Consider the following 72,089-nt stretch of genomic DNA (forward strand, 5'->3'; position numbering starts at 1 on the left):
TGATGGGAGACATGAGTGGGGGCCTGGTGGAGGGTGCCCCTGACTGCTGGGGGGTGGGGGTGCAGGGGGACATGAGTGGGTGCCCGGTGGAGGGTGCCCTGCACTGCTGGGGGGTGGAGGTGATGGGAGACATGAGTGGGGGCCTGGTGGAGGGTGCCCTGCACTGCTGGGGGGTGGGGGTGATGGGAGACATGTGCGGGGGCCTGGTGGAGGGTGCCCTGCACTGCTGGGGGGTGGGGGTGATGGGAGACATGTGTGGGGGCCTGGTGGAGGGTGCCCCTGACTGCTGGGGGGTGGGGGTGACGGGAGACATGTGTGGGGCCTAGTGGAGGATGCCCCTGACTGCTGGGGGTGGGGGTGATTGGAGACATGAGTGGGGGCCTGGTGGATGGTGCCCCTGACTGCTGGGGGTGGGGGTGATGTGAGACATGTGTGGGGGCCTGGTGGAGGGTGTCCTGCACTGCTGGGGGTTGATGGTGATGGGAGACATGAGTGGGGGCCTCGTGGAGGGTGCCCCTGACTGCTGGGGGATGGGGGTGCAGGGGGACATGAGTGGGGGCCTGGTGGAGGCTGCCCTGCACTGCTGGGGGGAGGGGTGGTGGGAGACATGAGTGGGGGCCTGGTGGAGGGTGCCCTGCACTCCTGGGGGGTGGGGGTGATGGGAGACATGTGTGGGGGCCTGGTGGAGGGTGCCCTGCACTGCTGGGGGGTGGGGGTGATGGGAGACATGAGTGGGGGCCTGGTGGAGGGTGCCCTGCACTGCTGGAGGGTGGGGGTGATGGGAGACATTAGTGGGGGCCTGGTGGAGGGTGCCCTGCACTCCTGGGGGTGGGGGTGATGGGAGACATGTGTGGGGGCCTGGTGGAGGGTGCCCTGCACTGCTGGGGGGTGGGGGTGATGGGAGACATGAGTGGGGGCCTGGTGGAGGGTGCCCTGCACTGCTGGGGGGTGGGGGTGATGGGAGACATGAGTGGGGACCTGGTGGCGGGTGCCCCTGAATGCTGGTGGGTGGGAGTGCAGGGGGACACGTGTAGGGGCCTGCTGGAGGGTGCCCCTGACTGCTGGGGGGTGGGGGTGCAGGGGGACATGAGTGCGGGCCTGGTGGAGGAAGCCCCTGACTGCTGGGGGGTCGGGGTGCAGGGGGACATGAGTGGGGGCCTGGTGGAGGGTGCCCTGCACTGCTGGGTGGTCGGGGTAATGGGAGACATGAGTGGGGGCCTGGTGGACGGTGCCCCTGACTGCTGGGGGAGGGGGTGATGGGAGACATGAGTGGGGGCCTGGTGTTGGGTGCCCCTGGATGCTGTGGGGGTGGGGGTGCAGGGGGACATGAGTAGGGCCTGGTGGAGGGTGCCCTGCACTGCCGGTGGGTGGGGGTGATGGGAGACATGACTGGGGGCCTGCTGGAGGGTGCCCCTGACTGCTGGGGAGTGGGGGTGATGGGAGACATGTGTGGGGGCCTGGTGGAGGGTGCCCTGCACTGCTGGGGGGTGGGGGCGATGGGAGACATGAGTGGGGGCCTGGTGGAGGTTGCCCTGCACTGCTGGGGGGTGGGGGTGATGGGAGACATGAGTGGGGGCCTGGTGGAGGGTACCCTGCACTGCTGGGGGTGGGGGTGATGTGAGACATGTGTGGGGGCCTGGTGGAGGGTGTCCTGCACTGCTGGGGGTTGATGGTGATGGGAGACATGAGTGGGGGCCTGGTGGAGGGTGCCCCTGACTGCTGGGGGATGGGGGTGCAGGGGGACATGAGTGGGGGCCTGGTGGAGGGTGCCCTGCACTGCTGGGGGGAGGGGTGGTGGGAGACATGAGTGGGGGCCTGGTGGAGGGTGCCCTGCACTCCTGGGGGGTGGGGGTGATGGGAGACATGTGTGGGGGCCTGGTGGAGGGTGCCCTGAAATGCTGGGGGGTGGGGTGATGGGAGACATGAGTGGGGGCCTGGTGGAGGGTGCCCTGCACTGCTGGGGGGTGGGGGTGATGGGAGACATGAGTGGGGGCCTGGTGGAGGGTGCCCTGCACTCCTGGGGGTGGGGGTGATGGGAGACATGTGTGGGGGCCTGGTGGAGGGTGCCCTGCACTGCTGGGGGGTGGGGGTGATGGGAGACATGAGTGGGGGCCTGGTGGAGGGTGCCCTGAACTGCTGGGGGGTGGGGGTGATGGGAGACATGAGTGGGGACCTGGTGGCGGGTGCCCCTGGATGCTGGTGGGTGGGAGTGCAGGGGGACACGTGTAGGGGCCTGCTGGAGGGTGCCCCTGACTGCTGGGGGGTGGGGGTGCAGGGGGACATGAGTGCGGGCCTGGTGGAGGAAGCCCCTGACTGCTGGGGGGTCGGGGTGCAGGGGGACATGAGTGGGGGCCTGGTGGAGGGTGCCCCTGACTGCTGGGGGAGGGGGTGATGGGAGACATGAGTGGGGGCCTGGTGTTGGGTGCGCCTGGATGCTGTGGGGGTGGGGGTGCAGGGGGACATGAGTAGGGCCTGGTGGAGGTGCCCTGCACTGCCGGTGGGTGGGGGTGATGGGAGACATGACTGGGGGCCTGCTGGAGGGTGCCCCTGACTGCTGGGGAGTGGGGGTGATGGGAGACATGTGTGGGGGCCTGGTGGAGGGTGCCCTGCACTGCTGGTGGTGGGGGTGCTGGGAGACATGAGTTGGACATGAGTGGGGGCCTGGTGGAGGGTGCCCTGCACTGCTGGGGGGTGGGGGCGATGGGAGACATGAGTGGGGGCCTGGTGGAGGTTGCCCTGCACTGCTGGGGGGTGGGGGTGATGGGAGACATGAGTGGGGGCCTGGTGGAGGGTACCCTGCACTGCTGGAGGGTGGGGGTGAGGGGAGACATGTGTGGGGGCCTGGTGGAGGGTGCCCTGCACTGCTGGGGGGAGGCGGTGATGGGAGACATGAGTGGGGGCCTGGTGGAGGGTGCCCTGCACTGCTGGGGGGTGGGGGTGATGGGAGACATGAGTGGGGGCCTGGTGGAGGGTACCCTGCACTGCTGGAGGGTGGGGGTGATGGGAGACATGTGTGGGGGCCTGGTGGAGGTTGCCCTGCACTGCTGGGGGGAGGCGGTGATGGGAGACATGAGTGGGGGCCTTGTGGAGGGTACCCTGCACTGCTGGGGGGTGGGGGTGCAGGGGACATGAGTGGGGGCTTGGTGGAGGGTGCCCTGCACTGCTGGCGGTGGAGGTGATGGGAGACATGAGTGGGGGCCTGGTGGAGGGGGCCCTGCACTGCTGGGGGGTCGAGGTGATGGGAGCCATGAGTGAGGGCCTGGTGGAGGGTGCCCTGCATTGCTGGGGGTGGGGGGATGGGAGACATGAGTGGGGGCCTGGAGGAGGATGCCCTGCACTGCTGCGAGGTGGGGGTGATGGGAGACATGAGTGGGGGCCTAGTGGAGGGTGCCCCTGACTGCTGGGGGGTGGGGGTGATGGGAGACATGAGTGGGGGCCTGGAGGAGGGTGCCCTGCACTGCTGGGGGGTGGGGGTGATGGGAGACATGTGTGGGGACCTGGTGGCGGGTGCCCCTGGATGCTGGTGGGTGGGAGTGCAGGGGGACACGTGTAGGGGCCTGCTGGAGGGTGCCCCTGACTGCTGGGGGGTGGGGGTGCAGGGGGACATGAGTGCGGGCCTGGTGGAGGAAGCCCCTGACTGCTGGGGGGTCGGGGTGCAGGGGGACATGAGTGGGGGCCTGGTGGAGGGTGCCCTGCACTGCTGGGTGGTCGGGGTAATGGGAGACATGAGTGGGGGCCTGGTGGAGGGTGCCCCTGACTGCTGGGGGAGGGGGTGATGGGAGACATGAGTGGGGGCCTGGTGTTGGGTGCGCCTGGATGCTGTGGGGGTGGGGGTGCAGGGGGACATGAGTAGGGCCTGGTGGAGGGTGCCCTGCACTGCCGGTGGGTGGGGGTGATGGGAGACATGAGTGGGGGCCTGCTGGAGGGTGCCCCTGACTGCTGGGGAGTGGGGGTGATGGGAGACATGTGTGGGGGCCTGGTGGAGGGTGCCCTGCACTGCTGGTGGTGGGGGTGCTGGGAGACATGAGTTGGACATGAGTGGGGGCCTGGTGGAGGGTGCCCTGCACTGCTGGGGGGTGGGGGCGATGGGAGACATGAGTGGGGGCCTGGTGGAGGTTGCCCTGCACTGCTGGGGGGTGGGGGTGATGGGAGACATGAGTGGGGGCCTGGTGGAGGGTACCCTGCACTGCTGGAGGGTGGGGGTGAGGGGAGACATGTGTGGGGGCCTGGTGGAGGGTGCCCTGCACTGCTGGGGGGAGGCGGTGATGGGAGACATGAGTGGGGGCCTGGTGGAGGGTGCCCTGCACTGCTGGGGGGTGGGGGTGATGGGAGACATGAGTGGGGGCCTGGTGGAGGGTACCCTGCACTGCTGGAGGGTGGGGGTGATGGGAGACATGTGTGGGGGCCTGGTGGAGGTTGCCCTGCACTGCTGGGGGGAGGCGGTGATGGGAGACATGAGTGGGGGCCTTGTGGAGGGTACCCTGCACTGCTGGGGGGTGGGGGTGCAGGGGACATGAGTGGGGGCTTGGTGGAGGGTGCCCTGCACTGCTGGCGGTGGAGGTGATGGGAGACATGAGTGGGGGCCTGGTGGAGGGGGCCCTGCACTGCTGGGGGGTCGAGGTGATGGGAGCCATGAGTGAGGGCCTGGTGGAGGGTGCCCTGCATTGCTGGGGGTGGGGGGATGGGAGACATGAGTGGGGGCCTGGAGGAGGGTGCCCTGCACTGCTGCGAGGTGGGGGTGATGGGAGACATGAGTGGGGGCCTAGTGGAGGGTGCCCCTGACTGCTGGGGGGTGGGGGTGATGGGAGACATGAGTGGGGGCCTGGAGGAGGGTGCCCTGCACTGCTGGGGGGTGGGGGTGATGGGAGACATGTGTGGGGGCCTGGTGGAGGGTGCCCTGCACTGCTGGGTGGTGGGGGTGGTGGGAGACATGCGTGGGGGCCTGGTGGAGGGTGGCCTGCACTGCTGGGGGTGGTGGTGATGGGATACACGAGTGGGGGCCTGGTTGAGGGTGCCCCAGGATGCTGGTGGGTGGGGGTAATGGGAGACATGAGTGGGGGCCTGGTGGAGGGTGCCCCTGACTACTGGGGGGTGGGAGTGCAGGGGGACATGAGTTGGACATGAGTGGGGGCCTGGTGGAGGGTGCCCTGCACTGCTGGGGGTTGGGGGTGATGGGAGACATGAGTGGGGGCCTGGTGGAGGGTGCCCCTGACTGCTGGGGGGGTGGGGGTGCATGGGGACATGTGTTGGACATGAGTGGGGGCCTGGTGGAGGGTGCCCTGCACTGCTGGGGGGTGGGGGTGATGGGAGACATGAGTGGGGACCTGGTGGAGGGTGCCCTGCACTGCTGGGGGGTGGGGGTGATGGGAGACAGGAGTGGGGGCCTGGTGGAGGGTGCCCCTGACTGCTGGGGGGTGGGGGTGATGGGAGACATGAGTGGGGACCTGGTGGAGGGTGCCCTGCATTGCTAGGGGGTGGGGGTGATGGGAGACATGAGTGGGGGCCTGGTGGAGGGTGCCCCTGACTGCTGGGGGGTGCGGGTGATGGGAGACATGTGTGGGGCCCTGGTGGAGGGTGCCCTGCACTGCTGGGGGGTGGGTGTGATGGGAGACATGAGTGGGGGCCTGGTGGAGGGTGCCCTGCACTGCTGGGGGGTGGGGGTGATGGGAGACATGTGTGGGGGCCTGGTGGAGGGTGCCCTGCACTGCTGGGGGGTGGGGGTGATGGGAGACATGAGTGGGGGCCTGGTGGAGGGTGCCTTGCACTGCTGGTGGGGTGGGGGTGATGGGAGACATGAGAGGGGGCCTGGTGGAGGGTGCCCCTGACTGCTGGGGGGTGGGGTGATGGGAGACTTGTGTGGGGGCCTGGTGGTGGGCGCCCTGCACTGCTGGTGGGTGGGGGTGATGGGAGACATGAGTGGGGGCTTGGTGGAGGGTGCCCCTGACTGCTGGGGGGTGGGGGTGCAGGGGGACATGAGTGGGGGCCTGGTGGAGGGTGCCCTGCACTCCCAGGGGGTGGGGGTGGTGGGAGACATGAGTGGGGGCCTGGTGGAGGGTGCCCTGCACTGCTGGGGGTGGGGGTGATTGGAGACATGTGTGGGGGCCTGGTGGAGGGTGCCCTGCACTCCTGGGGGGTGGGGGTGATGGGAGACATGAGTGGGGGCCTGGTGGAGGGTGCCCTGCACTGCTGGGGGGTGGGGTGATGGGAGACATGAGTGGGGGCCTGGTGGAGGGTGCCCCTGACTGCTGGGGGGTGGGGGCGATGGGAGACATGTGTGGCTGCCTGGTGGAGGGTGCCCTGCACTGCTGGGGGGTTGGGGTGATGGGAGACATGAGTGGGGGCCTGGTGGAGGGTGCCCTGCACTGCTGGGGGTTGGGGGTGATGGGAGACATGAGTGGGGGCCTGGCTGAGGGTGCCCCTGGATGCTGGTGGGTAGGGGTGCAGGGGGACATGTGTGGGGGCCTGGTGGAGGGTGCCCCTGACTGCTGGGGGTGGGGGTTCAGGGGGACATGAGTGTGGGCCTGGTGGAGGGTGCCCCTGACTGCTGGGGGCTGGGGGTGCAGGGGGACATGAGTGGGGGCCTGGTGGAGGGTGCCCTGCACTGCTGGGTAGTGGGGGTGATGGGAGACATGAGTGGGGGCCTGGTGGAGGGTGCCCCTGACTGCTGGGGGTGGGGGTTCAGGGGGACATGAGTGTGGGCCTGGTAGAGGGTGCCCCTGACTGCTGGGGGCTGGGGGTGCAGGGGGACATGAGTGGGGGCCTGGTGGAGGGTGCCCTGCACTGCTGGGTAGTGGGGGTGATGGGAGACATGAGTGGGGGCCTGGTGGAGGGTGCCCCTGATAGCTGGGGGGTGGGGGTGATGGGAGACATGAGTGGGGGCCTGGTGTTGGGTGCCCCTGGATGCTGGGGGGTGAGGGTGCAGGGGGACATGAGTGGGACCTGGTGGAGGGTGCTCTGCACTGCTGGGGGGTGGGGGTGATGGGAGACATGAGTGGGGGCCTGGTGGAGGGTGCCCCTGACTGCTGGGGGGTGGGGTGATGGGAGACATGTGTGGGGGCCTGGTGGAGGGTGCCCTGCACTGCTGGGGGGTGGGGGTGCTGGGATACATGAGTTGGACATGAGTGGGGGCCTGGTGGAGGGTGCCCTGCACTGCGGGGGGGGTGGGGGCGATGGGAGACATGAGTGGGGGCCTGGTGGAGGGTGCCCTGCACTGCTGGGGGGTGGGGGTGATGGGAGACATGAGTGGGGGCCTGGTGGAGGGTGCCCTGCACTGCAGGAGGGTGGGGGTGATGGGAGACATGTGTGGGGGCCTGGTGGAGGGTGCCCTGCACTGCTGGGGGGTGGGGGTGATGGGAGACAAGAGTCGGGGCCTGGTGGAGGGTGCCCTGCACTGCTGGGGGTGGGGTGATGGGAGACATGAGTGGGGGCCTGGAGGAGGGTGCCCTGCACTGCTGGGGATGGGGGTGATGGGAGAAATGAATGGGGGCCTAGTGCCTAGTGGAGGGTGCTCCTGACTGCTGGGGGTGGGGGTGATGGGAGACATGTGTGGGGGCCTGGTGGAGGCTGTCCAGCACATCTGGGGGTGGGGGTGATGGGAGACATGAGTGGGGGCCAGGTGGAGGGTGCCCCTGACTGCTGGGGGTTGGGGGTGCAGGGGGACATGAGTGGGGGCCTGGTGGAGGGTGCCTTGCACTGCTCGGGGGTGGGGGTGGTGGGAGACATGTGTGGGGGCCTGGTGGAGGATGCCCCTGACTGCTGGGAGTGCCAGGGGACATGAGTGGGGGCCTAGTGGAGGGTGCCCCTGACTGCTGGGGGGTGGGGGTGCAAGGGGACATGAGTGGGGGCCTGGTGGAGGGTGCTCTGCACTGCTGGGTGGTGGGGGTGATGGGAGACATGAGTGGGGGCCTGGTGGAGGGTGCCCCTGACTGCTGGGGGCTGGGGGTGATTGGAGACATGAGTGGAGGCCTGGTGTTGTGTGCCCCTGGATGCTGGAGTTTGGGGGTGCAGGGGGACATGAGTGGGGCCTGGTGGAGGGTGCCCTGCACTGCTGGGGGGTGGGGGTGATGGGAGACATGAGTGGGGGCCTGGTGGAGGGTGCTCCTGACTGCTGGGGGGTGGGGTGATGGGAGACATGAGCGGGGGCCTGGTGGAGGGTGCCCTGCACTGCTGGGGGGTGGGGGTGCTGGGATACATGAGTTGGACATGGGTGGGGGCCTGGTGGAGGGTGCCCTGCACTGCTGGGGGGTGGGGGCGATGGGAGACATGAGTGGGGGCCTGGTGGAGGGTGCCCTGCACTGCTGGGGGGTGGGGGTGATGGGAGACATGAGTGGGGGCCTGGTGGAGGGTGCCCTGCACTGCTGGAGGGTGGGGGTGATGGGAGACATGTGTGGGGGCCTGGTGGAGGGTGCCCTGCACTGCTGGGGAGTGGTGGTGATGGGAGACATGAGTGGGGGCCTGGTGGAGGGTGCCCTGCACTGCTGGGGAGTGGTGGTGATGGGAGACATGAGTGGGGGCCTGGTGGAGGGTGCCCTGCACTGCTGGGGGGTGGGGGTGATGGGAGACATGAGTGGGGGCCTAGTGGAGGGTGCCCCTGACTGCTGGGGGGTGGGGGTGGTGGGAGACATGTCATGATCTCTGCTTCCAAAAGGTCAGGATTTTCCCAACTCCCTTGGAAGCAGATCCATAACCCAGGTTCCGAGTGCCAACCAGTCCCAATTGGGACCTTTTGGACCCAGTCCTGGCGCCATTGGCACCAGGCTCATAAAGATGCCCAGTCCCAGCGCTGGAAGCGCCGGGCTCATAATGCTTGGGTGGACTTACCTGCAGCAGACCATGCTGCTTACTTGCCTGCCAGTTGAGCCTCTGATCCTCTTCTGTTTGGAACTACTTTTCCTGTTGGGTGGGGCAGGAGCCACTCCCTAGATTCAGAACACTGGAACTCTTCTGGAAAGCAGGAACTCTTTTCTTACCTATGGAAGGAGACACCTAAGCACTACAGGAGGCTATTTAAACCACACCCGATGGATGAATCTTGCTTTGCGTTATTCTGCATCCTCTGCAGCAGAATGCTCATCGTGTCTTCTGCATCTGATCCTGGGCCTAAGGAAAAAGGCTTACCATCCTGAATCCAGTCTTCAGCAACACCTATAAAGACAAGAAAGAACAGGTTAGCATTACGGTCTTCAGTGACAGCTCTTCACTTACCTGGTCCATCGGCTGTCACCAACGCCTCGCGCTGCATTCCGGCATCTGAAAGACAAAGGCTTACCTACTCTTCGTGCGCTCCGGAGGTCTTCACACTGCATTCCGGCATCTGAAAGACAAAAGCTTACCAACTCTTCGCACGCTCCGGAGGCCTTCGGCGCTGCATCCCGCATCTGAAAGACAAAACAAGGTGCGTTTAAAGACATTGGGGAACTTTAATACTCAAGTGCCATTACTCCTTTCCACATCTAACCCAGTGGGTATTCCGGCACCCTGCAGCCGCTCCGAACTTGTACCTGCAAAATAAAAAGACAGTTAGAGCGCATCGTGAAGCAGGCAACAAGCGCTTACTTATGTGCTTCCAGGCGCTTCTATTCATCACACGGGCTCCATCTTCAACTCACTTCAGCCCGTCATCCGCCATCGCCGGAACCCTGCAAAACAAGAGACATCATTACTAAAGACTTTAAAGACATTAGGATTACTCGAAACTTACCGTTCGTGCAGTAAACGACGGACAGCAGTCCTCTGAAGTCAAGAGGCCTGCTCCCCTTATCCAGTGAAGAAACTGGTTACAGCACCCTGCCCCGAGGCAGATGGAGAGCACGGCGTTCACTTACCTAAGGTGAGAGCGTTAACCTTTGGGGTTCTACAGGAGAAGAGAAAGGGAAGAAGAGAGAGACATTCAATAACCCAGTTCCTTAATCCCATATTTTCTATCTGCAGACATCTTACCCTTCGAGTCAGACATACAGTGCACAGAGGTCCAGCCCAAAGAGCCAGCCGTGTGTTACACATCACCTTTGAAGATACGGTATACGCCCAGTCAAGACCGGCGCCTCTACGGGAATCAGGTGAGCGTTACAGAACGCAAAGCCTACCACAAAACTCCCGTCCAGGCGCTATGGAAACCTCGGATACCGACCAGCTAGCCCAGTTACTTGGGGAACTAAGGGCAGAAGTGCATGCAGCCCGTCAGGAAACGAACGCTCTAAGAAGGGAACTGATTATTTCCAAGGAGCGAACAGATGATCTCGCTAGACAATTGCTACAGTCACAAGCCGGACAGACCCCGTTACCCGCATCTGGGGGAAATCTTCCTTCTACATCCTCTATGAATCCAGTGCAGATCAACCTACCTGGGAATGTACCTCTGGCTCAGCCCGAACGATTTTCTGGTGACCCAAAGAGGTTTGCAGTATTTATCAATCAGTGCCGGTTGCATTTCTTATGCCGGCCAGCAGCCTTTCCAACTGATCAAGCTAAAGTAGCTTTCGTGCTTTCGTACCTTAGTGGCAATGCGGCAGACTGGTCGATCCCTCTAGTAAATCAAGATGATCCGGTCCTCCATGATTTTCAAGCTTTTCAGCTCAGTATGGAAAAACTGTTCGCAAGACATTCACAGGGGCAGGCCTTGGACAATGAGCTTCTTTCGTTGCGACAAGGTAATCAAGACCTTTTGGCTTATATTGCGTCTTTCAACAGACTGATAGTGGAAACTCAATGGCCAGAGGACAAAAGGATTACGCTGTTTTATAGAGGTCTACGTGGAGAGCTCAAAGATGTGTTAGCCCAAGTAGTGAATCCCCCACAAGATTGTTCGGACTATATAGACTTAGTCGTTCAAATAGATCACAGACTGCAGAACAGGAAGGCCGATCGTTCCAAGTTTGATGCTCGAGTATTTTCCAAACCGCCAACTCCTTCCAAAGGAGTAGACTCCGGGGAACCCATGCAAATAGGGGGTCTGAAAGGTCCTCTAACACAAAAGGAGCGGGAAAGGAGAAAACAGTTGCAATTATGCCTCTATTGCGGAAACTCAGGGCACTTTCTTCGAGACTGTCCGGTGAAACCTGCCAAGAAGGCAGTAGGAGCTGCAGTTACCAAAGTTACAAACTCTGAGCAGGGAAACGACCTCGCCCGACAAGAATAGAGGTCCTCTTGCCGAGCGTGAAAACCAGTTCCGTGACCTCGCATTTCGTGATACCTATGGTCCTCATTAGCCCTGATAATCCGGATCGATTACATGCAATTGAAGCTTACGTCGACAGCGGTGCCATCGGCAATTATGTGGATCATGAAATGGTTTTGAGGATGAATCTAACTCTTTGTCCCAAGGCTGTAAAGGACGTCATTACTACGGTGGATGGTACGGAGATAGCCTCCGGGCCAGTAACGCATACCACTCAAGAGGTGACGCTAGTAAGTCAAGATGGACACCATGAGAAGATTGTGTTCGATGTGATCAAGGCCCCTCAGTTTCAGATTATTCTAGGAATACCTTGGTTAGAGAAACACAATCCTCTGATCGATTGGCGAGCAAGAACGGTCCAGTTTCCAGAATGTGTCTCTACTTGTCACCCTCCACCTGGTGTTGCACTGGCAGCAATTTCTTCAGAGACTCCCCAGTTACCTCCCGAATACCTAGAATACCAAGATGTTTTCCAGAAGGATCAGGCTAACTCTCTACCTCCTCATAGGTCTTATGACTGCCAGATAGACCTGATACCTGGATCTACTCCTCCTTGTAGTAGAATTTATGCCCTCACCGAGCCTGAGAACCTTCACCTTCGACAATACCTGGATCAATACCTGGCAAATGGGTTTATTCGTCCTTCCAAGTCCCCTGCTTCTTCAGCTTTGTTCTTCGTTCCAAAAAAGGAAGGAGACCTTAGAACTTGTATGGATTATCGCTCCCTGAACCAGATCACCGTTAAGAATAGATATCCGTTACCTTTGATCCCTGAACTCCTGGACCAAGTCAGAAAAGCATGCATATATACAAAGCTGGATCTTAGAGCAGCTTACCACTTGGTACGAGTAAAAGAGGGCGATGAATGGAAGACGGCCTTCCGCACCAAGTATGGGCTATTTGAATATCAGGTCATGCCCTTCGAACTTTGCAATGCCCCGGCCGCCTTTCAATATTTTATGAACGATGTCCTCAGAGAGCTCATAGATGTGTGTGTTGTTGTTTACATTGACGACATCCTCGTTTATTCTTCATCGGAATCTGAACATCGGAAACACGTGAAAATGGTCCTCGAAAGATTGCGCCAACACAAACGTTTCGCTAAGTTGGAAAAATGTGTTTTCAACGTGACTGAAGTTGAATTCTTGGGATTCATATTATCACCTGGCGGAGTGCGTATGGATTCAAAGAAGGTCGATGCAGTCCTCAAATGGCCATCACCATCCTCCGTAAAAGGTGTGCAAAGCATGTTAGGCTTCGCTAACTTTTACCGCAGGTTTATCCCCGAATTCTCTCGAATAGTCCAGCCCATCACTGCCTTGTTAAAGAAAAACAAACGTTTTGAATGGTCTACCGAGGCGGAACAAGCTTTCCAGGATTTGAAGACTAAATTTATCTCTGCACCAATCTTAAAACACCCTCGCCCCGAACTCCCCTACATCGTGGAAACTGATGCTTCAAGCCTTGCCATGGGGGCAGTTCTATCACAAAAGGACCCGGTAACCAATCAGTTGCATCCCGTGGCATTTTGGTCCCGCAAATTCTCGCCTCCTGAAATCAATTACACGATTACTGACAAGGAACTTCTGGCTATCAAGTCTGCCTTTAAGGCTTGGCGGCATTATCTGCTGGGGGCCCGACACACCGTTACTGTGATTACGGATCACCAAAACCTGCAGTATTTGAAAACCGCAAAAGCCCAATCCTCTAGACAACTCCGTTGGGCATTATTCTTTGCCGAGTTTGACTTCATAATTACCTATCGACCTGGTACAAAGAACGGTAAAGCTGATGCCCTTTCTCGGATGGGAGTGGAAGAACACTTGATCAACCCTAAACCTGTACCAATCATTCCCGAACAAAGAATTCTGGGTGTAATCGCCACAGAATCCATAGAGGAAGTTAAGGATAAAGCCAGGCAACTTGTAACTCCAGCAGACATACAGAATTGGCATCTGCAGGGAAAGGACTTTGCAGTAAAGGACAACTTATTGTATTTCCAAGAACGATTATACCTACCCAGCACAGATTTACAGAAAAAAGTAATCTCTTGTTATCACGATTCTTTAATGGAAGGACATCCCGGTATGGCCAAGACCTCAGAAAAGATCAAGCACTACTTCTGGTGGCCGTCTTGGAAAAAAGATATCAGAGACTTTATAATGTCCCGTGGAGTATGCGCCCAAAACAAGAGTCAAAAGGAAAGACCAGCAGGCCTCTTATGCCCTATTGACATCCCACCTCGCCCTTGGCATACGCTTTCTATGGACTTCATCACCGATCTACCTTCATGCTCCGGATACAATACGATTCTAGTAATCGTGGACTTATTCTCCAAGATGGCGCATTTCATTCCGCTCAAAGGCTTGCCAACAGCAGCAACTCTGGCCCGAGAATTTCTCGAAAACATCGTCCGACTGCACGGTTTTCCTTCGGTTCTAATTTCGGATCGAGGTAGTCAATTTATTTCTCATTTTTGGCGAAGTTGCTGTCGGTCGGCTCAAATTGATGTGAGACTATCGACCAGTCACCACCCTCAGACCGACAGACAAACCGAGAGGACCAATCAAACTCTGGAACAGTATTTACGCTGCATGCTGCAACAAACGGAAAAAACTTGGAAAGACATCCTTTGGATAGCCGAATATGCCTACAATAACTCTGTCCATTCGGGAACTTGGAAAACCCCGTTTTTTCTTTTGTACAGCAGTCACCTTCGAACCTCGGAGTTGGATCCCCTCCAAGATCTTGAAACACCAGCAGTAGACTACCTGCATTCTACAATCACCCAAGCCTTTAAGGAAGCTGTTTCTCACCTTCAAAGGGCTAAAGAACAATACAAGAAAGGAGCAGATCAACATCGGAAGGAAGCCCCTCAATATCAAATAGGGGATCAAGTCTGGTTATCCACCAAATATCTACCTCTAAAAGGGCCACGCACATTCAACCCAAGATACCTTGGTCCCTATTCCATCACTACCATAGTAAACCCAGTAGCGGTCAAGTTGGACTTGCCCCCGCACATGAAGATACATCCGGTCTTCCACGTCTCTCTATTAAAACCCGTGCAACCTCAAACCCGACTAACTAAATCTCCAAAACCTATCCTAGTTGATGGAGAACTCGAGTTTGAAGTCAAAAGCATTCTGGACTCCAAGATCTCCAAATCTAAACTATTTTACCTAATTGACTGGAAAGGCTACGGCCCCCAAGAGAGATCCTGGGAACCTGCTGAATATGTCCACGCTCCTCGCCTAATCAAAAGATTTCACCGAACATTTCCTGACAAGCCAAAACCCCTGGAGAAGCCCGGTTTGGGAGGGGCCTTGAGGGGGCGTACTGTCATGATCTCTGCTTCCAAAAGGTCAGGGTTTTCCCAACTCCCTTGGAAGCAGATCCATAACCCAGGTTCCGAGTGCCAACCAGTCCCAATTGGGACCTTTTGGACCCAGTCCTGGCGCCAGTGGCACCAGGCTCAGAAATATGCCCAGTCCCAGCGCTGGAAGCGCCGGGCTCATAATGCTTGGGTGGACTTACCTGCAGCAGACCATGCTGCTTACTTGCCTGCCAGTTGAGCCTCTGATCCTCTTCTGTTTGGAACTACTTTTCCTGTTGGGTGGGGCAGGAGCCACTCCCTAGATTCAGAACACTGGAACTCTTCTGGAAAGCAGGAACTCTTTTCTTACCTAGGCGTGGCTGTGGAAGGAGACACCTAAGCACTACAGGAGGCTATTAAAACCACACCCGATGGATGAATCTTGCTTTGCGTTATTCTGCATGCTCTGCAGCAGAACGCTCATCGTGTCTTCTGCATCTGATCCTGGGCCTAAGGAAAAAGGCTTACCATCCTGAATCCAGTCTTCAGCAACACCTATAAAGACAAGAAAGAACAGGTTAGCATTACGGTCTTCAGTGACAGCTCTTCACTTACCTGGTCCATCGGCTGTCACCAACGCCTCGCGCTGCATTCCGGCATCTGAAAGACAAAGGCTTACCTACTCTTTGTGCGCTCCGGAGGTCTTCACACTGCATTCCGGCATCTGAAAGACAAAAGCTTACCAACTCTTCGCACGCTCCGGAGGCCTTCGGCGCTGCATCCCGCATCTGAAAGACAAAACAAGGTGCGTTTAAAGACATTGGGGAACTTTAATACTCACGTGCCATTACTCCTTTCCACATCTAACCCAGTGGGTATTCCGGCACCCTGCAGCCGCTCCGAACTTGTACCTGCAAAATAAAAAGACAGTTAGAGCGCATCGTGAAGCAGGCACCAAGCGCTTACTTACGTGCTTCCAGGCGCTTCTATTCATCACACGGGCTCCATCTTCAACTCACTTCAGCCCGTCATCCGCCATCGCCGGAACCCTGCAAAACAAGAGACATCATTACTAAAGACTTTAAAGACATTAGGATTACTCGAAACTTACCGTTCGTGCAGTAAACGACGGACAGCAGTCCTCTGAAGTCAAGAGGCCTGCTCCCCTTATCCAGTGAAGAAACTGGTTACAGCACCCTGTCCCGAGGCAGATGGAGAGCGTTAACCTTTGGGGTTCTACAGGAGAAGAGAAAGGGAAGAAGAGAGAGACATTCAATAACCCAGTTCCTTAATCCCATATTTTCTATCTGCAGACATCTTACCCTTCGAGTCAGACATACAGTGCACAGAGGTGCAGCCCAAAGAGCCAGCCGTGTGTTACACATCACCTTTGAAGATACGGTATACGCCCAGTCAAGACCGGCGCCTCTACGGGAATCAGGTGAGCGTTACAGACATGAGTGGGGGCCTGGTGGAGGGTGCCCTGCACTGCTGGGGAGTGGGGGTGATGGGAGACATGAGTGGGGGCCTGGTGTAGGGTGCCCCTGACTGCTGGGGGGTGGGGGCGATGGGAGACATGTGTGGGGGCCTGGTGGAGGGTGCCCTGCACTGCTGGGGGGTTGGGGTGATGGGAGACATGAGTGGGGGCCTGGCGGAGGGTGCCCCTGGATGCTGGTGGGTAGTGGTGCAGGAGGACATGTGTGGGGGCCTGGTGGAGGGTGCGCCTGACTGCTGGGGGGTGGGGGTGCAGGGGGACATGAGTGTGGGCCTGGTGGAGGGTGCCCCTGACTGCTGGGGGCCTGGGATGCAGGGGGACATGAGTGGGAGCCTGGTGGAGGGTGACCTGCACTGCTGGGTGGTGGGGGTGATGGGAGACATGAGTGGGGGCCTGGTGGAGGGTGCCCCTGACTGCTGGGGGGTGGGGGTGATGGGAGACATGAATGGGGGCCTGGTGTTGGGTGCCCCTGGATGCTGGGGGGTGGGGGTGCAGGGGGACATGAATGGGGCCTGGTGGAGGGTGCCCTGCACTGCTGGGGGGTGGGGGTGATGGGAGACATGAGTGGGGGCCTGGTGAAGGGTGCCCTGCACTGCTGGGGGGTGGGGGTGATGGGAGACATGAGTGGGGGCCTGGTGGAGGGTGCCCCTGACTGCTGGTTGGTGGGAGTGATGGGAGACATGTGTGAGGGCCTGGTGGAGGGTGCCCTGCACTGCTGGTGGGTGGGGGTGCTGGGATACATGAGTTGGACATGAGTGGGGGCCTGGTGGAGGGTGCCCTGCACTGCGGGGGGGTGGGGGTGATGGGAGACATGAGTGGGGGCCTGGTGGAGGGTGCCCCTGACTGCTTGGGGTGGGGTGATGGGAGACATGTGTGGGGGCCTGGTGGAGGGTGCCCTGCACTGCTGGTGGGTGGGGGTGCTGGGATACATGAGTTGGACATGAGTGGGGGCCTGGTGGAGGGTGCCCCTGACTGCTTGGGGTGGGGTGATGGGAGACATGTGTGGGGGCCTGGTGGAGGGTGCCCTGCACTGCTGGTGGGTGGGGGTGCTGGGATACATGAGTTGGACATGAGTGGGGGCCTGGTGGAGGGTGCCCTGCACTGCTGGAGGGTGGGGGTGATGGGAGACATGAGTGGGGGCCTGGTGGAGGGTGCCCTGCACTGCTGGAGGGTGGGGGTGATGGGAGACATGAGTGGGGGCCTGGTGGAGGGTGCCCTGCACTGCTGGAGGGTGGGGGTGATGGGAGACATGTGTGGGGGCCTGGAGGAGGGTGCCCTGCACTGCTGGGGGGTGGGGGTGATGGGAGACATGAGTCGGGGCCTGGTGGAGGGTGCCCTGCACTGCCGGGGGTGGGGTTATGGGAGACATGAGTGGGGGCCTGGAGGAGGGTGCCCTGCACTGCTGGGGGGTGGGGGTGATGGGAGACATGAATGGGGGCCTAGTGCCTAGTGGAGGGTGCCCCTGACTGCTGGGGGGTGGGGGTGATGGGAGACATGTGTGGGGGCCTGGTGGAGGGTGTCCAGCACATCTGGGGGTGGGGGTGATGGGAGAAATGAGTGGAGGCCAGGTGGAGGGTGCCCTTGACTGCTGGGGGTTGGGGGTGCAGGGGGACATGAGTGGGGGCCTGGTGGAGGGTGCCTTGCACTGCTGGGGGGTGGGGTGGTGGGAGACATGTGTGGGGGCCTGGTGGAGGATGCCCCTGACTGCTGGGGGTGCAGGGGGACATGAGTGGGGGCCTGGTGGAAGGTGCCCCTTACTGCTGGGGGGTGGGGGTGCAGGGGGACATGAGTGGGGGCCTGGTGGAGGGTGCCCTGCCCTGCTGGGTGGTGGGGGTGATGGGAGACATGAGTGGGGGCCTGGTGGAGGGTGCCCCTGACTGCTGGGGGGTGGGGGTGATTGGAGACATGAGTGGGGGCCTGGTGTTGTGTGTCCCTGGATGCTGGGGGGTGGGGGTGCAGGGGGACATGTGTGGGGCCTGGTGGAGGGTGCCCTGCACTGCTGGGGGGTGGGGTGATGGGAGACATGAGTGGGGGCCTGGTGGAGGGTGCCCCTGACTGCCGGGGGGTGGGGTGATGGGAGACATGAGTGGGGGCCTGGTGGAGGGTGCCCTGGACTGCTGGGGGGTGGGGGTGCTGGGATACAGGAGTTGGACATGAGTGGGGGCCTGGTGGAGGGTGCCCTGCACTGCTAGGGGGTGGGGGCGATGGGAGACATGAGTGGGGGCCTGGTGGAGGGTGCCCTGCACTGCTGGGGGGTGGGGGTGATGGGAGACATGAGTGGGGGCCTGGTGGAGGGTGCCTGCACTGCTGGAGGGTGGGGGTGATGGGAGACATGTGTGGGGGCCTGGTGGAGGGTGCCCTGCACTGCTGGGGGTGGGGGTGATGGGAGACATGAGTGGGGGCCTGGTGGAGGGTGCCCTGCACTGCTGGGGAATGGGGGTGATGGGAGACATGAGTGGGGGCCTGGTGGAGGGTGCCCCTGACTGCTGGGGGGTGGGGGTGATGGGAGACATGTGTAGGGGCCTGTTGGAAGGTGCCCTGCACTGCTGGGGGGTGGGGGTGATGGGAGACATGAGTGGGGGCCTGGTGGAGGGTGCCCCTGACTGCTGGGGGGTGGGGGTGCAGGGTGACATGAGTGGGGCCTGGTGGAGGGTGCCCTGCACTGCTGGGGGGTGGGGGTGATGGGAGACATGAGTGGGGGCCTGGTGGAGGGTGCCCTGCACTGCTGGGGGGTGGAGTTGATCGGAGACATGTGTGGGGGCCTGGTGGAGGGTGCCCTGCACTGCTGGGGGGTGGGGGTGATGGGAGACATGAGTAGGGGGCTGGAGGAGGGTGCCCTGCACTGCTGGGGGGTGGAGGTGATGGGAGACATGAGTGGGGGCCTAGTGGAGGGTGCCCCTGACTGCTGGGGGTGGGGGTGATGGGAGACATGTGTGGGGGCCTGGTCGAGGGTGCCCTGCACTGCTGGGGGGTGGGGGTGATGGGAGACATGAGTGGGGGCCTGGTGGAGGGTGCCCCTGACTGCTGGGGTTTGGGGGTGCAGGGGGACATGAGTGGGGGCCTGGTGGAAGATGCCCTGCACTGCTGGGGGGTGGGGGTGGTGGGAGACATTCGTGGGGGCCTGGTGGAGGGTGCCCTGCACTGCTGGGAGGTGGGGGTGATGGGAGACATGAGTGGGGGCCTGGTGGAGGGTGCCCTGCACTGCTGGGGGTGGGGGTGATGGGAGACATGAGTGGGGGCCTGGTGGAGGGTGCCCTGCACTGCTGGGGAATGGGGGTGATGGGAGACATGAGTGGGGGCCTGGTGGAGGGTGCCCCTGACTGCTGGGGGGTGGGGGTGATGGGAGACATGTGTAGGGGCCTGTTGGAAGGTGCCCTGCACTGCTGGGGGGTGGGGGTGATGGGAGACATGAGTGGGGGCCTGGTGGAGGGTGCCCCTGACTGCTGGGGGGTGGGGGTGCAGGGTGACATGAGTGGGGCCTGGTGGAGGGTGCCCTGCACTGCTGGGGGGTGGGGGTGATGGGAGACATGAGTGGGGGCCTGGTGGAGGGTGCCCTGCACTGCTGGGGGGTGGAGTTGATCGGAGACATGTGTGGGGGCCTGGTGGAGGGTGCCCTGCACTGCTGGGGGGTGGGGGTGATGGGAGACATGGGTAGGGGGCTGGAGGAGGGTGCCCTGCACTGCTGGGGGGTGGAGGTGATAGGAGACATGAGTGGGGGCCTAGTGGAGGGTGCCCCTGACTGCTGGGGGTGGGGGTGATGGGAGACATGTGTGGGGGCCTGGTCGAGGGTGCCCTGCACTGCTGGGGGGTGGGGGTGATGGGAGACATGAGTGGGGGCCTGGTGGAGGGTGCCCCTGACTGCTGGGGTTTGGGGGTGCAGGGGGACATGAGTGGGGGCCTGGTGGAAGATGCCCTGCACTGCTGGGGGGTGGGGGTGGTGGGAGACATTCGTGGGGGCCTGGTGGAGGGTGCCCTGCACTGCTGGGAGGTGGGGGTGATGGGAGACATGAGTGGGGGCCTGGTGGAGGGTGCCCCTGGATGCTGGTGGGTGGGGGTGATGGGAGACATGAGTGGGGGCCTGGTGGAGGGCGCCCCTGACTACTGGGGGGTGGGGGTGCAGGGGGACATGAGTTGGACATGAGTGTGGGCCTGGTGGAGGGTGCCCTGCACTGCTGGGGGGTGGGGGTGATGGGAGACATGAGTGGGGGCCTGGTGGAGGGTGCCCCTGGATGCTGGTGGGTGGGGGTTGTGGGAGCCATGAGTGGTGGCCTGGTGGAGGGTGCCCCTGACTGCTGGGGGGTGGGGCTGCAGGAGGACATGAGTTGGACATGAGTGGGTGCCCGGTGGAGGGTGCCCTGCACTGCTGGGGGGTGGAGGTGATGGGAGACATGAGTGGGGGCCTGGTGGAGGGTGCCCTGCACTGCTGGTGGGTGGGGGTGATGTGAGACATGAGTGGGGGCCTGGTGGAGGGTGCCCTGCACTGCTGGGGGGTGGGGGTGATGGGAGACATGTGTGGGGGCCTGGTGGAGGGTGCCCTGCACTGCTGGGGGGTGGGGGTGATGGGAGACATGAGTGGGGGCCTGGTGGAGGGTGCCCTGCACTGCTGGGGGGTGGGGGTGATGGGAGACATGAGAGGGGGCCTGGTGGAGGGTGCCCCTGACTGCTGGGGGGTGGGGATGATGGGGGACATGTGTGGGGGCCTGGTGGAGGGTGCCCTGCACTGCTGGGGGGTGGGGGTGATGGGAGACATGAGTGGGGGGCTGGTGGAGGGTGCCCCTGACTGCTGGGGGTTGGGGGTGCAGGAGGACATGAGTGGGGGCCTGGTGGAGGGTGCCCTGCACTGCTGGGTGTTGGGGGTGGTGGGAGACATGAGTGGGGGCCTGGTGGAGGGTGCCCTGCACTGCTCGGGGGTGGGGGTGATGGGAGACATGTGTGGGGCCTGGTGGAGGGTGCCCTGCACTGCTGGGGGGTGGGGGTGATGGGAGACATGAGTGGGGGCCTGGTGGAGGGTGCCCTGCACTGCTGGGGGGTGGGGGTGATGGGAGACATGAGTGGGGCCCTGGTGGAGGGTGCCCCTGACTGCTGGGGGTGGGGGTGATGGGAGACATGTGTGGGGGCCTGGTGGAGGGTGCCCTGCACTGCTGGGGGGTGGGGTTGATGGGAGACATGAGTGGGGGCCTGGTGGAGGGTGCCCTGCACTGCTGGGGGTGGGGGTGATGGGAGACATGAGTGGGGGCCTGGTGGAGGGTGCCCCTGGATGCTGGTGGGTAGGGGTTCAGGGGGACATGTGTGGGGGCACGGTGGAGGGTGCCCTGCACTGCTGGGGGGTGAGGGTGATTTGAGACATGAGTGGGGGCCTGGTGGAGGGTGTCCCTGGATGCTGGGGGGGGGTGTAGGGGGACATGCGTTGGTGATCAGTAGTGCAAGGTGACATGTGGGTTGGCTGGGGGGCATGGCCATGGTGGATGGGCTGCCTGCGGGACATGAGCAGGGGTGCAGGGTAGTCCCCTGTGGTGTGGGCTGCCTGCAGGGGCCCGTGAAGGGTGTAGAAGGTACACCTGGGAGGACCCACACTGTGAATTCACGTGTAGTGCTACCCGGCACCCCCGATATACACGTACCCTGCTGAAATCGCGTGTGGAACTTCCCGCGCACCCGGAATACACGTACCCTGCAGGATTAGCGTGTGGAACTTCCCACGCACCCCGGAATCTACGTACCCTGCAGAATTAGCGTGTGGAACTTCACGCGCACCCCGGAATACACGTACCCTGCAGGATTAGCGTGTGGAACTTCCCGCGCACCCCGGAATCCACGTACCCTGCAGAATTAGCGTGTGGAACTTCACACGGACCCCGGAATACACGTACCCTGCAAAATTAGCGTGTGGAACTTCCCGCGCACCCCGGAATACACGTACCCAGGCCAATCGCGTGTGGGACTTCCCACGCACTCCGGAATACACAGACCCAGCCAATTCGCGTGTGGGACTTCCCCCGCACCCTGGACTACACAACCCAGGCTATTCGTGTGTGGGACTTTCCGCGCAGCACAGAATGCCCACACACGCTATTTTTCACACATCGGGTGTCCGTGTTTGTTGCGTACCCCTTTGCACGTCATTTGTCTTAGAGGGCCACAGTATGTGACATTCATCATAGCTGTATATAGGTGCTTTTTGTTGGCGCACATTTTGGCGCACATTTATTTCAGGGGCAGGGACACTACCGCCTGCTTTCTTGTGGTGGACGTGTTTGGGCCTGTGCGCTGGTTTGACCGTGCGCTGGTTTGCACTATTGGATTCCACGAATACGTGTTGTAGGCGAGCGTGTGGGCGTTCCGCGCACTTGCCTCCTGTACTTCCCCCATGACGCCCACATTTTGACGAGTTGTTCCCCATTCCGAGTGTTACGCCCCGTGTTCCGCCTACTTTTGTTGTGTGCACCGCGCTATGTGCGATTTTGCTGTGGCCGTGGTGCACGCCATTAGATATCCTGTGTGCCGGCGTGCGCCGCGCACTTTTTCAGCGCACATCCGATATTTTTCTCGCGCACGGCCTTCCATGAATCGATGTGCGCTGGTTTCCCTGCGATTTTCGCACTTGCAGTGCAATTTTCGCACTTTTACTGCAAATCGCACGTTTTGGCACCTCTGCGCGGGAAGTTTCGGCGCACATTAATTCCATGAATCGACAGCATAATCTCAGTGGCAACATCAGACCAACAAGCTGCAAGAGGGTCATGTCTTCGGGGTGTGTCCTAGTGCTCATTTATACACATTCCTAGATGCACACAGCTAATTTCACATGGATATATGTGTATGGCACCAGTTGGGATGTGGAGCCAAATGTAGCTCTGGTATCTGGCAGTGCAACAATACTCCCTTATAAATAAAGGAAATTAGTGACGTTTTTTTTATTTTTAAGAACGTTAAGGATACAAAGTTGACCTGTTCATAAACCTGAAACCAACATTAACACTGAATATAATGTCAAATAAAACCAAACTCAAAATCAACATTTTTGCAGCATTAACTCACCCTCACAAATCTTAGGAAGAAATACAGCAGGATAACGGGAACTCATAATGAGCTCCTATTGGTGGTTTTTTTGGCCTAGTGATAATGTCAGAAAATCCAGCAATCCAGAAAAGCACAACATTCCCCCAAAGCCAGATTTCAGAACCAGAAACGTGTAACCACTCTAGAAAATGCAGCAAACATTGGAAAAACCAACAGTTTTGCCTGTGTGTGGGAATGGGACCATCATTTACCAGGCACTGCCATAATGGTATTTTCTCACCAAATAATGACAGCAGCTATTTTCAAATGGTGCCCATGCCAGTGCCTGACAAATGTATGAAACCTAAAAACAAGCCAAAACTGTTGGTTTTACCAATTCTTGATTTTAACAGTAATTCTGTACAAGGAACAGATGTGAGGATACAACTATTTCTGCTAACTCAAATGCTAAATGCACACTTGGTTAAGCTATTTTATATTACTCCAGTAGCATTTTGCACCTGCAATTATGCCATTAACCCTCAGGAGATTGTTTAGAAATAACACTGTCACGGCTTGTACATCATACAATGATATGCTGCTGTAAGACACAGCTAGCTCAAAGAGATCCCAGGAGAGTGTGTTTTTGGAAATTGGAATGGTTTAGGGATTAGCATTGCCATGATTGTCACGGAAGGTGAATGAGTCAGTAAAATACTGTTGAACACCCTCAAGCTGTGTGTAGAGGGGCAGGTGGATACTTTCTCACTAGTTCCTGCCCCTTCACCACCGTCATATTGGAACAGGAGACGATGAGCTATGAATGGGACCCCCCTGTGTGGTCCCTATACCATGTCGAGTGTATGAGAGACCGTACTCAGGCAACGGTACAGAATGTATTCTCGCACTGAACAAGTAGAAGGATGCCACATAGAAGCATGTCAACAAGCACTGATGGACATCATGGAGCGCTAAATGAAATCTGACGAGGGCAGAGTGATGTCACAAAGAAGATATGCAAACCTATGCTGAAACAATATGAAAATACTAAGAGTAACGATGTAACTGAGGCACCAGGAGAAACATGCACTTAACGATAAAGTAATCATGAATGCAAAGAAGAATGAAGTAACTTACTGACAAATAACTGTAAATACATAGTAACGCAAGGTAGAAGTGACATATAGAAGCTTGCTATAGAGGTATATCAAATGTCGCTAGGATGGGCATGATAGGAAAATGAAGGATGGCTCATGTCAAATTCCACCTAAACTACCACAGAGACAGACCAAGGCTGCAGAATAAGGAGGCGCTAGAAGAACAGCCCTGTGTGCAATACAACAATGATTCTATGTTGGCCTAGTATCAAGGATACTATTTTAAGGAATAATTGCAAGGCACAAGGGGAGGCAGATGGATAAGCCCTCAATGTGATACATATTTCTCTTAGATTAAAGAAGAAGAAAACATTTGCAAGAGCCAAGTATCGGACAATTAAAAGTGTATAAAGTTTATACACAGTGGAGTGAGCAAGTCTCTAGAGGTCAAGAGGAGCAACAGCGCCCAGCGTAATTGAATTAAATAGCAGTAAATAGAAGGACAACATGGACACATTCGTGGTCTCTTAACATGTGATCCAGAAGCTTAAAACAAGGGCTATTCATTAAGCCTCAGGCAAAGATAGGCAAAGATAGTGGTGTGCTCACAATCCCTTAAATGGGAAGACCTATGTCTTCACAGTCGAGGTGGATCTTAACGAGGTGAAGGAGTGCAATGGGGTGTGTGAGGCATGGGTAGAGTAAGGTACCACAGATGATAGGAATAGCTGGATGCATTCGATATTAACACATGAGCCTACTATGCAAGGGGGTGGGGCTGTTTATTAAAATGTTATTAGGTTCACCCTCAGATATTCAGTGTACCTGCACCCCTGAAATTAGCAACAGGAATAGATTTACACCATTGTTGTTTGAGGAGGATAGGGCTAATGAAGAAAATATTGAGAAATTCCTGCCTTTGTCTGAAATTAATAAGGAAAGGCATGCCCGACCAGGCATATTATCTGAGCTAACAAAAGTATCATCATCAGGAAAACCACTAGACAATCAACATTATAAGAGCCTTGGTGGTATCCAGGACGGTAACCAGAGCAAATAGCGTTACTGCTACTCTGTTGGCACAATTTTCACTGGATCCCGAGTAGCGGCAAGACAGTAAGTACCCATTCTCCATTGGGTCCACTGGACCCAATGGGGTTGGGGTGCTTGTAGCACCGACACAATTAGCGCTGTGCAATTAGCACTGGAAAATGGGCAGAAAGCAGAATTTTTACTTCCAGCAGAAGTAAAACTAGAGGTAAAACTCCAAACTTTCTGCCCAACCCATAATAGGGCCAGCCCTTAAATTCGGCGGCATTAGCGTTATCTCGTGATGAGTCTCAATGTATGTGGAAAGAAAGACCTAGAACGTTATAAACATGAAAAGGCAACCTCGGATTCCATCAAATGATTACAATGTACCATATTAAAAAAGAAAGTCCTTTTGTATGATATATATTATACTGGGGGAGGTCCTAAACAACAAGATGAGCCGAAGCCTTATTAATAAGACTATAAAAAGCATGAAGAAGGTTATTATATCAATTTGCCCTCAATATCATTGCTCTAAGCTTCCTACAGGCCAAGCAACTATTAATGTATCCCAGGATAATATGAAGTAAGAGGAGATTAGATCTCACCCAGGTGGTCACCTGGAAAAATGACTGCAAACAATAAGGATCAACGTAAACTTAATTCTTGCAGTGGTAAATCAACGCTTGAGCATGCTAATGAGCAGCTGCGAGACTCAGAAGGTAGGCAAGGGTTTCCGGAGTGTGAATCTTGCTTGAACCAATGGGAGGGCTCATTAATGACAGCTGGAGTCCACCCAAGTGGCAAGCACGAAGGGGATTAAAATGCAAAAGGATTATGACCCTCACACAGTGTATATGATCTAGGTAAGCTTTCCTGCAGCAAGGGATATAAACTGGGTCAAGACTGGCTTGACCTTATGGCCAATCAAGAGCTTATTATGTTAAACAGGCGAGTCTCTGGCAACTCCTCTGGTTATCCCACTCGGTACCTGGCTAACAAAATGGCTTTTTTAGACTTTTTTCTCATTTATTGTAGCACATGTTATATAGTAGAAGAGTTGGCCATAAGAAAAAATGTTTGTAGTGATCACGCTTTGATTGACTTGACTCTTAATATTGAATTAACAAGTGGAAAAAGACCCTTTGAAGGTACTATTGAAACTACGACGCAAGCAGGGGAGTTGCTAGGTCTGGAAAAGACCCGGGGCTATGCTGATGTCGGAACTGTTGGGACTAGGGGCTAGCTAGTCTTTTGGCTGTAGATCCTGAGATTCTATCCGGAGCTACAACCAAAAGATCAGGGGCTATAGCCCCTTAGCCCCCCCCTAGCAATCCCCCTGGACGCAAGGCAATAGAATAAAATGGACGTCTCACAATATCCAACGCTTGAATCTAGAATTGGAGTTGGCTTACTCAGACACATCTAGCATAACCTGGATGGACCCTGATGACTTTAACCTATGGTCAGGTCCTTAAATAGCTTATTGGGGCAAAAGGTCCACCACACACACTAGTGGACCCATTGATCATAGCTATGAAATACAAATAGCACTTCATAAACGCAAACTGCACCGTGAAATAAGAAGATTAATCGCCTCAGGCCAGGCTAAGGTCGAAATTATTAGAGCTCAAGTGAAAACGGTCAAAACCCGTTATAAAAACGGGCTCACCTCATATAAAAACACCAATAGAAATAGGAATTGGCAAACCATGATTGAAAGGTTAGCAACACATGACTGAAAGAAATGTTGATCACTTGTCAACAGTAAAATCTCAGGCACTGCCACCTCACTCATGCAAGTAATAAGTGAGAAAGCGTGAAAGGTATTTATTCAAGGCAGTCTCTACAAACAGGACCGGCTTGATCGGTTAGTGACTGATATCAGGTATAAGATGAAAGACATAGAACAACTCGATCTAGAAATGATCATTAAGAAAATCCAAAACTCTGTGGTTCCTGGCAGGGGTGTTGCTAGATCTGGGAGAGATCCGGGGCTAAGCTAATGTTGGGACTGTCGGGCTAGCTAGCCTTTTAGCTGTAGCCCCTGAGCTTCAATCCGGGGCTACAATCAAAAGACCCGGGGCTATAGCCCCTTCAGACACCCCCTAGCAATGGCTCTTGCTCCTTGCCATGATGGGATTTCGAATAAAATGATGAATGAGAACCCTCCTCTCTGGGCCAGTATACGCATGAGGCTTTTTAGGACTATCATAGAAAATAATAAAATTCCCAATAGTTGGGAAGTATCCGTACTCATGATGGTATAAAGCAGGCAATAGGGAAACACCAGAAGACTCTAGGCTCCGAGCGTTGCTGGATACTTCCAGCAAAGATTTCCCGGCAATCCTATTGAAAGGACTCAGCTACGGGATAAATTAAAGATTGCTCCTTAATCCTCTTCAAAGCGGATTCACAAGAGGTTGTGTCACTACCCAAAACATATCCATATTGAGAGGCCTCATGGATACGGCTAAAAGGCACAAACTTTCTCTCTACGTAGCGTTCCCAGGCTTTAGTAGGGCATTTGACACCAGTGATAAGAGAAACTGTGGGAAAACCGGCAAGATTGCGGGACTCATGGATATGATCTGTCACTTGTTCACTGAGACAGAGGTAAGGGTAAGGCTGAATCGGTGGCGAGAATTATCTAACAAAATCTGAACCATAATGGGATTAAAGGTAGGCGGTGGCTGCTCCCTCCGTCCCCCCTACTCTGCAATCTGTAAACAGCTGACATGATCACAGCATTGGGCAGGCCTCACCTTTTCCCCCTAAATGGGGGTCCACACACAAAATGATGACCTATGCGGAGGGTATAATACTTATGGAATGCCTCCCTATTGTCTTGCAAAGAGCACTGATTGCCATTGAGAATTACGCTACTGGCAATGGCATGATTATGCATGTGCAGAAGACCAAGATCAAGTGTTTTAGCAAAAAAAGAAAAACATCTTGAATGCACTGGAAAATAAACAACCTAAACATTGAGACTTATATCTTGGCAGGCTCTTTACTCCTCAGAAGAGGCCAGAGGAGAACCTACAGGTTTGCATTAAATCGAAAAGTATGAGAAAATTGCCCGCCATCATGGGATATGTGAAAAAATTACAGCAGCTTTTGCCTAGAAGGACTTCTTTTCACGTATAGACAGAGCCTAATGCCCTCTTTAGTATATGGTCTAGAGTGTTTTGGGAAGATAAACACTAAGTGACCTGACACTTTGCAATCTGTTATGCTCCATCGTATATTGGGTCTTTCAATTTCGTGCCTATGTATCACAACCATTTAGAGATGGTGCTCGTGGCCTTAAATACGCTGTGAGAGGACGTGTTTTTGCTGTGGTGGTGATCCACATCCACTGTGTGCGTGGTGTACACCTTTAAAGAAAACAAGCCCAACGGGCCTTTAAAAAGCTTGTGGCCGCGCGGAGCGCGCGCGGAGCGCGCGCGGAGTTCCGAGCTGAGTTCCAGTCTGCCCCAGTCCGCCCCGGGAGCTGAGGGCTGACGGCTGACGGCTCCATCAAGGACCTCAAGACCCTCAAGGACTAAAGGGCATCCTGTGCAAATCGTGCACCCAAGGTCCAAGAGGTAGGCTCCCTTGCGTTTTCTTGTGACGATTGGCATCTTTTGGCAAACCTGTGATTAGCAGGCAGTTTCATCTCTGACCCTCCTGGCTTGAGCCTCCCGGATGCTTCTGTCTGTGAGTCGGCGGCCCACAGTCTACCTAGCGGCCAGCAACTGACCCTGTTTCTTCCCTCTCCTCGCTCTACCTTTTCCTTCCCTTACCCCCTTATCCCCTTTCTACCTCTGCCAGCTCCCCCCTCCTCTGTCCCTACCTCCTTTCCCCCTCTCTTACTTTATTTTTTTTCTTACCTTTGACCCCGCTTTCTCCCGCCTCACCGCTGACCCCCTGTTTGCTTCTTCCCTTCCCCTTGCTTCTCCCCTCCCCCCCCCTTTTTTTCCTCTCCCTACCCTTCCCCCCCCTTTCTTTTTCCCCTGCCGTACCTGTGATGGAGGACGATCCGGATCAGCGTCTCCTAAGGAGCCGCACAAAGAAAACTTTATTGACTGCGCCTTCGTTGAGGTATGGCAGTGCCGCGGGTTCCGTCCCGCTTCTGTCTCCAGTGAGTGCGTCAGAGAACACTATCCCGCTCCCTCGAGCAAACTTGGACCAACCTCATGCTGGCGTTCTTAAAGAATTGACATTGCCCAGGAGAGGCACTGACCACGGGCAAACACCAGCACCCCACCCGGCGGCCCAAGACATCAGGCCTGCAGTACCTCCTTGTTCCCTGTCTAGGGAACCACGGACTTCTCTGTCTTTACAGGAGCCCAAAGGCAGAGCTCTTGGAGGTCTTGTGGGTCACTGTCAGTTTGTGGCAACAGAACTCGCTACTGCCTGCCCTCGCACCGCCTTGGCGAGTGACCAGTCCTGTGCGGGGGCCGGAGGGCCCCTGCCAGGGGGTCTGGGGGTGGGCCTAGCGGCAAGTGGAGCTACACGCACTTCTCATCTTTGTTCACTTCCGGACGCCATCCTGGATCCCAGACCGCCAACCAACTCCCAAGAAAGTACATCTGCCTTCGATCTGTCTCAGCAATCCCAAGTCGCACACCTTCCACTCCACCCGGCTGTCAATTCATCTGCCCAGGCCCAGACTTCCATCTCCCACTTTATTCCAGCCCCCCAGACCACCAGGGTCTTGATTCACCCGGCTGTGGCGAGTATACCGGGCAACCTCGGCCACGTTGGTGCAGGGCCCCCAGGGAATCCAGCGGTCACTGCTACGCCGGATGAGGCCATCCACTCATCTGCTGTGGACGCTCGTACGGCAATCGGGTCAGCTGTGGCACCAGCCCCTCCCGGCAACATCTCAGACACCGGGGAAACAAGGGCGTTTGATATATCGTCCCCAGCCTTGCTCAACCACTCAATCTCCTCGAACCCTCTTTTAGAGGAGCTTAGCGAGGTAGAGTCCGACCCCTGCAGCGCATCCTCGGACATGGGCGGCCACAAATTGATTCCTCATCAAAGGAAAAAAAGATCAACTTCCAAAAAAAAGGGCAATTCCACACTAAAGTCCCTAGCAACTCATTCCACAGCCAAACCCATGGCTGCCACCCCAGGAAAACAGCTGTATTTGTCAACTCCCTCGTCAAAAGCCTATAGACAGACCAAAAAGGCTGTTTCACAACAAGGCCAAAAGAAGAAGAGTTTCACAAAATCTACTCTACCTACTCCACTTTTGTCCAGTGCTTTGCTGAACTTCTTTCAGACGCAAGGCAAAAGGAAACTTTCCAATGACTCGGAACTTTCGGATGCGGAAATCCTTGAAGCTGTGGATGAGACACCACTGGCCTCTAAGTCCAGGAAAATTACCAGCCCTGCCAACCCTCAGGTTGCACCAGCCAACCAAGCCTGGGCCCCAGCCAGACCCCCCCTTGGACTTTTATCAAATTCCCCTCCGTGGCCTGATCTGGAACTTGACCATCGGGTCACTATGACCCCAATAGTCCCAGCAGTCGCTCAATCGAACGTACTGCCGCTAGCCACGTCAAGGCGGGAGGACTATTCTCTAACTCTATCAGAGCACCACCAGCAGAAGGCTCCATTGTTACCGCCTCCAAGGCTGGAGGCCAGCACAACGAGCATTCCATTAAGTAATACAAGGGACTCATATCAGCCTCTTTCGGACATCTTTGACTTGTTGCAGCCCAAAGTGGCCACACAAAGAGAAAGGTCTCCTCAACGCTGGGCAAAGAATCACCCATTGACTGTGTTCCCTGAGGCGAGGCACCAAGATGCCGTGGTTCATTCAGTTCATCTTGATGATTCTAGGACCCAAATAAGGGACCCAACTCCAAGGCCTTTCAGCACGCTGGACCCCGGAGACGGGAACTACAGGCGTAGGCACTCACTGGCGAATCCTGGGGCTCTAGGAACCAGGGATTCGACAGTGAGTGGCAGATCGGACCTCTCCACATCATCTCAGAAAGACTCACCTAACACTAGAAAAGACCTGACAACAATCATGTCGGCAATTACCATCTCTATGGCCTCCTTTTGTAAGCTGTACGAAACGCTAAGCGACGTTTCTAAAGACAACACGACCATTTTAAAAACGATACAGTCGAAGTTATCCTACCTGGAAGGCTATATAGCAGCCATCGACCTGAAGTACGAAACTGCACACCTGACAAAAGAGGTGGTAGCCTTAGCTCCGGACATCTCCATGGCCTCGTCAACAATAAAAGGCTCTTTACCACCGTCGACAGTGCATAAATCTACACAGACGACTCAGTCAAAGCAGCTAAACGAAATTGCTCCAGTATTTTTACAGAAAGCAAAATTACCTCAAACGGCTAACATGACTATACCGACTTCAAATCTGGCCTTGGCAAGTAGCTCAGGCCCGCCCCAAAATCCGATTAACGGAAAGAAAGTCTTGAAATTAGCCGGGAGTGATCAATCTACGCCCCCAGCCTATACATCAAACCAACGCAGCCCCCCTCGGGAGGGCCGGCCTTCTAACTCCGGAGTTCCCGGAAGCACGGCTCAAAATCTCATGCGTTCAGACTCCGTGATGGACCTTACCCAGTCCCCCAGATCAACAGAAGCCGGCGGGAACTCAGGCCTATTAGTGGCAATGTCGCCGGGCAAGGTGCAAGCCGTTCCCGAGAAAGGACCAATCTCTCGTGCGACTTTGACAACTTCCCCCTCTAGCCGTGTCTTGAACTCCAGAGTGGACCCACTCTTATGCCCAATGGAGGCCCCGGAGCTGAATAAACCGGCTCGGATTCGACACACTGAAGAGCCATCAAGATACTCGTCGGATTCCCAAATTAGACCGAGGGAGAGAATGCAGTCATCTAGGCCGCTCCAGCAAGAGACGCGGCCAGCCAAAATTGGAACAGTCAAACTTACTGGCTGTATGAGGGGAAATTCTACGCGCCTATTTAAAATAGAGCAAATCTCCAGCAAAGATAAGTACATCATCTTGAATAGAAGAACTGTGCTAAAGATCACAGCGGCTACACCCTCGCTAAGCAAACTAAATTCAGAAGACTTTAAATGGGTTGAGCCTTATCATAGAGACAACAAAGCTAAAGCATATCTGCACATTTACTTGTCTTCAATTCAAGATATATGCCGCCTAGCCTGCGATGAACTCAAAACACAAGGCCTGCTGCTCTCTGAAATAAAGTCTCTGGACCCTAAGAATCGTACCCAGGAACGACAATCCAAAGTAGGAAGAACTGGTGTCCACAGTCCTTCTCAACGTCAAATTGATCGAAGAGATATACTGAAGGTGCACTTTTCTCATCCATCAAGAATCCGGAAGCTGCGGCAAGACTCACCTGAACGCCCAACAAGTTCCACCGGGGGCTTTCCTGACCCACCCCGAAAAGTATCACAAACTTTCCAGCGGCCGAAATACACGCAAGAATCAGTTAGACATCGCCTGCGGTACTCCCCAAATCAGCGAGCCCGCTCGCCTCATAGAAAGCTAAGTTGGAGAGACCAATCCCCACGTAGAGACTATACAACTCATAGCTCTGGTGGGCAATCCGAACTACCATCATCGCCAGTTTATAAAAAAAAAGCGCGTCAAACTGGCCCTTGGGAATGGATAAAGGGGGCTCTATTGTCACACCGCCTTAGATAGCAATTACCAAAAGAAGCCGACATTCACCAGTGTCAAAAACCCTTGTCGTTGGCCTCTTGGAATACCAGAGGCCATGTGCATCTGACTGACCCTAATACTCTCGACCTGGGTCTTTTCGATATTTTCTGTTTACAAGAAACTTGGCTACAGGACACACCTTCAATGGATGGGTATGATATCGTGATCTCGCCAGCTGTAAAAGGGCTCTTAGGCCGTCCTTCAGCAGGGCTTCTCATCGGAGTACGGTCAGATCAAAATTTAAAATTGATCAGGACCATAGCCAGATCATACGGGGTACTGGCGGTCCTAATTGAATGGACCCCCGCTTCTGAACCTTTAAATCAACGACCAAAGCAATCTTCACCTCCGCCACTCGCCTTGATCACTACATACTGGAATCCGCAAAGAACCACTACGCCACTTTTTTGTCAAACCATGGCAGAGATCATTGACGAGATCCTTATCGAATGGAACACTCCCTTCATACTCGTTTGTGGTGATCTCAATGCGAAGTGTGTCCAGCAGAAGATAGTCTCAAAAAATTCAACAGAGGTAACAGAAGCAGAACACAGAGGACAAGTATGGATGTCTCTCATGTCATCCAGGAATTTACACAACGTTGCATGGATCCGTGAAGGGCAGTCCCAGCTCCCGACTTGGGAGAGGGGCCGGTCAACAGCTACTTTGGACTATATTTTTGTATCACAAGCTCTCTGTGCAGCTATTCAAGACTTCCAAGTGGTCAAAACGGTATCCAGCGACCACAACATGCTCACTACTTCTTGGAGCTCTTCTGCGAGAACCACAACTTATTATCTACCATCGGTTGAAACAAATCCCCAATATTCGCGCCTTCGACTGACGGTGGATAATATTAGATCTATCACCTATCAGTACGTGGCGGATTTTGGGATTGATCAACCTCTTGTTCCACCGACTAGGCCGGACTACCTTCCCATGCTCCTAAAATATAGGAATCACTCGGCAGCGGGATCTTCTATCCCCAAATCACGGAAACATCTGTACGACAAGGAAATAGCTGGGAAGAAAAACGTTTTGAGAACTCTCAGAAGACGTGCTAAGGCTGACAACACCGCTGCGGCATGGGATCGCTGGAGAACTGCAAAAAAAACCTATAAATCATGGATCAGGGCACGTCGAGCTGTTTTATACCAACAAGACGCTGAATCAATGATGAAAGTCCTCACTGCAAAAAAAACTGCAGATTTTTGGTCCTTGGTAAATGCTTTGCAAGGCTCCACAACTTCTAACATGAGCAATTCAGTTCCGGAACAAGTCTGGGTCACGTTCTTCACCGACCTGTTCGCCACCCCGACCCAGGAGACGAGCCCGTCCTCTGTTTCGTCCGCAGCCCCCTGGATCGATCTTTCTTCAATATCAGATATAAGCATAGCCATCCAAAAGCTAAAATCATCAAGAGCTCCGGGCCCGGACGGCTTGTCGAATACTGATTTAAAGAAACATAGTCATGAATGGGCTACCTTTATGAGCATTTTGTTTGACCACTGTAGAACTACCAGACAGATCCCAGCATCGTGGTGTAAAGCAACCATCATTCCAATGTTCAAGCATGGAAGCAGAGAAGCCCTGGAAAATTATCGCCCAATTGCCCTACTGGACATTATGGGTAAACTCTTTGCCACTCTTCTGTTAGATCACTTCCACCACTGGGAGAAAACAGCTCCCTGCAGCGACCCATACCAACTAGGTTTCAAGAAAAATGACAGCACCGCACTGAATATCTTCATACTTACAATCTTAAAAGCTAATATAAAGCAGGGTGCCCCTACGGTGTATGCAGCTTTTATCGACCTCTCTCAGGCTTTCGATAAAGTGGACCGGACAAGATTGTGGCGAAAGTTGGTAAACTGGAAGTGCCCAGCCCCTGTATTACAGCCAATAATTGCCCTGCACACCAATACCTCACTTAATGTCCGATTGAACAAACAAGGGGCTCTGTCCAGAAATAGCCAAACGTATAGAGGTGTTAAACAAGGCTGTCCTCTGTCTCCGGCACTCTTTGTGGCTTTTTTGGGGGACTACAAAGACTCAGAAGTTATGGTCCGCAGCTTTCCGCCGAAGTTCGGCAATTCTCCTTTGTCCCGCCTTCTGTACGCCGACGATATGATTCTGTTTGACCAAACTCCGATTGGTCTTCAAAGGCAGCTGGACAATTTGGCAACCTACATGACCTCCAACAACTTTCAAATAAATCGGACTAAAACCAAAATAATGGTCCTGTCCGCCTCTCGACACCCTCTGAAAACTATCCGGCCTTGGTCACTGTGCGAAACTCGAATCGAAGTGGTCCAACAATTTAAATATCTAGGCGTGCTCATAGATGGGTCGTCCAAAGAACTCAAAATGCAGGAACATCTTTGGGCTAAAACGAAACAACTGACTGCCCAACTACGAGCACTTGACAGGAAGTTCGGCAAATTCTCATTATTGCCGGCCATTAATTTTTATAAGGGAAAAATGGTGCCCACATTGACCTACGGCATGGAAGCCATGTTCAGCGTACCCCTCCAACTATGGCGTAAACTAGAGGCCTATATTTGGAAGTCTCTTTTAGGCCTTCCAAATGCTATTCCTATTGAAGTGATCAGACGAGAGTTGGGTCTGCTGTCGCTAAGCGCCACCGTCAGTGGGGCCGCACTCGCCCTATTCAGGAAAACCTTAATTAAGGACAGCTTGCCAATCTTTCAAACTATTGGGCAGGAATTAAAATCAACTAACACCAAGACGGTCCTAAAATGGGTTCACTGTCAAAAAGCCAAATTGGAAGACCTGCAATGCTCACTCAACGACTTGATAACTAACCCACAAAGAGTAAGTGAAAAATTAAAACTGCAGGATTGGATCACTACTATTGACAAAGCAGCTTCCTTCAAGTGTTTAAACCATCTCCCTCCAACCTATAATAAATTAAAACTTCCTATGGCATACTGTCTAAGATTTCCAGATAAAAAATTGCGCTCAATATTTTTAAGGGCTTGTTTAAATCTGCTCCATACTCGAGAAATCTTAGGGAGAAGACGGCTGGTCAGCTTAACCGCATGCAGACTGTGTAATGACCCTGATTCTGTGGAGAACATCCGACACCTTCTCCTAAACTGCCCGACTTTGAATGAAATCCGTGCCCCATTTTTGACACCGCTCTGGCTTGACTCGGTCCAGATCGATGAGTATACGTGGTGGTGCCGTCTGATATCTGGAGAAAAGTCCCGATGGGCGGTAGTCACGGCTAAAATATTGGAAGCAGCCTTCCTCAAACTTGGTGGCGTAACTTAAAGCGACCGGCCGGTCTTGGATGTTCAATGGCCATTCTTTTTTGTGAACATCTGTGAACTTGATACTTTGAGACTTTTCCTTGTGTACTCTCCTTTTTGATGTACATTAACTGCTATTAACAACTTCTTGTAAAAATCATTTTAATATTGATTATACACAAGTAAATAAAAAAAAAAAAATACGTCATTGAATGTCAGAAGATGTCTATTTCATCTCAAGATTAGGACATTCACTGATTTAAGCACGTTCGAACTTATAAATGAGGAAGTGAGGTGTGAAAAAAGTGTCATGCTCAGTGAGGTCAATGACGGTGTAATATCTTATTGCTAGAGTGCTAAATTGATTGGGCACTTGACATTATTATTGAAAGCATCAGAGTGAGACAGATGTCATAATATTTCCAAATTGAAGCAATATAGATTGATGCAAGAACTTATTCAACATACATATTTAACAAATAGGGCCTCATTACGACCCAGGCGCTAAGTGGTTAACGGTGCCGTAAAAGGCTGCGGCGCCGTTAACCACTTAGCGCCTTATTACGAGGTCCCTTTGCGGGACCCGACCTGAAAGGCTGGTTTGGACCAGCCGTTAAAGTAGGGACCGGCAAAGGGACCTCGCAGGCAATTACGGTACCGAAATTTGCGGTACCGTAATTGCCGCCTTCCCCATTCTCATTAAGCCCTATGGGGCAAAAATGGGAATGGGGAAGGGCCATGGTGAAATGGGGAAATACCGCCCCGCCAACCTTGGAATGGGGTGGTATTTTCCCATTTCACCATGGCGGACTCGTTACAACACCGGCACCAACCATGGTGCTAATAGCGCCATGGTTTATAGCGCTGGTGTTGTAATGAGGGCCATAGTCTGCAAATGCATCTCCTAAAATGTGCGCGCACTTGGATAGGCAGGCTATTTATGCAACTTTGCCTTAACATCCTACCTTGTATGTTCGTAATAGGTCCCTGGATTCGAGAAAGAAGATCGACAATGCAGAATCTGTGGAAACCATGAGCAGATGGAAATCAATAGACGTTTACTGACTGAATGCAAAGGCTTACTTGAGACAAGGAACACCCGCAAACAGATGATGTGTGGCTCTGCTGTGTTTCATGAAGTTATACACCCCAAACAATTAAATTAATATACATGTGGGAAGTCCTAACAAGGATGCTGCTGAGTAAAACTCACATAATGAAAGAGCTTCTGATGGATAAACTGATCTGGCAAGCATATGGGCCCTCATTACAACTCAGGCGTTAAGGGTTTAACGGCACCGTCGGCGCCGTTAACCCTTAACGCCTGATTACAAGTGTCCCTTTGCGGGTTGGTGTTTAACGCCTGCTTTTAGCAGGCGTTAAAAATCCAACCCGCAAAGGGACTTTGGAGCTAATTACGGCACCATAATTTACGGTGCCGTAATTAGCGCCTTCCCCATTCCCATTATGCCCTATGGGGGCAAAAATGGGAATGGGGAAGGGCAAATGGTGAATGGGGAATTACCGCCTCACTCACCTTGGAATGGGGCAGTAATTCCGCCATCCACCATGGCGGAATCGTAACCTTAGCGGCATGGACCATGGTGCTAATAGCACCATGGTCCTCCGCCAAGGTTGTAATGAGGGCCATGGTCTAGCATAGTGTGCCTGGAGAGCTACACATTATGTAATAAGCAGGACAACGTGCTGGACATGATTGCATCTCCTTACTGGTCCTGTAGTGTGTGAAATTAGATACACGAGGCAGCATATGAGTCAAATAGCTGTGATTACAAGGACCGGCGAAGCCTCACCTCATGTTATGAGGGCTATAACAGGTTGTGCGGATGAAAGGTCTCCTCCTCATGAATGGCACACACAGGTACCCTAAGTACAAAAAGGAAAATGCTTGCACAGATCAGAGAACACCTAGATTCGATTTATTAGACATGGCACTCTAATGCATGCATAACATGGTGTTGATATGGGTAGTGGTTGACAGGCAGCTAACGAAGGACAAAGGGGAGAAAGCATGCAACAGTAATACAAAAAGATACAATGTCCAGGCAAGAAGATAACCCTCTTATAGTAATGCCCTAATGGCCTATCGTCATAAAGCTACACCTCCCCCTACGAAGAATAGGGAACACCCTTGCCCAAATCACAGAGACCAAACTTCCAACTTTGGTCCACCTTGCGGAAATTACAAAATTGCCTTTTCAGTTCTATTTTTCCATCAACCACAATTGATTTACCATTTCAAACTGGTGAAAGAAGTTATTCAAGATTTTTAAAACAACCATCAACAATGGACTTCTTTTCCCAGAATCACTGAATACTGGGATGAGGAAGAGGAAAAGAGCAGTGCAGATCGGAAGCAGCCACAAGCCCAGCGGGTGCTCTAGTTATTTCCCGCAAACCTGTGCCTAGGAAAATCTAAACAACAGAAGCAAATTGGCAGTGGCTGCTGCTTTTGGCGAGATAACGTTTCACCTCTCCACAAGGCTAGAGGATCTGAAAGGCACAGCCACGTGTGGTGGAGCCAGGCAGCTCACCAGCCAGGAAGAAGGGAGACGCTGCAATAAAGGGACGCACTGCAGAAACACCAGGAGCCGATGAAGGACTCCTGGACGTTCACCGACCGCAGAAAGCAGCACCTTGCATACCGGAGGCTGAAGTGAAGAGGGCATGCTGGAGAGAAGCCGCCGGAGATGGAAGAACAAAGGGAAAGTAGTCAAGAGTGGAAAGCAGGTGGAGTATCTTTGCTGGTTCACCTTGAACACACGTAAGAACGCCAACAAGAGCCAGCGAGTCAACCCAGAGATAGTGGGGACACTGAAGCATATCAGGGACCACGCCAGATTTGAATAAAAATAAACAGAACAGAAGAAAGAGAGAAAGTAAAGAGACTAATTGTAAAAAGGGGAAGTAAATTACAATCAAGGCCCTTACCAGTATGTGAATGCATGGAATGAAATTACATGGGGGCACCAAATCAATATCAGAAGGATATATTATCCAACCAAGTAAATGTACAACTGTGGAAGTGGATGGAAATACAGAGTGAACACAAGAGGTCCTGGCAGGAGGGTACGCCAGGCAGTTATAGGTTGTGTGAGTACAAGAAGCCCTGGCAGGAGTGTATACCAGGCAAATACGAGTACACGAGAACAAGAAGCACTGGCAGGAGAGTATACCAGACAATTACAAGTACATGAGAACAAGAAGCCCAGGCAGAAGAGCATACCAGGCAATTGCAAGTGCATGAATACAAGACACCCTGGCAGGAAAGTATATATGCAATTATAAGTAGATGAACATAAGAAGTCCTGGCAAGAGAGTATACCAAGCAATCCCTAAGGTGTGGATACAAGATGTCTTGAGACACAATATCAGGACTGTGCTGATTGGAACACAAGAAGTAAAATCCTAACAGAAAAGGATACCAGGAGCCCTGAAAAACATAGAATTATAGTGATAAACAGCTATATGTATGACAGTGTGCTTGTGAGCCAAGAAAGACACAAAGATCTTTTCTGTTGAAGAGAAATCCAGGCGAAGGGAAACATTGTCTGAAACAAGGACCTGTGTTCCTTAAAGGGCTATTTGTATTGAAGAGGAATCCAGGGGAATGGAATCACCCTCTGAAACAAGGACTCTTTATCCTTGTAGAACCTTTGTGTTGGAACTATTTATTCTTCTTTTACGAACACATTTTCAAGAAAGCATTAAAGATTAAAGACAGCATCCCTTTTCACTTATAGTTTAGTTAATAGTGTGAGAGTCAGAATAGAACTTTTGGATGGTTCTGATTTTGACATCCTGACCCAGACAGATCCTTAGTTTTGGTTCAGGTAAGGAAATTCCTCTTAGAGCAGGGTCAGAGGGCCTCTTATTAAGGGCACGGCTGCCGCCAAACTCACTACCAGCACCGGCTCCCGCGAATGGGCCATTACCGGCCCATTACGAGATGAATGGGCCGGTAATTGCCCATTCGCGGGTGCAGGTGTGGGCGGGCTCCCGAGCCCCATTCTGCCCCATACGGCAGAATGGGGGTGGGGAGCATGGTTGCACTGGCACCGTTCATAACGGTGCCGGTACAATCACGAGTTCTGCCCGCGGGTGCCGCTCTTCACATCTGGTCTGACCAGGCATGCAGAGCGGCACCCGCAAGTAGAGCTCGTAATGTGGCGGTACGGTAACAATGCGCCGTTAGCACTATCGGCGCCATTGTTGCCTTACCGCCACATTTGTAATGAGGCCCAGGGAGTCCATTTCCCAACTCTTTTGTTTTAATAAATGTCTTCAACCCAGAACATTTGAAACGCGTGTCTGAATTTCATTCCTGACTCTTGTGAGGGGTCGGTAATGCGAGGCAGACAAATGTTTGAAGATCTTTCAAAATATGCTATTTTATTTTAAAAGAAAATATATCAAAATGCCTCACTGTCCCTACGCTGAGGAATTCCCTGTCTAGTCTAAAAGCTAAAGGAATACACTCTAAAACAGTGTAACTGGCCCTCACACTAAACACCAAACACAGAAAGAAAAGGTATGCCAATTCAACATGACATGATCAATGTTCACTTTTGTTAAATTATCCTAAATGACCTTCTTATGTCCTGGGTGATTTCCCATCCCCGGGATTTAAATACACTTTATGAAAATGTTCAACCATAGAAAGAAAATGTCTTGATTCAGTTCTTGAAGTTTTGAAGTAAAAGTAAAAGTTCATCAACAAAAGTTCCACTGGCAACAAATCTCCTCTTTTGGGTGAAGTTATCCACTTTTTTCTTCTAGCAAAATTGCCCCATTGGTATGCCTGGTCACGATGCTGTGTCACCCCCACAGGAAAATTTGCCACATTTCAAAAGAAAATGCAATATCCACACTGCCAATGGTACACAGGTCTTGGATAACAGTTAGGATTCCTTGAATTATAATTCAGTTAACATAGAAAATGGTATATTTGTCAGGATTACTTCTTAGTACTGCTGCTTCTACTTCAACAACATTTCTACTAGTTTTACCACGAGAACAGTCACCTTTGTCCCACAGTATTTCACTTTGGTTTCAACAACTGCAATGTAGCATCTACTGACAACCAGATATACCTCTTGAGTTCCAATTCTTTGGACTACTGTCACAGCTTTAATGGCTTTTAGACAGACTTCGACAACATAGATTTTTAAAGTACTTCAACCTTCTCAGGTAGGCAAGGCACTCTTCCTTTGAATAGCTTCCAAAGGGGCAGCCTCGTAGCCTCTCTTATCTAACTGCCACAATGACAACCTGGGTTTGCCTACAAGACTCACTTCTGTCTCTGGTTTCCACAGTCTTGAGCATTAGAGGTTCAAAATAGTCTTTACCAGCAGCCCGCTCCCCCAACTTTACCTTTGCCTTTCTCCCAGCTACCAGCCCAACTTTTTCCTAGATGCCCTGGTGCCACTCTCTCAGCTTCAGGTAATACTTGCACTCTTGTTGTAAAAGCAAAATGAAATATTGAGGCTGAGTACCCCAAAAGGAAATACACCAAACATGGGCTTATAAAGATTCACAGATCTTTATTCTATAACTGTACACTTTACAAAGAAACAAAGTATCAGATAGCTATCTGGCCCTCAGTACATCACAGCGAATACCAGCCCTTTCGGTGTGAGAAGTGAGAGGTACTGGACGTCTAAACATTTATACATTTTATACATTTCTGATCATAATGCCCAGCCCCTCTACAGGTTAATGATACTCGGTCTAGGGTTCGTGCCGAGTTCACTTCTAGTTTGTCTAACTATATGCATGTGGATCATTTTCAGTTTACATGTTCAATAAGTCACAATGGCAACAGTGCATTCTCGGATTTAACATTAAGCCTTACAAACGTCCTATACAATGTCATTTAGCAAGTGTCCACGTTCAATATTTAAACATCATTGTAGTTGATGTATGTCCGCGGATCGGACTTGTTGGCGCAAGTAATCCTCTGTCTACAAGTCAGGCATGGGACAAGGTCTCTTTACTCGACCCAAACATTCGGCCAATGGACAGTTTAGACATTAACTTACGTACAAAGGTCAGGACGGCTCAGTTACAAGCGGGAAACACTGTCCACCATTTTAGAACACAGAATTACTTTGGAATGGAAATTAAAATGGTGGATGGACCTAAAATGGCAGCTAAGCCGATCTAAGATCGGAACTTTGCAACGCGGTTTTCTTTGCAGAGCGACTGGGCTTAGGCCAATATATACAATAAAGGAGGCACAATATCATATCTCATTTAACAAACCCTGCTTTTGGCCTAAGCGAAGTGCTAAACTACTTCTAGTCACTTTACGAATAACTCCACGTCTCAATGTCCATACATCCTGAATCACTATCAGAGATATCAATTGCCATGAGGTCAGATACTGAGATTTCCTTCAGCATGAATTCATTGGATATTTTCTCTAGGGCGTATACCTTGTGCCCTAATGTATCCATCGCTTGTGCACAACATCCTCCTAACATCGAACACATACCAGGAAGACATTGGGCCTTATTACACGGATGGCGGTAAATCCTTACCGCCTTACTACGAGGTCTCTTTGCGGGTTGGTGGATTTAACGCCTTCTTTTTGCAGGCGTTAAAAACCAACCCGCAAAGGGACCCAGGGAGCTAATTACGGTACCGCAATTTGCGGTACCGCAATTAGCGCCTTCCCCATTCCCATTATGCCCTATTGGGCAAAAATGGGAATGGGGAAGGGCAATGGTAGAAGGGGGAATTACCGCCCCGCCAACCTTGGAATGGGGCGGTAATTCCCCTTTCCGCCAAGGCGGTGCCGGTATTTTACCGGCATGAACCATGCCGCTAATAGCGCCATGGTTCTCTGCCATGCGTGTAATGAGGCCCATTGTATACAACAGCAGAAAAACAACAGAATACCTAAAATGATCAGCAAGACTGAAAGTAGCTTCCATCCCCAAGATCGCAGGAAGTCCCAGAACCAAGCACTAAGATACCAGTTTCCCTCAGGAACATGCACTTCTGAACTGAGCACATGCAGATTTTGAATCGCCCTAAAGATAGTTGGGGAGGAATCTGGCACGAAAACACAACAAGCGGACCCCACTAATTTACATACCCCACCATGTTCAGCCAGGATGACATCTAATGCCATCCGGTTCTGAAGTGCCACTAACCTTATCGCTTTCTGTTCTAACGTCATATTATAGATTATGTCAGTGGTCCGGTTGATAGTCCTCTCCAGTACTCTTGCTAGTCTCCTGATATCTTCAGAGTTCAATATTTGTCCCCAAAATGGCACAAAGGATTTAGCTACTTCGCCCAGAACTTGTGCTGAAGTATCGCCATTCTCGTCCCGCCGTGGACGAACCTTTGAAATTTCTACAGTGCTAGCAATGAATACCCTGGGTAACAGAATCCTTAAATAACAGGTTCCCTGCCAATCCCTGGGTAACCATGGAAATGCTACATTACCGCAAACAAAGTAGACAGGTTCGCCTACATACAAAGGTCTGTCCTCACTACTCAAATTCGCAACATTGGCGCAACCCTTGAAATCACCCATTGACTGAGTAACATTCCTCTGCATGCAAAAAGAAACTGAATCAGGGCTGTGGTTGACAGTATAAGAAGGTGGCGTGGCATCCCTATTGCCTATAGGAGCCATCTAGAATGAGATCAACGATTGAAAAAGGACGGGACAGTCTGTCAGAAGGCCTAATAGAAGCAACATTAGGCTTGCTCCTATTCGCAAAGAGTGAGCATCCCAGGGGCGTTGGAACACGTTTTTCAAAATCATTCAAGTTAGTTCCATCAAAGTTCCCTGAGATGCTATTGTTCCATCGGCCAAAGAATAGTGCTCTAAGAGAAGCATAGCAGGCAGTTGTCAAAGCTAAAGGATGAATATACCAACCCAGCCCCTTATCCCCGTGTTGCGGTAAATGCGAACAGACCCAACAATTGGACCTATTAAAAATAGTGTGTAGCATTCATAATGAATAATAAAGTATTATTATGGTAACTCTGTCTGTGCTGAGAGTCTCTAGGAGATAGAGTGTGCAGATGCACGAAAGGAGTAGAAACAGTGGGTACATTTTCAGTGGGTAAGCGGATGTACTTCTTCCAGATACCAGAATCCTAAGGCAATGACTATTGTGAAACCAGTTAACATTATCGCAAGATAACAATACGTTTTCGGGATCCACACATTCAATTGTTCATTTTCACGGCTGGTCACACAGTCTCTTATCTGTTCCGTACGAGTGGGAGCAGTTGCAGGCATTGTTTCTTCAAACGATTACACCAAAGTTATTTGCTGGCGATCTCCAGACCGAGTGTCTGCTTAGTCCTTTCACAAACCCTAGCCAACAGAATCCCCTTATCTACAAAAGATCCGGCCAAAGAGTCAAGCGCTTTGATGATTTTCCCTTGATGGCACAGCCGAACCGTGCAGTAAGTCTACTTCCTCGGACGCAGATCGTACCTTGTGATCCCTGGTACTGAATGATCTGTGAACAACATGTTGTCACTCCCTGATGGAAGCGGCGAATACAAAGCGAGATAGGACACAAGATTCGGAACACTTTTTGAAAATGGAACTGTTGGAGAGTGTGGAGATGAAGTGTCTGTTTCCCCAGGCCCCACTGGCTCATGGAGAGTCTCTGATGCACTCTCAATGTTGTTTACTGTTTCGTGATCGTTGGTTACAGTATTAATGAGGGGTTCTGTATCTTCTGTAGCGTGTGGCAAAGGTAAGGAATCCTCTTGATGTGAGACGCGTGGATCCAATGCCTCTTGCCTGCCACTCGCACGGCTGTCTGTCTGACCAGGTGGACCTGATAGGGGCCCGCCAACGTGGTGCGAGGCAAGAAGATCGCTCACGGCCGGGAGGATCCAGTCTCCCGGCCGTATGCTGTGACCGGGGCCCTCGTATCTTACAGGTAAAGCCTCTGGTGATAAATCAAATACAGATTTTTAGTTAACTGACCACAGTAATCAGAAAGAAGTACATTTTCAACCTCACGTAAAGAACGGGGCTTCGGTATGTTCCAAATATTAGGTGGCCTACCCATGAATACCTCAAAGGGAGAGAGCCCAGTTTTAGTTTGAGGGGTCGTCCTCATGGACAATAACACGATCAGTAAGGCGTCCGCCATTTAAGTTTGGTGCCGGCACACGTTTTAGCGAGCTTGTTCTTGATGATGCCGTTGTGTCTTTCTACTAGTCCAGCACTCTGTGCGTGTCTGGCCGAATGGAACTGTTTATCGATCTGTAATCCCGCGCATATCTGCAGAATTACAGCAGCGATAAAATGTGGACCATTGTCCAACCAGATGACTAAAGGCACAGATAACAACTAATACATATTTGAAGTTATTACAATGCTCCATTTCAATGAACTCGAAATGGATTACTTCAAAAGGGACAGAAGGTGGACCAAAACTACCCCTAGGAGTCGATGTGCCCTTTCCCACAATATGCTGCAAGCAAATCATACACTCTTGAATGAAGCGCTCAACTACCTTAGGGATTTTATCATTTACCCACACATTTAGCAACATTTTGGTGACCTTACGTGCACAAATATGGGTGGGACCTTGAGCCATAACAACCATCATTATAATATACGTGGCGTCAGGCAGTAACCACTTCCCTTCTTCTTTGTCCACCCAACACCCGTCATCATCCAATATTGCCAAACCCTCTGCCTATTTCTTAGATTCCTCTAACGTGGCATCAGCTTGAATGTTTTTTACAGATTCAATACCCTCATCGAAAGTACAGGCATTTGTGGCTTCCCTTGAAGTATACATTTCTGAAGAGAGATCAGTGGCAGTCTGTTTGGCTATCTGGTCAGCGAAAGTGTTCCCTTTTCCTACATTATCTACAATCTTCTGATGCGCTGCACATTTCATAATTGCTAGCTGAGTAGGGAGTGCAAGCGCTGAGAGTAACCGTACTATCAAGGAGCCATGCTGGATTTTAGTGCCATGTGTGGTCAAGAAACCTCGTTCTGCCCAAAGTCTGCCAAAGTTGTGAACCACCCCAAAGGCAAACTGACTGTTAGTATATATGTTTACGGTAAGCCCTTCGGAAAGTTCACAAGTTCGGGTCCATACTATAATCTCTGCGGCCTGTGCAGAGTTATGCGTGATTCTTTTGGTTTCCACGACCGTGCTCAATGTGGTGATTGCATAAGCAGCTGTGGATGTACCATCCGGGAGTTTGAAACAGGAGCCATCACAAAACAGCTCCCCTTGTGGATTGTTCAAAGCAGTGTCTTTTAGATCGATTCTGCCTTTGGTCTCTTGCTCTGTAGTGTAAAGGCAGTCATGTGACTCTTCGTCACTGCAAGTAGTACCTTGCGGGAAAGGTATAAGTTCAGCCGGATTAAGGACACAACACCTCTTTATTTGGATGTGCGGTGCAAACAAGATCAATTTGTATCTCGTTAATCGTGCGGAGGTGAGGTGTTGCGTTTGTGTTCTGTTTAATAGAACATCTACAGAGTGAGGTACATCAGGGTTAAAGTATGGCCTAGGACCATTCCCCTCGCTCTGTTTTACGGACGCAGCAGCATCAGCGACAGCTCTCAAACATCTTGGCAAAGCGCATGCAACAGGATCAAGGGCAGAAGAAAAGTAACCACATGGCCTATTCTTCTTTCCATGTTTCTGCGTTAATACAGCCAAAGCACATCCATCACATTCATGCACATACAACACGAAGGCCTTTTCATAGTTTGGTGTGCCCAAAACTGGTGCGGAGCACAATGCAGTCTTGAGCATATCAAATGCTCGCTGGTGCTCCAAGTTCCACGGCAATGGCGAAGAAATGCCCTTCTTCGTCAGAGCCAACATTGGTTTAATCACTAAGGAGAAGTTCGGGATCCACTGCCTACAGTAAGAAGCCATTCCCATCAAGGCTCTAACTTCCTTCTGTGTATTTGGGACAGACATGCTAGAAATTATTTTTATCCATTCAGGCGTCAACCTTCTTCCCTCCTTTGACAGGAGATAGCCTAAATAGGCGAGCTCCTGTCGACAATACGAACATTTTTTAAGCGAAGCTTTGTGTCCATGTTGTGCTAGATGGATAAGTAACAACACGGTGCCCTCCTTACAAGCACTCTCTTGAGTCAGCAGCTAAGACAAGATTGTCTACATACTGAAGCAGTGTACAAGTAGTGGGAAACTCGATTGTGTCGAGCTGCTCTTTCAAAGCACTACTGTAGATGCTAGGACTTTCCGTGTACCATTGCGGCACACGGGTTAAGATAAACGAGCATCCCCCTAAGGTGAACGCGAACAAATATCTACTGTCTTTATGTAAAGGGATACTAAACAACGCATTCTTTAGATCCACCACACTAAAGTGAGTAGCAGAAGCCGGAATCATGGTTAATATTTTTGTCACATCAGGCACAATGGGAAATTGCGGAGCAACAATCTTACTGATGGCACATAAATCAATAATGAAATGAAAGGGAATTGCATTATCGCCTTTTTTGTACACGGGCAAAATCGGACTATTGCACAAACTACCTGCAATTTCCTCAATCACCCCTCGATGCACAAAATCGGAGACTATGCATTTCAAAGCTTGCTCACCATCAACCGAGATCTTATACTGGGGAATACGTGGCAACTTCACTCCATGTTTCAAAATAATCTTAACGGGCTCAATTTGCAAAACACTGACATCATTGTCATCAATTGCCCAAAAAGACTCCGGAACATCACCGAATTCCGGCGGCAAAGGTCTGGTCAAGAACTGAGAGACAGAAAGTTGCTGTGGTGAAATCATAATGAATTACCGCATTTAATTCCTTCAACAGATTCAACCCCAACAAATTCTCTCCGCAATTCGTAGTCAAAAGGAATGAACAGTGGTCCGTAAATGGACCCAAAGAAATAGGTACCGGCAAAGAAACCGGCCAGACAACTGGTGTGCCAGAAAACCCTACAGAAACATTGGTTTGCCCTGACAGTGGAATATTTGGAACCCGTGAATGGTCAATGGAACACTTCTCTGCCCCTGTATCTATCAAGAATAGATGCTTCCTATTTCCCACTATCATCTCAATGTAGGAACCTCTCTGATTAACGGGAATAGGCGTTGGTTCCAAACCCTGCTTTGGGCAATCCTAGCAAAACAGAATGTCGTCGAAAGGAAGTTCTTCAGAGAGGTAAGCAGCAGAAGGATGAGCAAAAATGTTTCTATTATCCACACTTGGTGCCTGATTGTCCTGTGAAAAAGTTTGCTGTGAATCCTGTGAAAACTGACTTTTACCAGTACCCCCCGCCCCAGGGCAGCCTCTGGATCATCTACCCATATTCCCAAATGTGTTATTCGACCTCTGCTGGAGGATTGGGCATTGTACACGCCAATGACCCTCCTGTCTGCAATAAGCACACTGGTCTATGTTTTCAGGACCCAATGGCGCATTTCCCTGTGGAACATACTGACCCCTAAATTGTGAACTACCCCCTCTAGGGCCTCTAACAATTTGCTGTAATAGTACTTTTGTTTTTAAGTCACCTTTTCTCTTTTCGACGCTTTCTTTTTCGTTATTGACACGATTCTCATAGTACTGAGTCATATGCAATACTTCTGACTGAGATTTCGCTTGCCAAGCACTCTCGGAGGACATCATTTGTGACTGGATGTCAGGCAGCAATAGACACACAAATTTGTCCATGAATAGTCATTTCCCAGACTCTGTACTTAAGTCTTTCCCACTGAAATCTGAAAATACTTGCTCTAACTGATTAAAGAAGTCAGTAGCACCCTCAGACTTCCTTTGGATACAGGCGGTAAGCTTGTCCCAAATAATTCTTCTTTCAGGAATTATAACTTTCAATTTCGTAACTATTCTATCAGGCAAAGTTAGTATTACCTGTGGTGGTCTCTCACCAGCTGGTCTTTCTCTATCGAGTCTAACCATATTATCCCATGTATCTCCTAACCCAGGTACATTGTCTATAGTCCTAATCTGCTTCCATAAAAAAATTGGCATGAGTACAGGAAATAACAAATCAATATCACTTAAGATAAATACTGATGATTGCAAGACAGATTCTATTTCTTTGTAGAACCCTGTTGGATTCTTCCTAATATCGGGAATAGATTGTTTAATGGTGATCACTTCCTGTCTCGAGAACGGGACGTGAACGAACTGTGACACATAATGTGCAGGGATATCTTGCGCAGGTGCACCCATTGCAACATTATCAGGAATCTCTACTTTTAGGACAAATGTCGGAGGAACCTCTCTCCTAGGCAACTGAGAAGTAGGCAACTCTGAACGCTTACTAAGCAACAGAGCTAAATCAAGCGCTAAAGCAGCTGTAGAAGTGTCAATTGAAAAAGCCCTCTTATAAATACTCAATAACGCTGCGGGACAACAAATCTTTCTTTTTACGCATTCATCCTCTAGGTACTATACCATTACCTGTATCACTTTCCTCTGCATTTCTGGCGTATACTGACTATATGTGTCATATACTTCAACAGGAGTTATCGACGTGTCTGAGATCCACCTAATCGCATCTTTCGTACAAATTTGTGTTTCCTCATTTATCGATTTACGACAAGGAAAGAGCCGTTTCTGTACTAACATTGCGTCCAAACTATCACCATCTACATCTTCATTCCTTAATCTTTCCAACTCCCTTCTATACACAAAAACCCTCTCGACATGCTCATGTACTTTCTCCGCAGTATCTCTAGAAAATGCTAAAGTATTCAGATCCCTTAACGCTTGTGGGAGATCTATATCATTTAGCCTGTTCCACATTACACATAAATGAATTCCTAATCCTTCAATAAAAATATTTTTCTCAGGAAAATTGTCTAAATTACAGAGTGTGGAAAAAACATCGGCTTGTTCACCCCACTCCATGCAATGTTTAGCCCATGCAGTCAATTCATGCTTTCTCTCTGAAGACACAGTATTACGAGTTACAACCCCCAATCCCGCTCCCCGATCTACTACAAGCGGTGTAGAACCACTTGGAAGAGGGAGAGTAGGCAAATTTTGTACATTCGGAAACAGAGATGCTATTACTGGCGCAGCAGGAAAACCCACCGGACCCGTAACAGGAGGCAAAGGTGGAGGAGCAGGCGGAGGAGCGACAACAAGAGGACGAATAACTGCCGGAGGAAGAGGAACATTAAGAGGAGCAATAGGAGGAGCATGAGGAGCTACGGGAGGAGGAATAACAGCAGGAAGAGGAACATACGGAGGTGGCGCAGTGGCACCAGGCCTTCATTCATTTAAAAGTTTGTCAATCAGCTCATCAGATACATGAATGTCTTTAGAAAGATACATTTTCTGGATACCAAGTGAAAAAGCCTTATCCATATTCCTAACTGACTCAGACTGTTTATTCTGGTCATATACAACTCTTTTTCGGCATTCGTCATATGACAGCGCGCATGTTTTTCTCTACTCTTAAGCTGCTGCATAGCTTCTTTCTTCCAATTCTGTAATACATCGAATGTGTCATGATCTCTGCTTCCAAAAGATCAGGACTTGCCCGACTCCCTTGGAAGCAGACCCATAACCCCGGTTCCGAGTGCCAGCCAGTCCCAATTGGGACCTTTTGGACCCTGTCCTGGCGCCAGTGGCACCAGGCTCATAAAGATGCCCAGTCCCAGCGCTGGAAGCGCCGGGCTCATAATGCTTGGGTGGACTTAGCTGCAGCAGACCATGCTGCTTACTTACCTGCCAGTTGAACCCCGGATCCTCTTCTGTTTGGGACTACTTTTCCTGTTGGGTGGGGCAGGAGCCACTCCCTAGGTTCAGAACACTGGAACTCTTCTGGAAAGCAGGAACTCTTTTCTTACCTAGGCGTGGCTGTGGAAGGAGACACCTAAGCACTACAGGAGGCTATTTAAACCACACCCGATGGATGAATCTTGCTTTGTGTTATTCTGCATTCTCTGCAGCAGAACGCTCATCGTGTCTTCTGCTTCTGATCCTGGGCCTAAGGAAACAAAGGCTTACCATCCTGGAATCCAGTCTTCAGCAGCACCTGTAAAGACAAAGAAAGAACAGGTTAGCACTACGGTCTTCAGTGGCAGCGCATCTCTTACCTGGTCCATCGGCTGTCACCAACGCCTCGCGCTGCATTCCGGCATCTGAAAGACAAAGGCTTACCTACTCTTCGCATGTTCCGGAGGTCTTCGCACTGCATTCCGGCATCTGAAAGACAAAAGCTTACCAGCTCTTCGCACGCTCCGGAGGCCTTCGGCGCTGCATCCCGCATCTGAAAGACAAAAGAAGGTGCGTTTAAAGACATTGGGCAACTTTATTACTCACGTGCCATTACTCCTTCCCACGCCAAATCCAGTGGGTATTCCAGCACCCTTCAGCTTCTCTAAAGCTCCGAACTTGTACCTGCAAGATAAAAGGGACAGTTAGTGTGCATCGTGAAGCAGGCTACAAGCGCTTACCTACGTGCTTCCAGGCGCTTCTATTCCTCACGCGGGTTCGATCCTCAACTCTCATCAGCCCGCCATCCGCCATCGCCGGAACTCTGCAAAACAAGAGATATCATTACAAAAGACTTTTAAGACATTTGAAGCTCCCAGAATTTACCGTTCGTGCAGTTAACGACGGACAGCAGTCCTCTGAGGTCAAGAGGCCTGCACCCTTATCCAGTGAAGGAACTGGTTACGGCACCCTGCCCCGAGGCAGATGGAGAGCTCGGCGTTCACTTACCTAAGGTGAGGGCGTTAACCTTTGGGGTTCTACAGGAGAAGAGAAAGGGAAGAGGAGAGAGGCACCCAATAACCCCAGTTCATTAATCCCATATTTTCTATCTGCAGACATCTTACTCTTCGAGTCAGACATACAGTGCACAGAGGTCCAGCCCAAAGAGCCAACCGTGTGTTACACATCACCTTTGAAGATACGGCATTCACCCAGTCAAGACCGGCGCCTCTGCGGGAATCAGGTGAGCGTTACAGAATGCTGCAGGTTTAGCCTTTTTCTTTAATAGTATGGATTCTAAATATTCAATACGAGGAATTACAAAACTACCATTGATTGGCCACTGAAGTTGGGAAGCATGTCTAGTTTGTCTGTGCCAAATATCATTAAACATTATACTACCAATGCCGTGCTTACAGTACATAGTACACGCCGGCGACCCCTCCATTGGCGCCGGTCGGCCAAATTCCAAAGATTGTCTATCACTGTGGAATAATGCCCTGAAGCAGGCAGACAATTTCCCAGGCATGTCAGAATACTGGTGTTACCTGGTCAATAATTGTACTCGCGAGTGCAATGCGCCAAAACTAATTATCAGGATACTTAAGAATCAGGTCACGACTCACCTGATCGAATCCTAAGGAGGTTCGATCAGATTTCAAAGTTCTAATAAAGTTCTAACAAAGGTCCCATCTCGGACCGCGGGCTCACCGTCCAGGGATCGGGTCTTGCAGCGCTGCTGAGGTGTCGCTTCTCATCCAAGAAAGGGGCCCGCTTTTACACCTTCCGATCCGGGTCCAATAGCCGCATCAACCTTCCACGAGATGGCATCAATCTTGGGGGTCCCTATTCGGGCTCCATCTGTAAAAGCAAAAGGAAATATCGAGGCTGAGTACCCCAAAAGGAAATACACCAAACACCAAACACGGGCTTATAAAGATTCACAGATCTTTTTTCTATAACTGTACAGTTTACAAAGAAACAAAGTATCAGATAACTATCTGGCCCTCAGTACATCACAGTGAATACCAGCCCTTTCGGTGTGAGAAGTGAGAGGTACTGGACGTCTAAACATTTACACATTTTATACATTTCTGATCATAATGCCCAGCCCCTCTACAGGTTAATGATACTCGGTCTAGGGTTTGTGCCGAGTTCACTTCTAGATTGTCCAACTATATGCATGTGGATCATTTTCAGTTTACATGTTCAATAAGTCACAATGGCAACAGTGTATTCTCGGATTTAACATTAAGCCTTACAAACGTCCTATACAATATCGTTCAGCAAGTGTCCACGTTCAGTATTTAAACAGCATTGTAGTTGATGTATGTCCGCGGATCGGATTTGCTGGCACAAGTAATCCTCTGTCTACAAGTCAGGCATGGGACAAGGTCTCTTTACTCAACCCAAACATTCGGCCAACGGACAGTTTAGACATTAACTTATGTACAAAGGTCAGGGCAGCTCAGTTACAAGCAGGAAACACTGTCCACCATTTTAGAACACGGAATTACTTTGGAATGGTTATCAAAATGGCGGATGAACCTAAAATGGTGGCTAAGCCGATCTAAGATCAGAACTTTTACAACGCGGTTTTCTTTGCAGAGCGACTGGGCATAGGGCAATATATCCAATAAACAAGGCACAATATCATATCTAATTTAACATTGTGTCTTAGGCCTTTGGATTGTTTTTAACTTCAAAATACAACTGGATTGCTCTAAACCCTGAGAAAGGGCCTGCTTCACAATAAGCATTGTGTACCTCTTGGCTTTGGGCAATGCTTGTTCTCTTCTTCAATTGTTTAATACAAGGTATGACACATATACAAAGTATAAGGTTCAGTCTTTTTGTAAAAACTACATTTAGGCACACACAACAAATCTTTGATGTAGTTTTCAAGCTTTAAAGGTGGATATGTAATTGTTTTCTCGTGGAAGAAAGGATAGAGTTCAGGCCTCCTTGGAGAATCATAATAAGGCACACACGACCATTCTTTAATGTAGTTTTCCCACAATAAAGATTGTATCATCAAACAAAGTTAAATGTTCGGCGATGGTCGTATCAAAGTTTCCTCTCCTTAATGAAACACTCAACCATTCTTTGAACAGTAATAGTCTTCGAATAGTGGAACAATGGTTTTTTTGTAGCATTAGCTTCTTATGTAATCCCATCCATTAACAGATGCACCTTCCAAGGGCTATAAACTCAATTCTTCCACTGTGGCACATCTTGTTATATAACATGCTGGGCTCACTAGGAACTGGTACGAACAGCACAGAGCTGCGCTCACTACAGCGCATTCAGTCTGTCATAGTGAACCGCACCGAGCTGAACTCGCTGCAGACTCCTAGCCTGCAGGTGGAAACTGAGATGCCTCTAAACCTGACCGTAGAGCCCGTTCTGCAGCACTAATGTCTGGGGCTTCTGAGCATAACCAATATTAGGGCCTGGTCATGGCCATTCTGGAGCTCCTATTGGGAGAGGGAGGCTATGTGATCAGCGACCGGCCTGGCACTCATCCGTTTGTTTCCTTTAGAAATTAGAAAAAAATACATACAGCACTAAAAGCAGAACTTAAGGCACGTTTTCGTGAAATGCTAGTGAGTGTCAGCGATGCACAGTGACAGTCTGTTTACTTCATATCATTCACTAACCTAACATAAAGTGGTAACTACCCTATTTTTACCTTGGTTCTTTTCTCCTGTTATGACCCAACTTCAAAACGTTTTCTTCTGTGAGAAAAAGACAAATATTTTATATATTTTTTTAAGATATACACTCTATCAAATAGGAGTGCCCTCATTCGAACTGTACGCTTTGTAATATGTTTTATGCTTTAATTCGAATGCTGAGCTCTTGTGATTTAGAAGGTTAGCTTCTTCATGTTTCATGGCGAGATGACAATCTCCTCTCAGTGAACTCTTTCCACGTTTTGCACAATGCCTTCCTTACATTTCGCCTCCTGGCTTCATTCCTTGACTTTCATAGACAATGGGTCGGCCCCTATTTGTTTGTTCACGGGGTGGGGGCCCTCACTCGAAAACAGGGCTAATATTTCGACAGAAACACATGCAAGTTTATGGCTACCACTCCCTCTATTGTGCAAGTGACATAACCTATCTCTGGAAGCGCAGTTTGTAGCGAGCAAATACTGCACTTGACCTCTATTTTTTCATACAGTAATTTTATTCAAAGACAAAACACATATTCTAAAAACATTAGTGGCATTCAACACAACAATGGAGGTGATTCGTACTTTCTAAAACATTTCATAGATTGCCACACAATACCAATTACAAACACAGCATTGGTGACAAAACTGTAGCAAATCACTACAATAAAAATATGAATGATTTAATACATAGCAGTTTCTCTGCTCATTAAAGTGCATTTTATGGTACATACATTAAAGTGCAAGAAGCATATGGGGTTGCTGTATTAAAGTGCTGTGTGTGCAATATAACATGGAGTATCTATTTTTGGGAACTTATTCTATTCTTGCAGGTAGGAATGGGCAAGCAGTTTAGCCTAACACATATGGACCTCCTTGTTGATGGTACTTGGTCTGGTTATTCTAGAATTGGGTCACAGTTCTTACATTGGCTTCTGCATGCCAACATTTTCCTGAGGCTTTCAGTATGTTTTAACCTTCCCCAAAAATGGGAAGGATATCTTTAACAATATATAGTCAATAGGTTATCTCACTTGCACAACGGAGGGAGGGGTAACCTTACACTCGCGTGTGTTTCTGTGGAAATGTCATTTCTTGACTTACATTGCTTTAAAAGCCATCTAAACGTCAGTATGCTACTAATGCTAGACATTAAGTGCATGTGGATAACAATGAATTTGGACATAGTATCAATGTGTCATTTTGGAAGTTTGACTACCACCAGAACTGAATCAAAAGGAAATGAAAGCACTCATAGACAAATAGGGTTTACACATAATAATGTGTTTGTTTATTTATTTTAGAGCACACTTAACCCTTGGGTATCAAGTTTAGTTTAGTTCATTTATTTATAGAGCACAACGAGCCGTTAGGCAACTTGGCGCTGAAACTTATATGTTGCGAAATACAGACAATTATAAAGATACACAGCATAGAAAAAAGACACAAGTCTTTTACAAAAATACACAAAGTGGGCAATAAATGGAGGACATTAGAATATATAAATCAAATTTACACAGTTCAAGATAATTACAGTGGATGTCGGACGGGACAAGATTAAGCGATAGGTAACGGATCTTGCTTGTGGAGCCAGGCTTTGGTCTTATTCCTAAATGTGTGGTAAAATGGTTCTTCCCTTATGGAGAGGGGGAGGACATTCCATTGTCTAACCGTGAGGACAGGGACGCTAGCCCCACCTGCAAGTTGTTGCCTAAATCGGGGTATATTGACACAGTGCCTCATGGTAGTTCTAATAGGTCGTGAGGATGTGTGGCGAGAGATGTTATTAGACAGGTAAATGGGAGCTTGATTGGAAAGGCGCTTGTGAGTGAAGGTCAAGGTTTTGCAACCTATTCTTTGGTTGAAGTTACGTTTTTTTAGCGAGAGTCTAGTTTCAGAAATATGGTGATTCCTAGGAATATTTAGAGCTGCTCGGATGGCGTTATTTTACAGAACCTGCATTTTCTTGATGTTTTGTTGAGATGTGCCGAGGTAGAGTGCGCTGCAATAATCTAGCTTGGAGAGGACTAGGGCTCTGGATAATGTGATGCAATTTGCTGGGGACAGGTAAGGTCGGCAGGCTGTAATGAGCTAGCAGGTGTAGGCAGATGAGGAGGCTTAGGCGTTAGTTCGTCTAGTTAATCTTAGTGCAGAGTCTATGTAAATCCGTAGTGTTTTCACCACCTTGGCGACTTTGATTAAGTTGCCATCAATGTTGAAGGAGGAGAATGATGCGTTCAGGTTATTCAGGTTGGCAGGCGAGCCCAGGAGGAGCAACTCTGTCTTGTCATCATTAAGACAGAGTCCATGCTTCGCCATCCAAGCTTGTATGATGAGGTTAATGTTGTTGAGAGTCTCACTGTACACAGTGTAGTCACCAGTAATGGGGATGAGTATCTGTGTGTCATCAGCGTACTTAGTGTAGATGACACCCAGATAGTCAAGCTCATCAAAAATTGGCTTGGTGAATACATTGTAAAGAGTGGGGGACACACAAGAACCCTGGGGCACCCCACAGGTGATGGGGGACGGTGAGGCGGAGGCAGATGGTGCAAAGACCCTTATGGGTCTGTTATTAAGGAATGACTCAATCCAAGCGTTGGCTTCATCTGAGAAGTTTGCAGCTGAAGACAGGTGATTGCATAAGATGTTATGATCCACCAAATCAAAAGCTGCTGATAAGTCAAGTAAGTGGAGTGAAGCTAGTTTGCCTTTGCCTTTCAGCATCCTGATTTGGGTCTTGAGGTTGATGAGGGCAGTTTCAGTTCCATGTCTGGGTCTGAAACCTGATTGCCTCAGTCCTAATAAGGTGTTAGTTTCAAGGTGTTGTTGTATCTGCAGATATGCAGCGCAGTTAAGTATTTTTAGAAGCAAATTGGGTCTGTAGTTGGCTGGGTCCTTTGGGTCGAGGGAGGTTTTTTTTAGAAGTGGGAATACCCACGCATCTTTCAAATTATTGGGTACTATGCTAGATTTGAATGAAGCGTTGATGACTGATGTAATGAAAGAGGCTAGTTCAGTGGTATTCAAACTGTGGGTCGCGACCCCCTAGGGGTCTGCGGGTGCATCCCAGGGGGGCCCTGAGAGCTCAGCATGAAAAAAGATTTTTTTTTTTTTTTTAGATTGGAAGAAATGGGCAGGGGTGGCCCACATGGGCGGGCTGAAGCATGAAACTGTCTCAGGCAACAATGAAAAAGTGGCCCACAGTTGTAAATGGATATTCATTCCTTTAGTCACAGACTGGGCCTCATTACTACTATGGCGGACCAGTAACAACGGTGCTGGTAAGCTACCGGCACCGTTGCTACCGTTCTGCCATAGTAAGAGTTGTGCTCGTGGGTGCTTGACAGCCCCCGCCAGGTCTGACCTCAGCTCGTCGGATGCACCAGCACCGTTATTAACGGTGCCGGTGCATCCGAGCTCCCCCTTCCCATTTGAGCCATATGGGGCTCAAATGGGAATGGGGATCTACCGGCACCTTCGAAAGAGCAATTATCATGTCCGCCTAACTCGGCATGACCTAGTAATTGCCCATTCGCGGGTGCCAGACCCGGATGCAACTCCAGTGGCAGCCGTGCCGGTTTTACCGGCACAGCTACCGCCAGAGTAGTTATGAAGCCCACTGTTTCAATAGTACCCAAAGGGGTGCTTTGTGTTAAAATGTAAGTAAATTGTGATATATTCAGCAACAATGGTCAACATTACTAACTGCATAGTGGCCCCTCACCCATTATGGAGGAGCTAAGGAGCCAGCCCAGTGAAACAGTGAGCACTCCCTCAGCTGCTTTATCCAGCTAATGGAGTGCTCCTGGGCTGGCTGAACTGTCAAAGGGAAACACTGTTTCCCTTTGACAGTTCAGTTTAGTTCCCCAGCCGCACATGCTCACTGAGCCATGCAAGTGCTGGGGCGTTTTGCTTCGCCAGCATTGCATAGCTCATTGGAAATGCTGGCTGGGGCACTGCATGTCTGTATGTCCGAGGGGGAGCTCCTGCGCCTCCTCGCACATACGGACAGAGCAGCTGGAGCAGCACCCACACACAGGCCAATGCAGAAGGTACGTTTATGTTCATTGTTTTTATTTAAACATGTGTATGGATGCGTTATGAGTGAGTGTATGGTGATGGATGCTCATGTGAATGATAGAGTGATTGCTGTATGAATGTGCAGCGCCTTGCATATACACATAATCATGTTCATTGTGTTAGGACCAGTGGGGCCCAGGGGACAGGGATGGTATCTTTTTACCGGACATCTATCATTCAAAACCCTCTGCCTTGTCCACAAGGCTTTCTGGGGCCTCGGTCCAAAATACCTTCAGCTATTCCTCCGCAAATACCTCCCCTCTCGAGCTCTTCACTCCTCTACCTCCAACTCCCTCAGGGTCAGTCGTTTATCAAAGAAACGAGCTGGGGGTAGATCTCCGTCTTCGGCTGGGGCCTCCCTCTGGAACAGCGCCCTGCCACTCTAAAACTTGAGGAGAACCATCTTTCTTCCTGCACTTATCAGACCTACCCTGTCTGCTGCCTTAAACGTAGCACTTGCAAATTGCTGGCTGCACTACCACTGTTTGTTGCCTTTATTATTTATTTATTGTTATTTATCTGTTTCTCCTCTGCTTCGCACTTTCCACTTCTCCCCCCTTCCATGCACTTTTCCCTTCACACTTGCGCGTTCTCAATGCCACTGGGCCTAGTAAGATCGCTGTTTTATTCTCCTCTGTTCCCCTCCCTTGCCTTGTCACGCTCTGAAACACTTGTGTACGAGCGCGATAGAAATAAAATATCAATGCCTGCCCCCTGGACTCCCAGCAACAATTGCAAACTGTTTGGCTATTTACCCATTTTTTGTTAAAAGTATGCTCTACAATGCAACATTTTAACCTATTATTTAAAAAAAAATTCACAGGGGGAAACCCCCCCGAACCTCCCCTTAATGCCCCTCCACTTAAAAAAGATTCACCAGCCGCCACTGGCCCTCAGACTGTGTTGGGAACGGGATGGGGGAACCGAGGGACTATGGTGGGAGCACAATGGGCGGGAACCATGGGATAGTGATGGGAGCAGAGTGGGGAGAGCCCTGGGTGTGTGATGGGGTGGGGAGAGACCAGCGACTGGGTAGGAGTGGGATGAGGGAGCCCAGCGACTTTGATGGGAGCAGGTGACGGCGCGCAATATATACTGTCCATTTGGCATTTCTGGGGGGTCCCGACCTGCCCAAATTTTGCTCAGGGGGGCCCTGGCCAAAAAAGTTTGAAGACCACTGGGCTAGTTCCTTGGAAGCTTCCTTAACAAGGGGGTCAGGACATGTGTCACCTTGAAAGTTGGAAGGTTTAACTTTCCGAATTATGTTTTCGACCTCTATGATGGGGAGTGGAGAGAAATTAAATTGAGGTTGTGTACTTATGCTCGAAGACTGTGAGTTCGAGGTGGTATCGCTGTTGGCAATGAGGCATTTCTTAATTGCTATTTTGTTTTGGAGAATAGACATTTTGTCTTGGAGTGCATTCTATATGTTGGTACAACATTGGGTGTCTTTAATGCACGTGTCAGGAGGCAAAGCCGGAGATTCTAGCTCCTTCGAGATATTAAAAAGTTCCTTGGTGTTGGACTTCGCTTTAGAGATGCGGTCATTGTAATTTTCTTTCTCAGCTTGGATTATGTCTATTTTGCAGTTGAAGCAGGCTGCAGCAAAGTTGCCTTTGTTTGCTGCAGAGGGGGCGTTTTCCATAGTGACTCGGACGTTCTTTTGATTTTCCTAAGAGACTTGAGATGTACCAAGTATTGAGGTGGGTGCATGGTTTAGATTTACGTAGTTTCATGGGTGATAGTGTATTGATCGCCTTGAGAACAGTGTGATTGTATAAATCGACTAAAACTGTAGGGTCTGAGGAAGTTGTGGTGGGGCTAGTGATTGGCTGCAGTAATGGGATGAGTTTATGTAGGATTAGGTTGCGTTTATTCCTAGTCATCATGGCTGGTACTTGAGTGGTTTGAGGGGTAGATGAGGCAGTTTCATTGATGTTGAACCGGATGAGATGATAGTCGGTCCAGGCGCAAGGGGTGTTAGAGAGGGTATCACTATTGCAGTTAAGGTCAGCTATCCAGTCAAGGATTCTACCTTTATTGTGGGTGGGAGCCGAGATGTGGTGGGAAAAACCGAATTCAGTCAAAGTGTCCTTCAGGGCACAGGCTTTCTTATCATTGGAGTCATGTAGACCTATGTTGAAATCACTGAGGATGATGACTTGTAACTTATTCTTAGTGTTGGAAGATAGCAGGTGTGAGATGTAATTTTCAAAGGAGGTAGTTGGAGCTGGTGGACGATAAACGAGGTGCAGGGTGATGGTGGAGGTAGGTGATGTGGATAATTTGATGGATAAGAGTTCTGCTGAAGGCATGGGAAGATTAGTAATTTTTCTCAAACTATTGATGTCTTGTGTATAAATGCAATGCCACCTCCTTTGGAGATGTTGGCATCTCTATCTGCGCGGACAATCGAGTAGTTGCCCGGAATGGCAAGTGCGAGGGAGGGGCCTGAGGCTGTGTGAAACCATGTCGCCATAATGCCAATGAAGTCGAGGTTGTGTGAAGTTATGATATCTGCAATATCTAAGGCATGTGCCTGAAGGGATCTGGTATTGATGAGGACAGCTTTAATAGGCGATGAGATGTTGTTATGTAAATCATTGGGTGATTTCAAGCTGGTTTCCGAAGCATGTGAGGACACTGGAATGACTGTAGTAGTTCCTGTGGTAGTGTTTCGTGTGTTTGGTCTGGGGTGATGTTGTATAGATCTAGAGCTAAGTCTGTAATTTCTATGGAGCGTGGAGCAAGGCTGGGTAGACGATGCAGTTAGTGTGCATTCTTGGAATAGTCTGTCATTTGTGGTATCAAGGTGGTCAGTGGAGTATAAGGTTGTTATGTTGTTGAGAGGAAGAGCTTTGGGTGGATACAGAACTTTGGGTTTGGAGATTGATCCTAGTACCGGGTGTTCTTATGGTGCCAAGTAATTTGTATGTTGGGATGTTCAAGCGGTGTAAGTAGTTAGATCGGTTTAGAAAAATTTTACCTAACCCCTCACTGATGAGGCCCAACAAGGCTGATACACGTGTATGGGGTTGCTGTTGGTGCTCTTGTTCAGAAGGCAATTGCCATAGCATTTTGGTGCTGGACTGCCCATGTGGGCGGGACAAAGACTGATGTGCAAATGGATATTTTCCATCGGTAAAAGGTACAGTGAGCTAAAATATGGCTGTGGACTCTATAGTGGGTACCATCCCATAGAACAAGCAATTTTTGCTGTGTTTGTTCTCATAGAGGGGCACCCTTGACTAATTCCTTGGTGGCTACTGCTGAAGTTAAGTGCCTGAAGTTAAGTGCTCATCTGTTCTTGTCTTTCACGGTGGTGCAAGCCTGCACTTCACAAGTACAAATCCTGCGTCCTGCGTCCGGGCCCAATTTGCCTTACATCTTTCTGAGGTGGTTGATACATTGACCCATTAATTAGAATAATAAAACCTGCTATTACATCATTTGCTTGTGTTATTTAATAAATGCAAATCTATAATGATTACCAGTGGCAACTAGCAGACATGCATTGAGTCTGGTTCGGCAAAATAAGTATGGGGTTATGTGATGATGTTGCTGGCTTTTTTTTATTGATGTTATCACTGGTTTTCTGGTTACATGCACCAAACACCATTAACCCTTCATACTATCTATAAGTAGTTTTATTCTGTAAAGTCATCAATTGCCACGATTTGAGGATGAGGGCCACTTTCTTTGGGGTGCCCAGGCCTATGTTTGTCCCAGTCTGACCCTGTCCAGGTATTGTGTTGGAAAACTAAAAATAACATAAGCATATTTAGCTTTATCGGATTTGCAAAAAATAATGATTTACCTGCAAGATGAAAGGATTAGAGGCTCAACCCACGTGTTACTCCTCAATCAAGATTTTGATACATTGACCAAGATGAGATTTGGAATGTCCCTGTTTCTTGTACTAATAAAGCGAAAGCCTGATCCCATTGTGCAATAGAACTTGTGAAATATCTTGTACTAAAGAGATATAGGGATTGCAATGGGCACTTAGTATATATTACACGGCCCACGTTAGTGGCCATGTAGTTATGGTGAAGTTGCTAAACCCATAGTAAGAGCACTTTTTGGGTGGCTTATAACTTCGCTCTCCATGGACGAATCCTCAACTAAACTTTGCAAAGGAAGTATATGGCCCCGTCTGAATATGTTTGCAAAGTTTGGTGAGGTTTGGTCAAGGGGCAGCAAAGTTATAGGGGGGGGTTCCATAATGTATTTTTTCCCATAGACGTAATGGGAAAACATTTCGGTCGTGCCTAGAGCCCAAACTGCTGGATGGATTTTCACCAAATTTGCAGCAGGAGTGGCAGCTTGGTCCTGAAAGCACGCTTTTGTTAATTTGGTGTAAATCCGTCCAGTATTATTTTTTTAAACAACCAAAACGTAAGGCAAAAAAATGAGTGATATATATGTCTGTTCCGTGGACACACTTCCCTGTCCGCTCCGCGGACAAGACACCGATTGGATAATCGGCTTGCGTCATGTTCACGGACACGCAACGTGTTGTCTGATTGGCTGGGATGAGGCGTGAGGTGCGTCAAATTGTTTCGATAGGCCCGCCATATTGGATGCGCGGACATGTGCTGGAAGTGAGCATGAATCCAATTTTGGGGAGTGTGTTGGTGTTTATGAGTGCTTGGAGAGAGTGTGGGAGTAAGAGATCGGTCAAATGCTGTATTTGTTTAAGTGGGAGAAGGCCGTGATGTGTTTGCGGTGTCCGCGGTCACCGCGGTTGTCTGCGTACATACACACTGGGCGCAGTATTGGCTTTTTTACTTTAGAATGATGTTGGTTTTGGGTCGTTAGAAGAGCATTGGGTGAAGAGGGTATGTATTGAAGAGTTTGTACGTTGGTTGTAATTATTTGTTAGAATGTTAATTGAAGTGGATAGTTTTGAGGTAGATGTATTATGATTTTGGGTTGTGTTCATTTGGTAGGTGTTTGTTTCCATGGGTGTGCTATGCTGCAGTGGTTGTGGCCAGGCCTAGAGCGTTGGGTGCATGGCCAAAGGCCGTAGGACATAGGCCATGCACCCAACGCTCTAGGACCTGGCCACAACCACTTCAGCACAACTCTACAATGCTACTAAACATTTTGATTGTGGTATGTGGCTGCTTAGGGGATATGTTTTCAAAAATGTGAGTACTGATTGGTAGTAGTGTAAAAGTTTTTATAGGATAGTGAGATGATGTGTGTTTGTTTGTTTGTTGGATTGTGTTCAGATTGTTGGTATTGAAGACTCTAGGCATTTTGGGTTGTATTTATTGGTGAGGTGTTCATTTGCATGGCTGTGTTATGTTGCAGTGTTTGTGAGTTTAATTATTATATACTTACTGTTTCCTTTGTTGAGGCTGTATGAAGAGTTTCGGCCAGGCCATGCAGTCAAGATTGTAGTGTTTGGCAACAAGCGCTGCAGAATAAAATATCCATGGAAGCAAACATTTTGGATTGTGGTTTATGGTCAGGTGTTTAATTGAATGGGTGTGTTATGCTGTGGTTTTTGTGAGTCCAATCATTCTATACTTAATGTCTGACTTTTTGTGGTTGTATGCAGTTTTGTCATAACATGGGTAGTTGGAGCACACATTCTTTTTCAATCACTGTGATAAAAGAAAAAAATCACATGTTAGTGTAGGCAGTTTATAGTAGAGTAGAGTATTGCATTGCATAGTAGACATTTCTGTATTTTGTAGACCCTCATAGTTAGTACTTTAGAAGTACTATATTTCAAACCACTTCCTGTGTTTGTTGATTAAATCATTGGGTCTGTGGGAAACAAAATCCATGTTGTATTAAAAAAAAACGTTCTACGTTGTCATACAATATATTTCTTTTATTGATTTCAATAGGAGGAATTGAGTAGGTGTATGGTTTTTCATTCGGAATTGGTGGGAGTATTGGTGCAGATAGCAGTTGGTGTATTCTATTTGTTTATTTCTTTTTCCATTTTAGTGGTATTCATTTATCTGTTGGCTTGTTGCAGATTTTTGGGTCAGTTAGATACCTGTTGCCGTATTCTAACTGGTCATAGTTTTGAAGAACAAGTTTTGTTTATGTTCATACACAGATTATTTATTAAATTTTGGCTTAAAGAATATTAAGTAAGCGTTTACAAGATTTGCTGGTAATCTCTGCTTTAGAGTAATGGTACTATCATTACATTCAAACCATCCATGCTTCTTTTTTATATATGCAGTGTAGTGACCTGCATTGGTTGTGGCTCCTGCGTGGTAGATTATACCTATTGTTGTGAAGGTTTTCTTACCAAGTGATACTTGACCATATGTGAATCCAGTCAGCTTGCAGTTGTTTTTGGTACCATCTGCATTAAAACATAAAAGCATTACTATTACGTATTTACTATATGTCTGTATTTGTATGGTGGAACGATTATCGGAATTGCAGGTAGTACATAATCTGTCTTGGTTTGCATTTTGTACAAGTTGCTGAAATGGAATGGATTCACAGTTAGGTATGGCTATATACACGAAGCATTCATTGGAAACTTCTTCTTGTACTACATGCCTGCAAAGAGTGCATGCATGTTTCCACATGTATGATTGTAAGATTTCATTTATGGGTATGTTTTTGTTTTCTAGTACTTGTAGCAAATACATTAGAAATTCTTGTGGATTTCTTGTGAGTTTATAGTGAATTTCACCAATCCAGCACAATAGTCCAATTCCTGCCTTATTCCATGAATACTGTAAGTGGTGTCAGGATTGTTGATTGCATTTCAGGCAAAGATATCTTTCATCCTGTTTTGACCCTGGAACATTTATTGTTCAATTTTAGTTAGTTCCCGATAGAACATTCATTGTTCTAATGAAAATTACAACCCCATTAAGGAACCCTTGAAACTCGGCCAACTTACTAGTGCAGGAGATCCACTGCACCCTTTAGAACGAGTTCACAGACACTTTGTTATCTTACAATTTAGCACAAAGTTCTTATGTGTTCAAAACTACTTGTGTCAATGAAGGAATAATTGATACCTATTCATATTTTTGATATATAGCATATCATGTTTTTTGTTTGTATATTCTTCATGATGTCACTGTGAATTGTTATTTTTACATGTATGTTTTAATTTTGTGTACATGTCTCATTTATGTATTACATGTTTCACCTGATTAGAAAATAAAGGATTGTTTCCTAACACCTTAATACATTAATGCAGTGAGTGGTTATTACTTTGAGATTCACTCCTTTGATCTCCTAGTTAGGAGGCCAACTGTCAAAAACTCCCTGGACAGACCTAAATTATATGCATCTGCTCCACCCAATATTTGTTGACAATCCTCTATCCAGTAAGGGTACATTACTTGTTTACATGCATTTCTATGAAGGACTATCATTTCCAAACACTATTGGTCTGTACCGTGTAAGTAAATGTTGTCAATAATTGGGGGCAATTGGAATAGAATATTTATTGCTTCATTTGCGTAGCAATTTATACCAGTTGTATTTGAAAATTTGAATGGACCTGACAGTTCTGTGTCCAAGTCATTTGTTGGGAGTGGGCGTTGCTTCTTTGAAGAGGTAGTTGAGTTACTTTGAGCAGTAGATTCTTCTTTGGTTGCGGTCCTTGATGAAGTATTACCTTCGTTTACTTTCTTTGGAGGAATTGCTGTCAGATCCTGCATAGATTGAGTCTGAAGAAGGTTTCTTTTAAAATGTTTACCTTTTTGCGGAACAGGATAGGTTTTTAGATGAGGGTGTAGAGTGAACGTAGTCTATTGTATTCTAGAATGCAAGAAATATCAGCATTTGCTTTACTTGCATCAAAGTTAATTAGAAATAGTCTGTCAAGTGTACGTAAGCATGACAGTGCTACATAGCTCATGCCTTCTTAAAAAGACTGTGCTACCAATATCTATCAATGTTTTATATAGGGTAAAATCTTGTGATTTGTGAATGGTGATTGCGTATGCTAGAATTAGAGAAAATTGTTCTCTGCATACATACATGTCTTTGAAAAGAAGGAAGCGGGCAGTTGAGCGTCCTATCCTTTTAACTTCGGATAGTTTGTCAAAGGGAATATTGTCAAATATAATATTGTTATCATGTGGGTATGTTTGAAAGCCAACAACTGTACCAAGTGCTCCATTAACTAGCCCTTGGTCCACGTCAACGTTACGTTTAAGCATTACTGTACAGTTTAAAGATTATTTTAATATGTTCTCCAAACCAGCTGTTTTAGAGATAGAGTTTTCAAAGGTGTTTAGCCTTGTTGTGGCTTGTTGGCACATGGGCAGTGTCATACCATGTACGTCCAGTTTGTCTGTGGAGGCAATTTGAACTATTGGTTGCATTTCTTTTTTTAACATTGTTTCATTAAATTTTGAACAGTTTGCAAGAGTTGGCATCGAGGACATACAATTGACATTTTTGTGTGCTAATTGTTCCATGACCAGTAGCATATGAGTTATGGCCATAGAGTGCCTGGATGTGTCTGGTTTTCTTGAGATAATACACCAACTCTAATACTTTTTAAAATGTTGGCGTATGTCAGGTCTGCAGATAGCCGCATATTTTCAGTTATTTCTCTGCATTGGAAATGTTGCCAAAGGTTGACATTTCTTATGCTGCCATGAGTTTTACGGCACAGTTTGTGCCCTAAGGTTTTAAAAACAGGTTCAGCTTTCACTGGTGTTAATTGAAGAAGATCTCCAAAAACAATAATGTGTTTTCCTCCAAAGAGCTCTTCGTAGTCTGTTTTGAGGACCTCTTGTAGTCTGAGGTGAATTAAAGCCAACATTAGGTTGGAGACCATGCTCACCTCATCTATTAGCAGCATTTTAATTTGTTTGAAAACTCTGCATAGTTCCATTGCAGCTTCTGTAGAAAGTTTGTAATAGTTTAATTCATTTTGGTGTTCTACTGGAAGGAGTAGTAAGCAGTGTAAAGTGAAACTGCCTATGTTGTAGGCAGCTAAACCTGTGGGGGCAGTTACAACAGCTGAAAGTTTGTTGTTTGTCAATTGTTGGAGGAACTTGCTGATGATTCTGATTAAGAATGTTTTGCCGGAACCAGCTTGACCACTCACGTATAGCAGTATAGGTTTGTAAACTTGGCAGGTACAGTTTTTATTTTCATGTTGCACACCATGTTCAATTTGTTTTGTTACTTGTTGGGAAATGCTATGCTGCTCAGTGTTCAGTTGTGATTTCAGTACAGCGAAGTCTTCTGTAGATTGCTCATACTGACACATGGTGTTTTTTACTTCTGTCATGGCTAATTTTGCCTCATTTGCTATTAGTGGCTATCCAAGTGGTTCTTGGCTTTCTGTTACAGAAGGTGGACTACTGTCGGGAGTGTCTACATCTAGTTGGGCCTGGAGTTCTTCTTCGTGTTGCTGTTCATTGTGCAACATTGTTTGGTACTGTGTAAAGTTTACGTCTGATATAGTGCTTTCATTTGCTTTGAAAGTGTCTTCATAGGAGTTATACATATCCAGTAACTCTTCTTCTTTTCTCCATGGTTTAAAAAGTTGTAGCAGGGACATATAATACAGTTCTTTATGTTGAGGAGTTTTTAATGACAATTATGATTAATTAAGCTGTGTTTGGTAAGTTTCACTAAGCTGCATACACAATTTGCTACTCTATATTTACCTTACTTTTCATCTGGTTTAATATTATTTTTGAATGTGATGTTTTGGTCTACATGGGATAGACACCTGTTTTCCAAAGTGGTACTCCTGTTTGGGTAGTATGTGTCTAGTAAATTGTTTTTCAAAATGTCTTGGCTGTTGGGATCATTTTTGGCTATTGTTTCTATGTCCTCATATGATTTGAGAACTATTTTTCTAGATTTAGCAGGACCAACACTTAGCCATACTATATTGTCAGATTTTCCATATAAGGCAGTACCGGTAAAACGGTCTGCAGCTTCATAGCAGCCACATTCTCTATGAGAGAGCATTTATATGCCTAAGCTATACAATTTCTGTGATAGTGTTTTGTCAGATGATATGTCATCCCAGAGGTCCTGAACCTCTGTTTTTTCTGCTTTGGTTAAGTAGGCTGTGACATATCGTACAACTGCAGTTGAATTGTCTGTAATATACTGCACATCAATGTTTGCATTCCATAGGAGGGCAATGATTGTATTGTAATCATTGATGTATTTTGATTTTTCCGTTCTTTTTATTTAATATGTGTTCTTAGGTGATTTACCTTTGACACTATGTCTAACTGAAGACATGAAGTTGTTTACTTGACCTGTTGTTGAAACTGGTCTAGGGAAACCAAAGCAGCATTTGGTGTAGTATTTCCCTTTGTTTTTATATTTGCGACGACAATATTTCCCACATTTGTGTCTTTGAAATTGTACAATTTGTGCATGAAGGTCACTATGGGCCTCATTACACGGTAGGCGGTAAGGGTTTACCATACCGGTATTTTACCGGTGTGGTAAACCCTTACCGCCTTACTACGAGGTCCCTTTGCGGGTTGGAGAATTTAATGCCTGCTTTTTGCAGGCGTTAAAAACCAACCCGCAAAGGGACCAGGGAGCTAATTACGGTACTGCAATTTGCGGTGCCGTAATTAGCACCTTCCCCATTCCCATTATGCCCTATGGGGCAAAAATGGGAATGCGGAAGGGCAATGGAGGAAGGGGGAATTACGCTCCACCAACCTTGGAATAGGGCAGTAATTCCCCTTTCCACCAAGGCGGTGCCGGTATTTTACCGGCATGGACCAAGGTGCTAATAGCTAATAGCACCTTGGCCCACCGCTGTCCGTGTAATGAGGCCATATGTGTTGTTTGTGAAGGGATTTCACAAGTGACATATTTCTGGATGAACTACAAAAGAGTGGCTTCACTATCCTGACCAAATTTAGGAGCATCTTTGATCCACAAAAGCATGTGGATGTGTGGTGCTCCTCTGGCTTGGTATTCTTTTCTCCAAAAGAAATGATGTACTTCTCCGAGGGGAGAAACAGTTTTATTACAAATGAAGTGTAGCATAGCAATGAAGCGATGCTGGAAATATCTTGATACATTCACAGGATATAGAGAGTAGAGTTCTCCTGGTATTTTTATATCTATGTTTGTTTTGTTTTTGTTTGCTATGCATAGGAAATCGTGTAAATCTTCCCATGCATGTTCTGCACAACTTAATGTCACAAACCAAGTGGGTGGGCCAAGGTTTCTTATCATAGAGCATACATCTCTGTGACATCGGAACCATTATTCTTTTGTACCACGCATGTTTGCTAAAAGATGTGTAATGCTTGACTGTAAAATCTCATCTTTTTATTGCACTTTTTGTAGTGATTCCATAGCTCACATATTGTGAAAATGGGTACCTGATTTCAATGGGTGTGCAACTCCATAGCATAGAGTTGCTAGTTCACTTTCAAAGAGAAGGTGGAATATGTATTCCACGTTTTGTCGGAATCTGGGGTCTTCAGAATACATTCGTAAAGAGTGGTATTCTGATGCTGTCATTTGTGTGGGTCTATCATCGTACCTTCCTCCTTTTCCAGTAGGAAAGAGTAGAGGAAAGGCATGTGCTTCTATACTTTTTTGCCATATGCTGATTGGAGATCCTTTGGCTTGTCACATTTGGTGCGTTTCCAGTGCATCATCTATGGTGTTTTTAGAGTGTAATGGGTGAATTGTATAATGGTCTAAAATATTGGATTCTGTAGCAGGATCTAGAAGTTGAAATTGACCAGTTTCTGATGATTCTTGAATTATTTCATTGGTTTCCCTCAGGTTTTCTTCAATATGAATTTCTCTGTAGTATTCTTTGCTGTCTTTTAGATATTGCAGTGCTTGTCTAACTTTATGTAAGTCCACAAGTCGTTGCCAATTTTTTTGAATTTGTATTTGTATTTGTTTTTATTGTGTTTATATTGCGATTTACTCCTAAACACTTTACATTTTAACTGGATACATATGACATTATAACAGTAGAAGCAATTTACAATTATGAATCAAACCAACAAAACAGTAAGTAGAGCAATTAAACTGTGAGGGAAGAGGGAAGGGAGAGGAGGGAGGGAGTAGGGAAACAGAAGGGGTATAAGGGCGAGAATGGGGGAGGGTGAAGGGAAGGGGAGGTAGAGGATTCTTTTGTCTTTTGTAGGTATGCCATTTACTAAGATAATTAAAGATTGATCTATTGGACGTTGCACTCCCAGAGTGTGTACATTTTCTTTGAGATCTAATGGCAAATAAACTACTTTGCCACGAATGCCTTTCACTAATTCAGAGGGAGACCGTTTTCTGTTTTTGGTTGGAGGCGTATTACTGCTTGAAATGGGTGCACTGTCTGAATTATGATGCTCTCATATAAGTTGAGTTGTTGCAGGTGTTTTGGTAATGGGAATAATTCCAAGTTATTTGTGATAGCATGTGAAGGTGTTTGGTTGTTGTCAAGTTTTGCAGTGCAGTAACTGCAAAGTATTAAGGGGTCAGTAATTTCGTATTTGTTTTCTGTTATAAGATAGAGAGCTAATTGGAACCATTTAGAATCTTCATTGTCTTCTATTTTGTATGTTATGTCTACTGTTTTTGTGCTATTTTTATAAAAAGTCCTGCGGCAACACACACACAAATGGTTTGGTATTTAAGCAGATGTACTTTTAAACTTTAGTATTCCTTTTTTGTATGTGTGTACTAGAAGGTTGCCGTCTGTACAGTTGTTGGTAGTCTGTTGTAAATCTATTGCATTTTGCAAGTGGCTTTCAATTCCAAAATGTTTTCTTTGGATGTGTTCTATTTCTTCGAGTAGTTGTTTGTCTGTACCATGTAGAAGATTGTTATTTAAGTTGGCTAGTGCTAAAGCAGGATTTTGGCATAGTACAGTTTATGTACTCTCCCCTGCTAATACTACTGAAACTGCTCTGATGGGGGCAGATCTCTCTCGGCTGCAGGGGCCTCCCTCTGGAACAGCCTTCCTGCCTCCCTGAAACTTGAGGAGAACCATCTCCGGTTCCAGAAGCACCTCAAACCCTTCCTCTTTTCCTCCGCTTTCTCTCCCCCTCTCCCCTGCTAATACTACTGAAACTGCTCTGAATCTGCAACTGGGCCACTCACCGTTCTTGGTCCTTGGCCCAGCCACTCTCCCCTGCACTGCCTCCCCGGCAACCCCTGCACTGCGGGACTGTGTCTGTATCCCTATAGCCCCCCTTCCCAGCACTTGTCTGCACTTACCTCGCACTTGCCACCAGCTGGCCCTTGTTATTTATCCTGTATGCCGTATGCTAATAACCCTGTACTGCACTTTCCCCTCTCTCTTTCCCCCATGCACTTTTCCCTTCCCCTCTACCCTTGCACTTGCACAATCTGAATGACACCTGGCCTAGTAGGATCGTTGTCTGTCTCCCCTTGTTTCCCCCGCCTCGTCGCACCTTGAAAAACTTGTGTATAGGCGCGTTACAAATGCCATATCATATCATATCATATCATTGACTATATTTCTTATAGTTGAATGATGAGTTGATATCATTTTGATATGATGGAAGGTGCTTTTGCAAATAGGACCAGAAATGCCGGC

Source organism: Ambystoma mexicanum, chromosome 7q (assembly GCF_040938575.1).
Source record: "Ambystoma mexicanum isolate Mex_15411 chromosome 7q, UKY_AmexF1_1, whole genome shotgun sequence".
In the NCBI taxonomy this organism is placed as follows: Eukaryota; Metazoa; Chordata; class Amphibia; order Caudata; family Ambystomatidae; genus Ambystoma; species Ambystoma mexicanum.